Source organism: Populus nigra, chromosome 7, assembly GCF_951802175.1.
Source record: "Populus nigra chromosome 7, ddPopNigr1.1, whole genome shotgun sequence".
Classification (NCBI taxonomy): domain Eukaryota; kingdom Viridiplantae; phylum Streptophyta; class Magnoliopsida; order Malpighiales; family Salicaceae; genus Populus; species Populus nigra.
The window spans coordinates 8054573-8126661 of NC_084858.1; the positions used below are offsets into that span (position 1 = coordinate 8054573).

At 32.2% G+C, this 72089-nt stretch overlaps 4 protein-coding genes and 1 long non-coding RNA gene across 10 annotated transcripts; 2 read left to right on the forward strand and 3 right to left on the reverse strand.

The window, feature by feature from the left end:
• Nucleotides 1-5181: 5181 nt before the first annotated feature.
• On the forward strand, nucleotides 5182-34891 carry LOC133699509 (ferrochelatase-2, chloroplastic-like). 4 transcript variants are annotated; one of them, XM_062122775.1, is made up of 11 exons: nucleotides 5182-5416; nucleotides 5578-5899; nucleotides 6210-6353; nucleotides 6600-6701; nucleotides 7034-7137; nucleotides 7226-7352; nucleotides 7588-7609; nucleotides 30548-30678; nucleotides 33231-33331; nucleotides 33476-33778; nucleotides 34407-34891. In XM_062122775.1, exons 1-11 carry the CDS (start codon nucleotides 5334-5336, stop codon nucleotides 34645-34647), a joined length of 1680 nt encoding a protein of 559 aa, XP_061978759.1. In that variant the 5' UTR covers nucleotides 5182-5333; the 3' UTR covers nucleotides 34648-34891. The 4 variants fall into 4 exon arrangements, with proteins under 4 accessions (XP_061978759.1, XP_061978758.1, XP_061978762.1 ...); XM_062122774.1 differs by having other exon boundaries at nucleotides 5184-5416; nucleotides 33467-33778; XM_062122778.1 differs by having other exon boundaries at nucleotides 5184-5416; nucleotides 33467-33668; nucleotides 34407-34537.
• Nucleotides 10337-20450, reverse strand: LOC133699510 (replication protein A 70 kDa DNA-binding subunit D-like). 3 transcript variants are annotated; one of them, XM_062122780.1, is made up of 12 exons: nucleotides 20364-20450; nucleotides 14823-14958; nucleotides 13488-13761; nucleotides 13287-13386; nucleotides 13082-13206; nucleotides 12881-12962; nucleotides 12644-12776; nucleotides 12364-12521; nucleotides 11734-12244; nucleotides 11476-11610; nucleotides 10940-10992; nucleotides 10337-10662 (listed from the first exon to the last, which is right to left on the reverse strand). In XM_062122780.1, the coding sequence occupies exons 2-11, from the start codon at nucleotides 14952-14954 to the stop codon at nucleotides 10975-10977; spliced, it is 1668 nt and encodes a 555-aa protein (XP_061978764.1). In that variant the 5' UTR covers nucleotides 14955-14958; nucleotides 20364-20450; the 3' UTR covers nucleotides 10337-10662; nucleotides 10940-10974. The 3 variants fall into 3 exon arrangements, with proteins under 3 accessions (XP_061978764.1, XP_061978765.1, XP_061978763.1); XM_062122781.1 differs by lacking the exon at nucleotides 10940-10992 and having other exon boundaries at nucleotides 10340-10662; XM_062122779.1 differs by lacking the exon at nucleotides 10337-10662 and having other exon boundaries at nucleotides 10688-11027.
• On the reverse strand, nucleotides 28708-29754 carry LOC133699511 (uncharacterized). Its single transcript, XR_009843286.1, has 3 exons — nucleotides 29417-29754; nucleotides 29039-29346; nucleotides 28708-28890 (listed from the first exon to the last, which is right to left on the reverse strand). It is a non-coding gene; the product is annotated as an uncharacterized LOC133699511 (long non-coding RNA).
• Nucleotides 34892-35443: 552 nt separating the features above from the next.
• LOC133699941 (serine/threonine-protein kinase SRK2A-like) lies at nucleotides 35444-39086 on the reverse strand. Its single transcript, XM_062123464.1, has 9 exons — nucleotides 38703-39086; nucleotides 38415-38489; nucleotides 38221-38322; nucleotides 38070-38123; nucleotides 37867-37959; nucleotides 37674-37766; nucleotides 36236-36340; nucleotides 36056-36154; nucleotides 35444-35974 (listed from the first exon to the last, which is right to left on the reverse strand). The coding sequence occupies exons 1-9, from the start codon at nucleotides 38820-38822 to the stop codon at nucleotides 35651-35653; spliced, it is 1065 nt and encodes a 354-aa protein (XP_061979448.1). The 5' UTR covers nucleotides 38823-39086; the 3' UTR covers nucleotides 35444-35650.
• A 7589-nt stretch (nucleotides 39087-46675) lies between these two features.
• On the forward strand, nucleotides 46676-49621 carry LOC133699219 (patellin-3-like). Its single transcript, XM_062122382.1, has 4 exons — nucleotides 46676-48181; nucleotides 48270-48394; nucleotides 48507-48642; nucleotides 48981-49621. The coding sequence occupies exons 1-4, from the start codon at nucleotides 46877-46879 to the stop codon at nucleotides 49239-49241; spliced, it is 1827 nt and encodes a 608-aa protein (XP_061978366.1). The 5' UTR covers nucleotides 46676-46876; the 3' UTR covers nucleotides 49242-49621.
• Nucleotides 49622-72089: the final 22468 nt, after the last annotated feature.

Below are 72089 nucleotides of genomic sequence, written 5' to 3' on the forward strand. Positions count from 1 at the left end.
ATCAAGATATTTATTTGAGTCTATAATTTTTTAAAAAGAAAACTAAAATAAATTATAAGAATTATTTTCAAAATCAAGTAAATATTGATAAGTTCGTTAAAAGATTGCAATAGCAATAACATAATTCAATTCTTTTAGCGCTTGTTTGATGTTTTTGTTTGGAAACATAGATGCAATCACAACCGCGTGCACTCCCAAACATAGCTTTAATTTGTTAAGTAATAATAATTGGCTAATCATTTAATATAATTTTCCTTTGTTTTTTTTTTAATTTTTTTTTTTATAAAATAGAACCACCCAAAGATTCATGTGGGTGGTGTGGAATCTACCACAGATTCTGACAAATAACCTGACCTAGAGGAACCACTGCCAAAAGGGTTCTTGGAAAGAACCAGAGAAAGGAGTCTAGTGCTGGAATCTTGGGCACCACAAGCTGCAATTCTGAGCCACAAATCAGTGGGGGGGTTTTGTGACTCATTGTGGGTGGAACTCAGTGCTTGAAGCCTTATGGTGTGCCAATGTTGCCTTGGCCATTGTATGCAGAGCAGAAGTTAAATGGTGTGGTTTAGGCAGAGGAAATAAAGCTGGCATCAATGCCTATTTGAACAGAAGAAGGAAAAGGAAAGAGTGGTGCGCACAAAGGAGATGGAGAGAAAGGTAAGAGAGTTGAAAAGATTGGAAGGGAAAGGATTCAGAGAAAGGAGTTTGGAGATGAAAAGGATGGCTATGGCTGCTTGCACGAAAAGACGATCATAATACATCTTCTCATGCTTTTCTAAGATTGATTAGCCTCTGTCTGTACATTTCCTTGAGACATTCTTAGAAAAATCATGTGTTTTTTTATAGTAATTGAAACTTTTTAGTTTTTTTTTTTTTTGAAATAGATAAAATGGAGAAACTTCTTGCCACAGGAAGGACATCGGTATAAGGTATGGTTTTGTTATTTTTTCGTGATAAAAAAAATAAAGATATTGTAGACATGCATATTATTTAAAAAATAATAATAAAAATTTATTCTAAAATTATATATATATATATATATATATATATATATATATATATATATATATATATATATATTTCCCCCATAATGATCTATGTTTAGGTGAATAATAAAAAAATAAACAGTACAATACTGACTTTTTTTAGTATATTACTAGTTACATCACCGGCGCGATGCCACGAGTTAATTTTTTTTGCATAAAAAAATATCAAAAATAGTTAAGATCTAAAAGTGTTACGTCTTTCTGCAAAACTATACCTAAGAGGCTAAGAATCTTGGGTTTGGCAACAACACCTGACCCAAGAGTAATATTTATAATATTAATAATAACATTAAACTTGCATGACCCAAGTTTAAGTGGGTCTGACTGCAATACCAGACCCAATAGCCTTGGATGTGGGTCTGGCTGCAAGGTCGTGTCATAAAAGTATGACAATCAAATAGATCAATTAAAAACACAAATAAAAAAAACCAATAGAAAGAAAGAAAAAACTAATGAAGAAAAGGAAAAAAAAAAATTGAATTAACCAGGTTAACCCTTCAAACCAGATTAACTCATCAAACCTTGGATTCGTGTCGTGAAAGTTTGATAACTAAATAGAAAAAAAAAATTAATGGGTTAACCCAGAATTAATTGGGCTAACCCGTGAAACCAGGTTAATCCGTCAAACCCAGGATCCGTGTTATGAAAGTTTGATAACTAAGTAGAAAAAAAAATTAACATTAATAAACTAAATTAAACGAAAAAATTAACTAAAAAAGAAAAAAAAAGCATCAACTTTTTTACTATGGACTGCACTATGCAATCCACGGTCAAAGGCATAAAAATAGCAAAAAAAAAAAACTAAAGGCATTAGCCGATAACTAAATAGAAAAAAATTAAATATTAATGAACTAAATAAAATAAAATAAATTTAATTAAAAATAAAAAATAAAGAAAAAAACTAATGAAGAAAGAAAAAAAATCTAAATTAACTCCAAATCAACTGGGTTAACCCGTCAAACCAGGTTAACCTGTCAAATCTGGGATCCATGTTATAAAAGTCTAATAATTAAATAGAAAAAATTTAATATTAAGAAAGTAAATTAAAAAAAATTAATTAGAAAAAAAAAGCTAAAAAAAAAAAACTAAATGCATAAGCTTTTTCACTGTGGACTGCACTGTGCAGTCCACAATAAAAAGCTTAAAAAGAAAAAGAAAAAAATAAAGGCATATGCCATGGGTTAATTTTTTTTTCTTGTATAAAAAATATCAAAAAATGCTAAGATTTAAGAGTGTTAGGTTTTTCTGCAAAGATATACCCAAAAACCTTGGATCTAGTTGCAACGCTTGACCTAAGAGTAATATTAATAATATTATTAATAATAATAAACTTACATGACTCAAATTTAAGTGAGACTGACTGCAACACCAGATCCAATAGCCTTGGATGTGGATCTAGCTGCAAGGTCGTATCATAAAAGTGTGATAATTAAATAGATTAACTAAAAAGAAAAAAAACAAAGAAAAAAAACTAATGAAAAAAAAGAAAAAAAATTATGAATTAACTGGGTTAACCCTTCAAACTAGGTTAAACTCGTCAAACCTGGGATTTACGTCATGAAAGTTTGATAACTACATAGAAAACAAATTGACGGGTTAACTCAGAATTAATCGAGCTAACTTGTGAAATCAGGATAACCCGTCAAATCCGACAAATGTGTCATGAAAGTCTGATAACTAAATAAAAAGAAATTTAAAATTAACAAACTAAACTAAACGATAAAAATTAATTAAAAAGAAAAAAAGCAAAAAAAAATTACAGGTTAACCCGAGATCCGTGTCATGAAAGTCTGATAATTTAATAAAACAATTTTAACTTTAACAAACTACATTAAATAAAAATAAATTTTTAAAAGAAAAGAAACAAAAAACAAATTGACAGGTTAACCCAGAATTAACTAAGTTAACCCGTGAAACTAGGTTAACCCGTGAAACCTGAGATATGTGTCATGAAAGTCTAATAACTAAATAGAAAGAAATTAAAAATTAAAAAACCAAAGTAAACAAAAAAAATTAATTAAAAAGAAAAAAAACAAAAAAAAATTCAGGTTAACTCATCAAACTATGTTAACCTGTTAAGTCCGGGATCCGTGTTATGAAAAAGTGATAACTAAATAAAAAAATTAAACAAAAAAAATTATTAAAAGAAAAAAAAACAAAGAAAGAAGCAAAAAAAAACCTAAAGGCATGAAAAATGAAAAAAAGAAAAAAAAACAGCTAAAAAAAAAGACAACTTAAAAAAAAAAACAGCTTATTTTTTACTGTGGACTACACTATGCAATTCACAATAAAAGACTGAGCTATTTTAATTATAATTTAATATAATAATAAATAAACTTCTTGCCAAAGAAAAGATATACGGTAAGGTAGTTTATATGTATATCTTTTATCCTTCAACTAAATATATTTCTATCTTTTTTTATATACATAGTTTTTATTTTAAAATACTAAATCAACACAATCTATTCTAGCTATAACTCATCTTCAAAAAATCAGGTTTGAATGTAAAATAAAGAGTGCTCATCAATATTATATCCCTCCAGTTGATAATGTATCTAGAGGTGAGTAAAAAAATTAAAAATCCAATTAAACTGAAAAAACCAGAAAAAAATAATTAAAAAAACCAAACTGACAAAAAAAACCAATTAAACCGTTAAAATTTTAAAAAAACCGACTGGTTTGGTTTTGATTTTATAAGCCCGAAACCGAAAAAACCAGGAAAAAACCGAGTCAAACCAAAAAAATCAAGTCAAACCAAAAAAACCGAGCTAACCGGAAAAAACTGAGCAAAACCGGAAAAAACTGAGCCAAACTGGTTTGAACCAGTTTTTGTTCTAAAAAACCGAACCAAACCAAAACCGGTCAGTTTCGACAGGTTTCGGGTTTTTTTTAATAAAAAATTTAATTTGGTTACTTTTTTATAAATCAAACAAAAAATAATCACCTCTAAATATACATAGGGTGCAAATAATTTGTCTAAAATAAGATAAAATCGGGAAAACTGACCTGGAGCTGTTATCCTATAAATTTTAGGATATGGATTAGTTTTTTTTCATGCCAAAATAATTGCATCCATACATGTTAAAATATCAATTTGGATGGAGATAAATGTTACCAAGTGCATGAATTATTCTGTTCTAGCATCAAAAGAGTGCCTATCCAAAATTTGCAATAATAAATTCTTCAAGCCAACTCCACAAGTTTACTTTTCTTCAGATAGTGACCATAAATTTGTATTTGTCCATCTTCAATCGAAGGTCGTCCATGTCATTTATGATAGTAGCTCTCTACCCTCTCCTTGTGAGAGTGAAACAATACTTGTAACATCTCTCTTTTTTTATTTTTGGGTTATAAGTTTGTCGGGTTAACTTATAAGTTGTCAAATTAATTTAAATTTATTATTGTCTAAAAAACAAAGTTTAGCATATTATCTTTTTGGATAAAAATAATTTTGATTTAATTATTTAGATTACGTGATTTTAATCGATTTAATTCCTCATATATTTTGAAAATAAATTGAATATAGGTTTAGATCTCGAGTATCTAAACCATTAAATCGGGCTGCCAAGTTGATCTAATTTTGATAGATATGACTGAAATAATTTTGTCATTTTACAAATTCTTCCATTCATGATAGTATAATCTAACTATAGATATGTTGGCACCAAAACATTGTGCAACTAAGATAAATTCTTAAATAAATATGTAAATAAGAAGAAAAAAAATAAAAGTGAAGAATATAAAAAATAAAGGCAAATCTCAAATTAATCCCTCAACAATTCATAAATTCTCAACCATGCATAGAAGCTAAGAGTTTCTTCAATTGGATCTTCAAAATATTAAACATTTCTTAACTGAGTTACTTCTTGTCTAATGGTCTTTTCTGTCTTATTGTACAATAAATTATGCAACTGTGAGGAAGATTTAACATTTTCTATGAAAAATTGGAAATGGGGACCAGTTAAAGAATGCATGATCCTATGATGATTCACATGAAAATATTTTAGTTTTGGGACTAGAATGAAACTCAGTTCATAGTTCAGGAACTATATTGAATTGTCCCCAATTAACAATTTTGGAAGTTTCCAGTAATTTTAAAAGAATTCAAACTTACAATTATATAAACCTCCAGAATTTTAAAAGTACTCGAACTCGTCATTAGTGAAATAGTGTGTTTTTTCTACTTTCTCTCCACACAAGTTTGGTTTTGGCGTTAGACGTCTTTGAATTGGATAAAACAGAAACAAGTTTGGTTCTTTTTTGTGTTTTAGTATTGAAGATAATGAAATGATGATGAATTGTGGAGCGATGAATGCTACTACCCCTTCTTCTACTTCTTGGTCTGCTTCTCACAGCTCCAAAATTCCCATGTAAGGACAATTCGCTACCTCTCTTTTTCTCCGGCTCTGAGTTTCAGTGAGAATTTTGAATTGTGGGTTGTGTAGAATTCAGGATTTTATCAAGTGGGGTACTAGTATTTGATGTGAAAGTTGATGGTTTGATATGTTTTTATGGTTTGTTGTTCTCATAGGTTGTTGCCTAGGGCAATTTGGAGCACACAAAGAATGTGTTGTGGCTCTGGTGTTCACGTGCATACTTGTGTTAGTACTAATGTCTCAAAAAATGCTAAAGACTCAATGGTTTGGTCTGGAACATCACCATCTTTATATTCTAAGCAGCCAATCAACAAATTCTTGTTGCCTTTGAGAGCATTAGTGACTTCTACATCTGAAGATGTTCCCATTGCATCTCTTATTGGTCGAGAAAAGGTAGGAGTTTTGTTGCTTAATCTTGGTGGTCCTGAGACTCTTGAAGACGTGCAGCCTTTCCTTTTTAATCTTTTTGCTGACCCGGTAAGAGATTCTTGCCTTTGCATTTGATCTTAGAGCACGACTGTACATAAATATTTTGATTAAAGGACTGGAATGGATGTAATTGCTTTTTAGGACAAATGGATATAAGGCACTTGATCTTTGGACTGCTGGTTATGCTATGCATGTTAAGTAAGAGAAGCTGCTAGCTCTCTTCATTATATTGATACAGAGTGCATATTGTACGAGTGCCAAACAAATGAGATTATCATGGAATTTTGTTATGTTGTCATTTTCATCAATGATTATCTACCAGATGTTATTCTAGCCACCTTACCTTATAATATAACAGGACATTATACGATTGCCAAGGTTGTTTCGGTTTCTTCAAAAGCCCTTGGCCCAATTTATATCTGTCGCGAGGGCACCAAAGAGCAAAGAAGGCTATGCTTCAATTGGTGGTGGCTCTCCTTTGCGGCATATAACTGATGCACAGGCATGATGTTGTTTTTCCTTTTCAAATAAGTTTGTGTTTTCTTAGTAGCTTATATTTGTTCCTTCAATATCTGGAGCATTAAAATAATTGAATAGAATCAGAATACAGTAGCTGATGGGAAGCCAATCCTATGCTACGAGGGACATGCACACCCTATGAGCATTTTGCTTGGAATTGGTCTCTTTATTTTGCCAGGCAAGTGTCTTCTGTTTTAATTGTTATTTCTTGTCCATTGTCTTCTTTCAGGCTGAAGAACTGAGGAAATCTCTGTGGGAAAAGCAAGTCCCAGCAAAGGTGTATGTTGGTATGCGCTACTGGCACCCATTCACTGAAGAAGCCATTGAACAGGTACTCTTATCAGTTCAGTTACTAATTTCTTTCTTGGTTATGTTCAATGAAATATTAACACACTATGCTAGTATGTAAGCTTCTAACATTGAACTGTTAAAGGCTCGGAGTCTTTTTATATTTGAAGTAATTTCTCCAGTCAGTCAATCTCTTTGCCTGCTTTTGACCACTGAAAATTATGGCTTTACATGATGATATTATACTAGTTTGTGTTTGTATCTTGACAATAAAAGCTTTAATAATTGCTTCCTCTAAGCTTCATTATCTGATATATGGGTTATGAATGATGAAGATATTGTGGTTCTAATTCTTTCTTTTTATTTGCTTTGTAGATAAAAAGAGATGGAATCACAAAGCTTGTTGTCCTTCCGCTTTATCCACAGTTTTCAATATCAACTAGTGGCTCAAGCCTTCGACTCTTGGAGAGTATATTCCGGTGATTAAAAATTGCATACTCTGTCCCTTTGTGATGCTAAAAAAATAGTAACGTAATCTAATTTTTATACTTTCTGATGGTTAACCAGGGAAGATGAATATCTAGTAAGCATGCAGCATACAGTGATACCTTCTTGGTACCAGCGTGAAGGATACATCAAAGCTATGGCAAATTTAATTGGAAAGGAATTAGAAACATTTGACCATCCTGAGCAGGTAATACCTTGTTGAATGCTTTTGCAGTATTGTGTTCTTCAAATTTAATTTCATGGTTCCTGCATTGATCTCTCTTAGCGTAAAGTAAAGCTTGGAGCTAGCCAAGTACATGTGGTTGTGTGCATGTTTATGTTGGTGTATTTCACAACATTTTAATCCCTCATGTTGCTTTAAATGCTTTTTGCTGTACCTTTGCATTTAAAATGTAAGCTCAATTTGAAAATGTGCATTATAGGTTCTGATATTTTTTAGTGCACACTAGATTGATTGCCCGCGCTTTGCTGCGGGCGATTTTAGGTTATGAATGAAAATGTGGTTTTTTTACCAGAACAAAAATAATATCCATGAAAAATAATAATTGCTAGGCAATGATAAAAAGAACTGTAGCCAGGTATAGTATCAAAGATTTGATAATATAGATAAAATTATAAACAACAACAAAATGCAAGTAAGTTGATAGATTGTTGGGCACTAAAAAGACAATGTTGTTTGCAAATTATATTAAAATTGCAGAGGCAGCAATTACCTTATTGTTTTAGAAATCATAATCCAAGTCATTAGTAAAGAAATTGCTAGTGCTGGTAAGAAAATGAAATAAATTATGTCAAAAAAGAGAGGAAAGGATGTGTGAAAGGGGTGTGCTGCAGGCATGTGTAACATAAAATAACATAGAAGAATAACTTGTAAAATAAAAGAAAAAAGGTTTGCTATAATTTGATTTGATTCTTTAGCTAATGTCTTTTTTTTTTACATGTTAAATAGCTTCGACAAAAATATTTTTGGTTTTTATGAAATTTAAGGTTGAAAATTCGGTCTATATTTATGAATTATATAAAGTTAAATGTGTGGATGAGGCAAGAAAATAAAAATTTAGCATATTTATTTTTTTTCATATTTTATTGTTAGACATCTTATTTTTATCGTTACACTAATATGTGTTGACAAAATCAAATCACATGACCGCTAAAAAAGGTAAGAAGAAAAAAAAACAAAGAACAACATAACAACCATTAAGAAAACATGAAAAAGCTTTAAATCCAAGATCACAAAGATCTGAATTGATAATGAACATAATTTCAACAAAGACAAATTGACATAACCCAAAAGAATGTATTATGCAAGAAAAAAAATCAATAGCACAGTCAAAGCAAAGCAAAGTTGAAAGAAGAAGAAAAAGGTAATAAAGTGAGGCCAGTGCGTAAAAAAATGAAGATGAAAAGGTAATAAATTGCATGCCAAATAAGGTTAACCCGTCAAACCCGGAACCTGTGTCATGAAATTTTGACAACTAAATAGAAAAAAATTTAACGTTAAAAAAAATTAAACAAAAAAATATTCATTAAAAAAAAGCTTAAAAAAACAAAGAAGAAGGCAAAAAAGAAACAAAAACCAGCTTAAAAAAATTAAAAAAAAAGAAGAGAAAATTGCTTGGCGTTGTACTAAAAAAACAAAGAAAGAAAAAGCCTACATGAAGAAAAAAACTAAGAAAAAAAAAGAAAAAAAATTGAATTAACTGTGTTAACTCGTCAAATTTGAGATTTGTGTCATGAATTTGATAACTGAATAGGAAAAAAAAATTACGGGTTAACCCAGCTAATGGTGGGTTAACTTATCAAACCTAGAATTCATGTCATGAAAGTTTGATAACTAAATAAAAAAAATTTAACATTAACAAAATAAATTAAATGAAAAAATTAATTAAAAAGAAAAACCAGAAAAAAAATCTGGGTTAACTCGTTAAACCCGAAACCCATGTCATGAAAGTTTGATAAGTAAATAGAAAAAAATTTAACATTAACAAAAAAATTAAACAAAAAAAAATTCATTAAAAAAACAAAGAAAAAAAAAAGCTTAAAAAAATAAAGAAAAAAATTAAAAAAAAAGAAAAAAAATTGCTTAAAAACAAATAAAGCAAAAAAAAAAGACAGTTCAGCGTTTCACTGTTGACTGCACTCGAAAAAATTGATTACAAAGAAAAACCAGAAAACAAAATTCAGGTTAACCCGTCAAATTCGGAACCTGTGTCATGAAAGTTTCATAACTAAATAAAAAAAATTTTAACATTAACAAAAAAAATTAAACAAAAAAAATATTCATTAAAAAAACTGCTTAAAAAAAAGAAAAAAAGAACTGCTCAGTATTTTACTATTGACTGTACTATGCAATCCATGATAAAACACTGAGTAGTTTTAACTATTGTTATAATAATAATTATAATGTCCTCTGATGTATTTTTACCCTCTCCTCTTATTAACTACGCGACAAAAACCAGCAGTTATTTTCTTCTTTAAAAGAGTGAAATTGTTTATCAAGTTTTGAAAAGTCCGTTAATGTCTTGTCAAATCTATTTTATGTAATATTTTATATTTGTGCTAGAAAAAAAGAAATAAGGCTTACCTAATCCTATCCTAAATCCATAATTAAATTTCATTTTTCATAACTGCATCATCACAACACCACCTTCAACCTCATGACAACCCACGCTAGCCTGCGGCAAATCAAATCAGGAACAATCAAATATGTAATATTTTTTAAAACCCTTCAAATAAAAGGCCAAATAAGTAACGCCAAACAGTTTTAAAATCATAAATTTCACATTACTTAATCAAAGACCCTAAAATCTCAAACATCTAGCAGTGGACACCACAAACATACCTAGTTCCATCATCTTCTAACTGGGCCAAACTGACATACTCTCCATAATCACGTCTCGAACTGGAACTCGAATTCCCATCACTCCCAATCCCACCATCTCCTCCTCCTCCTCTAAACCCAACTCTCCTCCTTCTCCTCCTCCTGTACTCCACACAAACACAAACCATATGCAACACACATTGCAGCCCGTATCCTAAAATGCACAACCTCAAAGGCACACAGGAGAAGAACTAATGATAGAAAAGAAAAAAAAACAAACACATTGTAGTGTCCCTGCATTTTGCTGCTGGTGATCTTTGTTGGAAAGAAGTGATTGCTAGGTAGTGATGAAGAGAATTGAAGCCAACTCTAGTATGAAAGGTTTGATAATATAGATTAAGTTATAAACAACATCAAAAGTGAAAATAAGCTACCAGATTGTTAAGCACTTAAAGGACATTGTTGTTAGCAAATTATATTAAAATTACAAAGGCAGCAGTCATGATAATATAGATTAAGTTACAAACAACATCAAAAGTGGAAATAAGCTGCCAGATTGCTGAGTACTTAAAGGAGATCGTTGTTTGCAAATTATATCAAAATTACAGAGGTAGCAGTCATGTTCTTGGTATAGAAATCCAAATGCAAGTCATTTGTAGAGGAATTGCTAGTTTTCCTGCGATGCAAAGACAATAAAATAAATTATGTAAAGACAATAAATCCAAGTAATTGTTGTTTGTATTTTTTGGACATGTTAAAAAAAGAAAAACTTTTTTTCTCAAAGAACTCCAGCATCTCATTGTTGTGATTATTCCTTCAGGAAATATGAAAGAGGGGAGCATTTGAAATCATATGAGAAGAAACGAAACAAAAGTTTCTTGTGGCATTAAAACATAGTGAAGAAATTGAGTGCAGTGTATGCATGGATGGTGTGCTTTCAAAGCCTACAGCACCTGAAAGAAGGATTGCAGTCCTGCCTGAATGTGGATCATCCATTATGCATATCCTGTGTCAGGAATGGGCGTCATGGTTCCCCAACCTCTGGGATGACTTTAATTTACAGCATTTACCAAGAAAGTAACCATATTTGTTGCAATTGTTTAAGTAACATATGTACATATATAATTGTAATGATTTCTTCTTTATATAAGTATTTATTGTGTGCACATAATAATTATGTTTTTTTTTATATCATATTCTTGTTAATATACATATATCCTTTACTAATCCATTGGTTTTAATGAAAATTATTAATATTGATATATAAATTAGCCAAGGAATGATTTTTTCTCTTTTAAGAATTGTATTCAATGTTATAATTAGCATGTAAAGAAGAGAAGAACTTATCAATTATAGGCTGTGAAGTGAAGAGAAACAGGAAAATGTAAAATAATAAAAGACAAACATAATTAGAAAATAAAGAACAAATAAAAGGCATGTTGGACAAATTGGACAATGATTTATAAGAATGTGAGGTTAAAAACCAAACCTTTGAAGATGATGAGGATGTTGTCCGTTGTTTTTTCGAAGGTGGAAGTGAGTGATCAAATGTGTCGGATGTAGCTATGTTTCCCAAGTTTCCTTGGACTTCAATTGCTTTTTCATGCTCATCTTCAGGACTATTGTAATCAAAGGAGTGAAAGAGATGCATGGCAGAAGCATCATAGGTTAAGAACCATCAAATTTAGCATATGTCAAGGACAAAAAAAATGTAAAGAAAGTGTGGGGAAATGTAAACTTGCCTAAGTTGCTGTGTTGCAGCTTCAAAATCAAGTGCACGTCGTGCTTCACTGTTTATGCTTGTTTCCTTGTTTGGTGATATGTTCTGAGGTGGTGTCTCCAAGGAATTAGGAGCAATGCTGAGTTGTGTGATAGTATTTTGTGGAGTTGATGGAGCTATGAGAACCTGTTTCATAGAGCTTAATGGAGTAGATGTCTTGGATGTAGCAGATGATTTAGGTTCTGGAGTTGGTGTTTCTAAAGGATGGATGCTCTTATTTGTGGTGTCGTCAAAAATATTAGTAATGATAACCTCACATCTGTTGGTGATGGATCTGAAAGCACCAAATCGAAGCTGAAAAATCATGCTTTTGTTCAACTTTGCTGCCATGGCAGGAGGAAGAACTGAGGGATCAATAAATTTTTTATCATAGACATAATGGTGGGCTGATGATCCAAAAAAGTTCTCCGCAGTTTTCCCAAATAGAAGAAAATTAGTGACATCTTCTCCATCGGTAACAATGCATTCTAAGCGAAACCTATAATATAAAATTGATGACATGTTCATTAATAAGAAGTTTATGATAATGTATCCGAGGAATATTTTTTTTTATTTAACAACTTAATATTGCTTTAGTTCTGAAATTAGATGAGTTACCATGGAACTGGAAGAGAGGTGATAGCATCATGATCCATGCACGTGTAATTTTGTTCGCCCCCACTAAGTTTTTTGTTGCATTTTGGACAGCTTGGATACCACCAGCCATTGGGGAAATCAAAGTCAACAATCGAAGCTTGACAGGTGAATCTTAGATGCTGGTAATGGAAAGGAAATATATGTTTCAGGAGTGTGGCTAAATGAAATTTAAAAAAACTAATTATATGAATAAGGTAAAGCTTGTTATCAAAGCTAATAATAAAAGGGTATAAAAAATAACCTTGTGCTCATAAGGATTCATGCAAAGAATCTCATGTATTGTTCTCCTATTTTCTTTGATTTGTTCCTCTATCGATAAAACAGCATTCGATGATGAAGGGAGTTGTTGTATTTCAACGGGTAGTTGTGCAAAGCTACGTGTACAATCGATTAAAAAAGATGGTGAAAAAATAATTAGTTAGAAAAAAATTGATAATGGTAAAGCATAAGAGAGATGGTTGATGTTGGAATAACTTACAAATGTTTATATGCTAAGCATTCTGGTATGTCCGGATTGAAGTACCAAAGAGAGGCAGCTGTACTGTTAAGATTTGGTTTTCCTTGTGAACAAAAGAGTTTTTTGTAATAAAATAAAAAGGGAATTAGTTGGATCAGAATGACAACAAAAATCTTAAAAAATATATTTTTAGACAAAAAATTAAATGGAAGTTAAAATTACCCTTAAATTCTGTGACACGAAATCCAGCAAACGCAATGATAACCGGAGATGGTAGGTTATGAAGAGCGAGTTCATCAAAATCTCTGGCACTATCACCCCAAAGAGTTATGCGAAGCTCCTCACCACTTTGAAAGAAAATACAAAACAAATTGGATCAATAAGCTTGATAAAAGTAAGGTAATTTGCATTTAATTTTTCAACTCACCGAATGTTCTCAAGCATGAATTCTCTCTTATTTTCGAGCGTCTGTCCACGAACCATAACTTGTTCAAGTGGCTGCAATGCTTTAAGTCTTCCAAGGACATCTTAAAAAACAGGAATGAATGCTTTTAAGTGATGTTATCAAGTTGAGTTCAATAATAGAAATGTTTTATAATAGGCTAAATGAATGAAGTAGATGGTAAACCTGTAAGAATTCTGGAGCCTTTTGACTTGGTCAGAATATGTGCATAGTCAATAAAATTGAAGTAGTATCTAGGAACATGAGGTGTAATAGCTTCAATGCCTGTAATTTTTGTGTTAGATTTGAGATCAATTACAGCATCATGGGCAGCAACTGTGTTTACTACTCTGTTTTCATAAGTATAGAATCCTTTGATTTCATAGTGATTTCCTTCAATAATTGTTGCTGCAAATGTTGGGAGATCCCTTGTTTTAGCTAAAGCTTGAATAGCTCCACCCTATATAAAAAAAAAAGATTAATGTTGAAATGAAAAAAATAATTGTTCACCATTCCAACAACCAAATGAATTAGAATTTTTAATGCAATATGCAATAAGGTTTAGAATTTTGAATGCAATATGTAATAAGGTTTTGTAAATTATTTAAAGAAGAGTTTTGATGACATTAGAAGTGAGGTATTGGTACTACTTGAACATTAAGTTAAAGGACTGGTTTTAATAATGAATTTAAGAGATTTTATGTCTTAATATTTCTTAGAATGTTTAAATTGGTTGTTACGTATACAGTCTATCAATTTGAAGGAAGATTTTCTAAGTTAACAAACATGTCTTGAGGTGAAGGTAAAATATTATTTCTAGTAGGATGCACATATATTATAATTAATTATTATAGACCATTGTATAAATGAAAGCTGTATATAAAAGATGTATAGAATAAAAGATAAATATACTTCTTGGTTACTTCTAAATTCTTGTGCATAACTGGGAGTAATATACCTGGTAAACCGTGGCTCTAGTATAGAATTGTAACTGGGATTTCCATGGTGAATTGGTGTAGTTAGCAGTGAATGCATCATAAAATCTCTCAAACTTTTATATTAAATCATGTCAAGTAATAGAATATATAAAACTTGCCTGACCTGTATGAAATTTTCTATGGATTATAGAAAGTAAATGCAATGCTTGGGGTTTGTCTGGTTTTTTAAGCATGTAGAAAACAAAGTTGATTGTAAATTATAAATGGATGCTAAAAATTCATTATGTTATTTTTTTTTTACAATTTCAATATTGAAAAAGTTTTTTCCATAAGTTGAATAAGCAATTGCTGGTTTAGTAGTGAACTTAACTATAGCTTTATAGTAACAAATTAAAAAGGAAAGGAAACTTGGTTTTCCATGGGGAATCTTAAGAGCAAATAAGTACCTCTGGTTAAGTAAAAAAAATGTTAAATTGCCAAAGTAAAGAAAATATTCAGAAATGAGTGGACATGTATTATTCAAACATTTAAATATATAGAAAATAAAATTCATTAGTGGTTATATTTTCATGATAAATTATACCTGATTGTCAACAAAAACACAATTAAAACTGCTTGGCTGACCATTAAATTTAGCAATCCAAACTCGACAGGCCCTAGCTCGTAATGAAGGGTAGAAGTTGTATTTTTTAATCTGTTTTATAGGTAGAGCCATTGTCCTGCAAATGATTAATAAAAAAAAATATTAGGAGCAATGATAAAAACAATAAAGCTAATATTAATAAAAAGAATGAGATGTATTGCAAATATTTAATTTAAAATGAATGGGAAAAAACAACAAATCGAAACATGCCCAACTTAAAAATGATAAATAAAAAAAAAATTTCTTTTGTAAAAAGCATCACCTTAGAAAAGAGAAAAAGACAGGGAGCAAAAGATTGACAATTAAATAAGATGTGGTTCCGAGAGATCAAGACACTGATAGAGAGCGAAGAACATCTTTATACATAATGTTTTTCACATAGATTGAATGATTTCCTTCAGCATCGCATGTGACAATCTTTAGTCCGTGTTTTGATGTAACTCGTGAAAGAGCAACATACAATTGTCCATGAGTGAAAACTTGATCCTTGAGAAAAACCCCAACGACTTTCAACGATTGTCCTTGACTTTTATTTATTGTCATAGCATAACACGGTCTTATAGGAAATTGTCTTCGTTTAATTGTGAATGGACATTTTGGATCATTTATTGGAAAAACAATCCTTGGAATAAATACACGATTGCCAATAAAAGACCCTGTTATTATTTGAGCTTCTATGACCCTGTCAGCAAGTTGCGTAACAATAAGTCTTGTTCCGTTACATAAACCAGCTGATAAATTAAGATTGCGTAAAAGCATTATTGGTGTGCCAATTCTCAAGGAAATTGTGTGGGATGGCACTCCATTGAACTCAAGTTGATTGATAAATTCAACGGGATACAAAATCTCTGCATTATCACCATCGCTCGATGTTTTGCAAACAATATCAGTACTTAGGTAAATCCGCTTCATTCCTGGCAACATGTTCAAGATAAAATCGTTGATTTCAAAAACTGTAGCATTTCTTGGAGTTACAATTGCTCTCTCTCTAAAATAGCATGGATCAATATTGATATCACGAATAGAGGGATACACTGCTGAAACAATTGCTAATATGGGGTTAGATCCAGGTTCAAGCAAAAGATCTTGTGGTATTTTAATCATGGATGCATCAGAATCATCAGGGAATAAAGCATCATGTTGAGTTCCATCACCAATTGTAAGAATCCAGTTGGCAAAAATAGCAAGTTCTTTCTTTTGATCGTTTGAAAGTCCATTGGATGATAGCCTCATATTCTCTGTAAGAGTGAGAACTTTAAATTTAGACCACAAAACAGAGCTGCAAAGAGATGCATGAACAATGTCTTCCTTTGTTCCTCCGGGAATAACAGGTAAAATCTGTCTGAAATCTCCTCCTAACAAAATTGATTTCCCACCGAACGGTTTATCATTGGGCAAGTCGTTACCATTTGCCAGGACATCACGAAGTGAGCGGTCCAATGCTTCAAAGCAACACCGATTATTCATTGGAGCCTCATCCCATACAATTAGAGAGGTCATTTCTAGAAGTCGTGCAAGATCAGTTTTTTTTTTAATCTCGCACGATGAAGTATCAGAAACAGTAAGGGGGATCTTAAATCTTGAATGAGCTGTGCGGCCACCAGGAAGCAAAAGTGATGCGATACCCGATGATGCAACAACAAGGACAATCAAACCATCTGATCTCAACCGATTAATTATTGTATGCCACAAAAATGTTTTCCCAGTTCCTCCATGGCCATGAACAAAAATTAATTCTTGTCTTTTTTCAAGGATAGATTTAACAACACAATCATAAACATTTAGCTGACATTGATTGAGTTGTGGGAAAGCTGATGAATGCTGACATATAAGATCTGCAATATCGTAGTTAAGCTCTTCTCTCAAAAGTTTATTCTTTATTTCTGACAATAAACGCCCATCAGGCATTGGAAGCTTGTGTTTTTCAAGAGATGTGCCAGCAACATTGAAGAGAAGCTCAAGCTCATATAGAACATAGTTTTTAAGCTCATCATCGAATAATTTAAGATTAGGCATGGCAAAGCTGGACTTGAAACGGGTGATAATATCATCATACATTGAGCGCCAGAATTTATTGAACAAAACTTCTGGATCAGCAACATCACAGAAAAGAACAACACTGACAAAGAGATTCCTAATTTGAGGAGATGTTGCAGTAGCCATGGCCTCACAAAAGACGTCTTCCCATTCTTTATCATCCCCTAAAAGTCCCAAGGTCTTGCAAGCAAGTTGAAATGTTGGATGCACAACACCCGAAACATTTTTTAGATAATCAAAGCTCAATGCTCCTCTTACATGGTTCAGGAGTAGTCTTAGAAAATAGAGCTCTCCTGAAGCAGGGTGAACATATGTTAATCGACCAAGACTAAAACCTTTTGATCTTGGAATCCATTCTTTTTGACCAGGATCCCAAATATATTTATGTGGAAATTCTGAGTAGTAAAGCTGACGTGCTTCATGATCAATTCTATTACGTGTGAACCATTCTGTGAGCATTGTTTTTTCAATACCTGGTTTTTGAAGTACTGATGGTAGACTTTCATTTCCTGAGTAAACTACATTTTGATGCAATGGCAAATGGATTTGAAGTCGTTCAACAGGAGGTGATCTTGAATGTATTGGAAATTGTAGAAGACGCCAGACCGCTTCATATGGGCATATAAAACGACAATTCATATACGCATGGATCTCATCAGCACGATCTTTTTCAACAACAACTCTACATCTGTCAGAGCCCTTGCTTACGTACTTAAAAAGATACTTAATTAACATTGACTGACAACATATCTCAATATTTATGTGGGCATTGTATCGTAATAAGAGTTCCCTATTATATGGAACAACATATCTGTTATTGAGCTGAATGCCATTTTTTATAACAAAATTATCTTTAAGATCACGACGTCTGTAATAAACAAAGCCATTATCATCAAAAACAGTTTGTGTCTTGAATTTTTTTGGGAATCTTTTTGAGCAAATTCCCTCGTTCATACACTGAGATTTTGGATTTGCAAGACCACACGGACCATGTATCATGAATCTTGAAACAATTTCATAGCATTTTGGATCTGTAAATTTGTTAGGGATTTCAGCTGAAACAATGGAATCAACATCTTCAGGTGTACGACATTTAAAATTCGAGTGTAGCCAAATCAATATATGAGTGTGTGGCAAACCCCTCTTTTGAAATTCAATTGCACAAACATCTACAAAATAAAAAGAAAACTAAGCCAAACAATCCTAATAAGAATAGAAAGTTGTAATGTTTAGAAGAAATGGGATAAAAGATAAGGCACCTGCAATTATCTGACCAAAAGGCTTGCCTGATTTTATGAAGGCTAACATATCAATAACCTTCGATCTAAAAACACGTGTAATGATATCAGGCTTGTCTTCATGCTTGTAAATTCGACCTTTTGTAAGCTCCCTTCGTATCTCCGGCCAATTAACATTACATGTGAATGTAATAAACAGGTCAGGATTTCCATAGGCTCTATATATAGCCATTGCATCCTGGTAATTATTGATCATATAACGTGGGCTACCAGTTAAAGAAGATGGAACAATGATTTTCCCAGCTGAGAAACCTTCAACATCCCCATTAAGCACAGCTTCATGGATACCTTTATAAACTTCTGTACGTAAATCTTTTTGATTAGCTCTGATATAATCAAGACGATCTTCTTCAACATTAACAAATGCATCGACCAAGAATTGTTGGTACAAACGACCTCCTTTAATGATGGTATTATCGCACCCAGGCCTTTCATTGATAAGGTAAGCATAATAAGCTCGCATCGGAACTCTTGACCTTTTCCTTGTTTTTTCATGTCCATGATCAACAAACATAATATTACAGGAGTAGCCATCTTCACCATAAGGAAACAAAAGAGGATACTGTAATGCCATGAATTTTGGATGTAATTTTGAGATCCTTTTTAAAGAACCTGAAAAGCATTCAATAATTATATCTCGTTCCGAGAAAAAATCTCCAATATCTCCGACAACTAATCCACCAATGTCATTTGATGTAGGATCATCATATTGGCGTGAATCATGGTTTCGCTTTCCAAGTAAGCGAAGTTTATAATCAACAGAGTGAATATTTTGAGTTTTGTCTCTAGCTTTGCGGAATAATTTGGCAAGCTCGTTCGTTTCATCAAGCATTCTTAAAAGATCCACAACAATATTCTCATCTAGAGATGATGATTTGGAGTCTTTTGTAAATGGTAAAAGTCTATTTGCAACTTCGTGAGCAGTGTCAAACACATAGAGCTGTGCAAACTTTGGTGATTCTCCATCAACAGGTAAGAGAGAGCCCATTAAATGATGACAATGACCGCTTATCTTGAACACATATGGAGCTGGTTGATCATTAACAGAAGTATCAATCTTTGCGCCCATTGAAGTGAAAGCAAACATAGAGTTATAAGCTCGTATATTGTCCCGAAATTTTTTTGAGGCAGAGCCATTGCTGGGATCAAGAAGAAAATCAAGAATTGAAGGAGTTGGTTGCATAGCTGGAAGGGAAACTCGACCATTAAGGCAACAAAGTGAGAAAGATGGATTCTTTTTGGATGAACGTGCAAGACGTTCTTGGAGCCAAAAAAGCGCATTACAATGGCGACATGTAAAAGTCTTATCACCAAAGTCAACATACTCGCATGTTTCCCCTAGAAATTACAATGAAAATAAAAGATAATTGAAAAAAAAGAACATGGATGATATAAGGTATAAAAAAATGAATGAGACTTGGGGAAATTTCAAGGTAAACTCACTTTTCCGTTTTTTTTGGTATTCAGATTGGCCAAGCAATAGGCTTTGATAAGCAATTGGTCCATGTGTGGTGTTAGTCTCAAAGCAAGTATTGTTATTGACATTTTCATCGAAGGGAAATCCATATGCAACATGTGCCTGACTTGTTGATGCTATTGATAAAGAGGTATTATTATTCGAGATTGAATAATTTCCTTGTAAGGAAGTAGAACATGATGCACCATCATCAGTAGTATGTAAAAGCAAGTGATCATTGGTTAGATGATCAGAGTTGTACGGTGTTGCTTGTGTGAATGAAAAATTTTTGTCACTCAAATTTCCTTCACTATAAATATGGATTGTTGAGTTGTATGGTGAAGAAACACCAGGTCCAACATCATGGAATGGTTGTAATCTTTGTCGATCGCTAGTCATAAAGTCGTTGCTTCTAAAAGTTAAAAGATAAATTTAAATGGTCAAAAATAATCAATCAAGGCAATTTTAATAACATGGTTAGAATTGAGAATATAAATGGAAAAGAAATAAAAATTCCATGAAAGAATAAGAAATCGAACAGAAAATTTAATCATGAAATAGAGGAAACATGAACACATGAAAAAAATCGCATTGATTTGAAAAAAAAAATAAAGCATAGAATGGAAAAGACAAATACAGCAACAAAGAAAGCATGAAAAATGCAGGCCAAGTCTGAAAATAAAGGTGCACCTGTAGCTGCAGTGAGACAGGAAAAATCTGGTGTTTCAGCTTCCTGTAACGTGGAGATAGTTGAACAACAATTGGAATAACAGACCTGCAACAAAGTCACGAAGCAAATTTGAATTTGTGAGGTGGACAATAACAACAACAACAAAAATACATGTGATTACAAAAATTGCAAGCAAACAATTATGAAAAATATGTTCATTCTGCTGTAAAATTCAGAGTTGTTGCAATGGAAAGAAGCAAATGCAATAATAAAGAAAGTGTGTGGCATTTGTTGCAATAAACAGAGGTGGTATGAAATGAACATTTTTTTTCTCAACAAATTCTCGGTGTAAACCAATTAAGCCACAATTTATATGCAATCGAATTCAAAGCGTAAAACGTGTTCATTATTCCGTAAAATTTGGAGTTGTTCCAATAGAAAGAAGGAAATGCAACAAAATAAAAAAATGAGTGGAAATTGTTGCAATAAATAGAGGTGCTACGAAATGAACAAACTTTTTTCACACCAAATTCTTGTTGTAAACCAATTTAGTCACTAATTATATGCAATGCAATTAAAAGCATTAATTCAGCCACCAATTACATGCTCAAATTAAAATCATGGGAATTAACAACATAATTTTAACAAAGAAAATTTTTTTCATGCAAGCATTGTTGAAAATAAAATTAGTCGGTCACATATGTAATTGAATCGAAAAGCCTTGACATGAGCAATGTATATTGTTGTGGAGAAAATAGAATAAAAAAAAATAATGGTTAAGCACAATATTGTCAATGATTCCAACCATATTATACGCAATCAAATCTAAAGCGATAATTCAACTGCCACTTATATACAATTTAATTTAAAATCCAACTAAAACTAAATCGTAAGGGAATGGTTTATAATTAAAACAGTGAAGTTGGAGATCTGGGTATGCTTCTTTTTTTTTTATCAAACCTTTGTGAGATTTTGCTGGGGTTGTTGATAATAACATGTAGTCAAATAAAAAAGGTTTTTGACCTACTGATTGATTGATTGTCTTCTGTAACTTGGATAATCTTTAAAGTAAGTTTATTTTTGGTTAATGTTTCTGGTAGTATTGTGATTTTCCTTTTCCAGTTATTTGGTGAATTGAATTGTCTGTGTGGATGCACTTTCTTTGAATTGAATTTGAATTTTGATTATGTTAATGTGAATGTGACTTGTCAGGTAAGTTGTTAATTGTTTAATGAGAATTTTTTATTCATTTTTTATTAGTATTTTAGTACCTTTGATCAATTAATTACCATGTTTGAAATGCAATGCGGGGCAGCTTTTCATGGGTTGGAGCTGCTGAGCATTATGTCTATGCGGGGATTTTCTCTCGTTGTTGTTATATTTTCTGATGTTGGCATTATGTGATCGAATAAGGTTTTTTGATTGTTGAAAAGTGTGCTTATTTGGAGCATGGTTAAGTGTTTATTACAACATGACTGTTACACCAGTTTAGAAATTTTTTGGTCAGAATTTTTAACTGGTTTTGATTTCGATAACATGCTGGATTTAACTTAAAGTTCCTTCATAAACTGGATCACTGAATTTGAATTGGCTAAATACCGGTGTGATTAAAGGATATAATTACCCAGAATTCTGCCATGATGTTTCTGGCATATTTGATGTTTGAGGTATTATGAGTCTTCATAACTCGGTTATGGTCAGGTTAGGATTTGGGACTTGGGATACTGAAGACATGATGATTATAGTACTTCAGGGAATTTATCGTGGTTTTCTCTATGATTTCTAATAATATTGAGGCATTGGGTGTTTCATTACTATTTGACAGAAAGATGCAATATACTATTGTGGAAATTACATTATGCAACCTGGATGTGGAGTTTCACTTTCACGTGCCCAATATGCATATAATCATTATTTGATGTGAATATATTGGATTCTTGATGTGCATTTGGAGGCTTATGCAAAAACAAAGTTAGCAAGGGGTTGCTGGAGAGAACTTTTATATACAGTTTCAGGGGAAGGTGAACTGATGTGTTTTAATTAGTACCTAGCAAAGCTTTATGTGCTGAGATTTGTTGCATTGTCATTTGTGCTTTTTGGTGGTGTTTATTAAAAGCAATTAAAAAATAAAAGCAAACTATTTAATGAAAGAATAAGATTAAAAAATTCAATAAAAAAGTTAATTATGTAATAACGGAAACATGAACATATATAAAAATCCAAATTAATTCATAAAAAAGCAAGCATATAATGGAAAAGAAAAATACAATGACAGTTGCAGGCAAAAAACAGGTCAAGTTTGAAAATAAAGGTATACCTATATCTTGAGTGAGACAGGAAAAAGGTGGTGTTTCAACTTCCTACAACCTGGAGATAGTTCAACACCAATTGAAATAACATGCCTGTAACGTATGGTGAAAAATAGAAAGTTAGCAAGGAAATTTGAACTTTAGAGATGGACAATAACAATAATAAAAAAATATGTATGATTATGAAAATCAATAGAAAATAATTATGAAAAATGTGTTTAATCTGCTGCAAAAATAATAGTTGTTGCAATGAAAAGAAGCAAATGCAACAATAAAGAAAGTGAGTAGAATTTGTTGCAATAAACAAAGGTGATACAAAATCAGCAATTTTTTTTCCATCAAAATCTTGTTGTAAACCAATTCAACCACTAATTATATGCGTCCACTTCAAAGTAGTGACAATTCAACCACCAATTACATGCAACTGAAATTAATTAAAGTCATGGCAATTACCAACATAATTTTCGAAAGAGAATTTTCTTATGCAAGTGTTGTTGAAAACAAAAGTAGCTAGCAATCACATGTAATTAAAGTCAATGCAATATATATTTGTTGAGAGAATAAAACCTAATAAAACAATAATGGTTAAGCATAAAGTTGTAAATCATTTTAGCCAAAAATTATATGCACTGAAATTTAAAGTGATAATTTAATTGCTAATTATATATAATTTAATTCAAAGGCCAAGGAAAAATAAAACAACATGTCAAAAATCCTTTATTCAACAGTAGCACATTAAATGACCATGCCAAATCAATAAACAATTTAATTTTATATTTTCAAGCATAGAAGTAATAACCTTGATTCCCTGCATTATTTCATTAGCTAACCTAGCAATTAACATCCAAAAGGGAAAATCTTCAACATAATGTTATTTCTTATTCTTAAGCATATTTCATTTCGGAATGCATCTCTTTAAATAACCTCCAACATGAGTTCAATCAACTCTTTTTTAAAACACATATCACTAAGCATGAGTTCAAGCAACACCTTTTAAAAAAAAACACATATCAGCAAGCATATATTTTTCAGCAAAGCAAAACAACACCCTAATCTCAAGCTATGATGCAAACAAAGAATAAGCATTGATTAATTTAACTTAAGTTCTTTCAACAACAACAAAGATATTTTAAAAAATTTAGTAGAAAATAGCTTGAAAGAAAGAATGAAACAACTAAAAACCAGAACATTGTTTTAAAAAAAAAAAGAGGCATGAAAATACCTTGTCAAACATTTCTTGAAAGTGGATAGCAAAAGCAATAGCCTACACGATTAAAGATTCTGAGAAGTTTCACAAAAAATAAAGCAACCTGTAAAACAAACATTTTCAGATGCATAAATTCACTAATCAGCCAAATCAGCACCTAAAATCTAGGTGGAAAAAAACCACAAACAAATTGTTTTTCTCATATCTGAAGCACCAATCAACCTCAAATGCCTTATCTCAAATAACAATTTTTTTAAAAGGGAACAAAACAACGTGAAGCCTAACAACAATGAAGCAACCTTAGGCTTTGTGTGAGCATAGTGCAGAAAAAAAATGTTATTAGATAATGTATGCACTATGCTGATCATGTTACAAAGGAATGAGATAACACAATACAACTCACACATTACCTAGTAAATTGAAAAAAAAAAAACATGGAAGCCATTCAAAGGCATACAGATAAGATGACAGGAAAAGGAAAAAAAAAACTACAAAAGCAAATGAAAAGAATAAGGGGAACTGTAGTTACTGAAATGAAAAAAAAACAATGCCACATGACAGCCCTTGCCAATTAAAAAGACCACATGGATTAGAGCAAAAAACTCTCAACTATAAAAAAATATGGACCCAAAATCAAAATCAAAATTGCATGGACAAAGTAATAATTAAATAATGATGGGTTTCAGTATAGAGTCGGTGTTTTAATATAATGATGGGTTACATTAATTTTGTATGGACAAAGAAATATTTAAATCACAAACATGTATTTATTTGGCATATGTGGTTTTACAGCTTATGGAGCACAACCTTTTGTTCTTGAAAATGGATGATCATGACATGCAATTTTTTTTTTTACCTTTATTTCAATATATTTCTAATACTTTATCAACAAAGTATTTCAATATATTTCTAATACGTCAATATATTTCTAACATTTCAAAAAAAAACAAAAAGAATTAATCTATAAAAAATGAACATAAAATGGAAAAGAAAAATACAGCAACAAAGTTGCAAGCAAAAAAGAGGTAAAGCCTGAAAATAATGGTGCACCTGTAACTTGAGTGACACAGGAAAAAGGTGGTGTTGCAGCTAGGGATAGTTCAACACTAATTGGAATAGTATGCCTGCAACAAATGGTGAAAAATAGAAAGCCACCAAGCAAATTTGAACTTGAGAGATGGACAATAACAACAATAAAAAAAAAGACATGCAATTATGAAAAACGAAAGGAAATAATTATGAAAAATGTGTTCATTGTTGCAATGAAAAGAAGCAAATACAACAATAAAGAAAGTGAGTGGAATTTGTTACAATAAACAGAGTTGATACCAAATGAACAATTTTTTTTCAACCAAAATCTTGCTGAAAACCAATTCAGCCACTAATCATATGCAATTCAATTCAAAGCGATAATTCAGCCATCAATTACATGCAACTAAAATTAATTAAAGTCATGGCAATTAACAGCATAATTTCAAAAAGAGAATTTTCTCTATGCAAGTGTTGTTAAAAACAAAAGCAGCCAGCAATCACATGTAATTGAAGTGAAAGGTCTTGAAATGAGCAATGTATGTTCGTGGAGAGAAAATAGAACCCAATAAAACAATAATGGTTAAGCATAAAGTTGTAAACCATTTCAGGCAGAAATCATACATAATGAAATTTAAAGTGTTAATTTAATTGCTAACTATATATAATTTAATTCATAGGCCAAGGAAATATAAAACAACATGTCAAAAATTCTTAATTCAACACACAACACCTTAAATTACCATGTCAAATCAATAAACAATCTAATTTTCTGTTTTGAAGCATAGAAGTAATAACCTTGATCGCCTAAATTATTTTATTAGTTAACCAAGCAATTAACACCCAAATGGAAAAATCTTCAACTTATTATTATTTTTTATTCTTAAGCATCTTTCATTTCGGAATGTATCTCTTTAAATAACCATTAACATGAGTTCAATTAGTTTTTTTTTTAAAAAAAAACACATATCACTAAGCATGAGTTCAAGCAATACCTTTTTAAAAAACACATATCATCAATCATATATTTTCCAGCAAAGCAAAACAATACCCCAAACTCAAGTTAATAAAATTTAATTAGCCTTTGAGTGACAAAACTGTTCAAAGTAGAAAAGACAAAAGTGAAGATGGTGTAGTTGTTCGTCTCAACCAAAGCTTTTTGGTAACACAAATTGTCTAAGAAAATGACAGCGAGAACTGAAATTGCAAGCAAAGCTAGTTCTCTTGATTGCACACAAAATTGGAGGGAAGAAATTAAGGAATAAAGCATCAAGACCAATTGAAAATTAAACAACAAATCCATTCATTTTATGGAACAAATAAATTAATTAAAAAAAATTGTCATAGAATCAAATGTATCCAGTCAAGTCAAAAACCTTAATTGCAATTAAAAATCAATGTTAAGAGAAATTACAATACGATCTTGCAAGGTTTTGGCTTTTTCAGCCACGACTTGATCGGCTTGGTGAACAACAAAGTTGTTCCCTACTTCCACTGCCTTGCTCACATAGAGAGAATTGAACACAAACTGATACAACATACTTGTTTTTCAACGAATGAAAACTTAAACACAAAAAAAAAATTAAATTGTCCCTGGTGCTATTAATTTGAATAGCTATGACTGCAAAATATTAAGATTCAAAATATGAGCTGAGCTCTTCCTCTTGAGTCCATGAAAACTAAATTCTTATCCAAGACTGAGTTTATATTATTGGGCTTTTCTTCAAGGTAGAGCTTATGAACAGTTGGAACCGTATATATTGCGTGAGACTTGAGTTTCTAGGTTTTCGAGGGGTTTTTTTATATATAATTAAATTTGAATTTAGTTTTAGATAAATTCAGATTTAGCTATTAATTCAACTTAAGCTCCTTCTACAACAATAAAAATATTTAAATAAATTTAGCAGAAAATAGCTTGAAAGAAAGAACAAAACAACCATAAACCATAACACTGTCTAATAAAAAAAATAAGACATGAAAATACCTTGTTAAACATTCCTTAAAAGTGGATAGCAAAACCAATGGCCTACACGATTAAAGATTGTGAGAAGGTCCACAAAAGGTAAAGCAACCTGTAAAACAAATATTTTCACATGCATAAATCAACTTATCAGCCAAATCAACACCTAAAATCGAGATGAAAAAAGCCACAAACAAACTGTTTTTCCTATATCTCAAGTACCAATCAACCTCAAATGCCTTATCTCAAATAAAAAATTCATTCATTTCAATTCATAATTCTTTTTTAAAAATAATTTTTTAATCCAAAACCAGATGGAACAAAAAATACTTACCCTAAATCTCCTGTGTTGTTGATGGAATTATTTTTTTTTAGGTGCTAGGCTTCTAGTCCAGGTTATGGAGAGGCGTTTTAAAAAAAAATTAGTGAAGATATACTGAGGTTTTTCGCTAAAACTCTATGAAAATTTGGTGGTCTTTCCATTCTGCTGCAATTTTTTTTTTAATTCCCTAAAGCATGCAACACAATTGTCAAACTCTACAGGTTCTCATGGCCAAACAGTGTTAAATGTTTTAGAAGATTAGGCTCTATTTTTTCTGTCCCAAATACACGAACCATTTTGGGAACAAAGTTTGTTTCTTTTTCTTTAACCCCCCTCATTTATATCCCACCAAACACAAATATTAAACGAAACTCTTTGGGGGCTGAGAGAAGGCTAAGGTAATTTTTGTGCTTGGAGGGTTCTTGGGGGCTAATGCTATTAACTTTGATTTGTTGAATGTTTATAGTCAAATGAGATAATAATCAATTTTAAAAAAATTAAAATATATCATTTTAAAAAAGTCAAATAGAATTTCAACCTGATAATTCAACCTATAGTAAATTAACTCATTAGATCTAAGCCAATTTCATATTAATTTTTTTTTAAATAAAAAAATTCAGGCTAGAAGTTGAGGCGATGAATTCTCAAGTCGTCATTACCAAAACTCTAAAATATATGGGATTTCTACCATGTCGGCATTGTGCCCCGCTTTTCATCTCTTTTGATTATTACTCTGCTTTTTCTTTAAGCTTAAAGATGCTCTGCTTTTTCTTTAAGCTTTTTTAAGTCATTGGCTTGCAAAGAGTTTAAGAAACAGGAGAAGAGGCAATTAGCTTGCACAGCCAACTTGCATGATTGGTTTTTAATGCTACAAATAATCGTTCAACAAAAGTAAAAAAAATTAAAGACAACTAAAAGGAGCCGAATCTTAAAAATACAGTAAAGAGACAATGGACAAATCTGACTTTCAGCATTGACATGTCTAAACAAACCTCTCAGTACAAAGTTTATAACTTGCAACCCAAATTGATTTGAAACTAAAGCTGAGGAAAAGCATAGAATAATCTTAAAAAACTAACCTTTGTCTTAGTAGAACACAGGGAAAAAGTTAGGAGCCAGCACATCCAAAAGCAGAGCTTGAAACATTATATATCTTTGCAGGAAAAAGGAAAATACATGCCTACCAATATGATAAAAAGCAACCAACTGGATGTCACAAAACAAAAGTGATTGCTATGACCAGATATGAAACAAAGCTCTTAAAAAATATTCTAACAGGACAACCAATCACCTACCCAAGTCAGAACAAAACTAACAAATCAGCCCCCTCACCTTGTTTCCACATTTCCCGCCTAAGAAAAAATGATCAGATATGAAATAGAGCTCTTAAAAAATATTCTAAAAGGACAACCCATCACCTACCCAAGTCAAAACCAAGCTAACAAATCAAGAAAAACACTGCACATCACAATGGCGGCAACATGCCAACCTCAACGTGCATTAAATGTCTGTCAGTTGAAACAGCTTAAAACCACACTCCTTTTTTCCTTTCATCATCATGTTGAACCAACCCACTCCCAACTATCTCAACTGAGACATCCAAATGCATGCCCACACCTTAATTCTTGGAAAGAAAAACGTACCAGCACAGAGAAATCCAAGCAGACCAGCCATGTGTAAATAAGAATTATAAAAAGCCTTTTAATCCATGCCAAGCCACCTAATAAACAAAGCTTCACTGTCAAGTGATATTTTGTAAAAAAGACAGACTGAAAATGAAATTAATTTTAAAAAAACCAAAACTGGTCAGTCAATCACTACAACAATATATAAAATCTGACCAAATTATTAATCACAAATAAACTCACCTGCTCTCTCAATCAAATCTAACCAAGTGGGCGTTGCATTTAATGTAGCATAATAAGAACACATACAATCCAGAAGAAAGGACTCCTAAAAGCAAGCCAGATTTTCTGGTGGCGGCCACGTCTCTGCAGACTAAAGTCCCTTTCCCTTATAGCCTAAGCCATCATGAAATCCAAGCCATCATTCACCCTTCATTTCCCAGTCTTTCCTTTTAGGAGCTTCTGTCCACATACCCTGATTTTTCCACATGTAATTATAATATTTGTCTGTGAGGGCCCAACCAGCAAGAAAAGGAAGGAGCTAAAATTCCCTGCCAGACAAAGCTCTATAAGGTAAGGAAGAAAATCAGTCTTAACTAAAAGCTTATCGAAGCCACTTACGGATCCGGATCCCATTCTTTTTTAGTGAACGAAGCGCAAGCTCCGCCCAAACCTCCTGGTGAGAACTGAAATCCCGATGCAAACTGAGATCTTGGAGTGAAACCAAGACGATGTTCCTCCTGGATAAAGCCACCAGCCGAATAAACCAACAGGGATAAATCTCCATGAATCCCAACTTAGCGCGAAAAAACACCAAAGCAAACCTTCAAGCGATAAGAATTGCTCGAGTCCACAGTAATTAGTATTTTTTTTAATTTTAATTGAGATGGATGAACGTGCTCTCTGATTTGTTTTTTAGGCGTTCTCTGATGCGTTTGTATCAGAAAAAACAAAGACATGGAAAGATGTAACCTGAAAAAAGAAAAAAAAAAGATACATGGCAGGGATACTGCCACGTATCCAAGAAAACAAATGAAAAAATAGTGAAAGAAAATTGGTCAAAACCTATCGCAAGAATGAATTCTAAACATAAACAGTGCAATCCACAGTAATTCTAGAGACAATCTACAGTGATTCACTGATCTCTTTTAGTTTTTTTTTAATTTTAATTGAGATGGATGAACGTGCTCTCTGATTTGTTTTTTAGGCGTTCTCTGATGCGTTTGTATCAGAAAAAACAAAGACATGGAAAGATGTAACCTGAAAAAAGAAAAAAAAAAGATACATGGCAGGGATACTGCCACGTATCCAAGAAAACAAATGAAAAAATAGTGAAAGAAAATTGGTCAAAACCTATCGCAAGAATGAATTCTAAACATAAACAGTGCAATCCACAGTAATTCTAGAGACAATCTACAGTGATTCACTGATCTCTTTTAGTTTTTTTTTAATAGTTTTTTTTTAATTTTAATTGAGATGGATGAACGTGCTCTCTGATTTGTTTTTTAGGCGTTCTCTGATGCGTTTGTATCAGAAAAAACAAAGACATGGAAAGATGTAACCTGAAAAAAGAAAAAAAAAAGATACATGGCAGGGATACTGCCACGTATCCAAGAAAACAAATGAAAAAATAGTGAAAGAAAATTGGTCAAAACCTATCGCAAGAATGAATTCTAAACATAAACAGTGCAATCCACAGTAATTCTAGAGACAATCTACAGTGATTCACTGATCTCTTTTAGTTTTTTTTTAATGGTGTGCCACTTGCATATGTGGAAGAGGCTGGTGATCCGTATAAAGCAGAAATGGAGGAATGCATAGATTTGATAATGGAGGAATTAGAAAAGAGAAAGATTATGAATGCATACACTCTTGCTTATCAGGTACTTCTGTGTTTCTTCTTGATGCCATCTGGGTCGTAATTAGTGTATTTAGATTCACAAATTATCAGTAACAATGTATTGCCTAGTTAACTTTACTTTGTTTGTGAAAGCTTCCAAAGATTGTTGGCCCAAAAAAGAATCCTAGGTTGAGAAAACTGAATATCTGGCAGTAACACTAAAATTGTTCTGATTTGATGAACAAGCTGACTTTCTAAAAGCAAGTTCATATTTGCTGATATTCATTAAAATCTATAAATAGCGACATAGATGTTCCTTTTTTGAAACTTAGACCCTAGGTGCGGTGCGGGAGAAAGCATATAGCATACTAGCTTTTAAATAAAGATATGGTTGGCACAATTGGAACTAAGAACGAGAAAGGAGGTGTCAAATGAAGTTTTTAAGTGAGTCAAGTTCTGGCCTAGTGTTTGAGTATGGAAGTTGATGAATTTTTCTATTGAATAGCATATAGAATAAAAAAAATATATTTGGCAGAGGCATCATCTTATGGTAGCATCTGATTTGTAATTCTGGGTGGGATGAATAGAAATTAAAAATACAGAGTAGAAATCAAAATAATGCATTAAACACACACAAAAGCAAATAAAACATGGTAATAATCTGGAGGGAGATATCAGTGGTGATATTCACATATATGTGACCTCCCAAGTGGAAATAAGCCGCCATAGTAGATATAAGGGCCCTTTTTGTGTGTCTACACAAACTTCTGTAGCATTTTGCGATGTTTTCTTGCATGTTACAATAGTTTAATACTGAAGACTTCATTGACCTTTCAAACATCTCTCTTTCACCAACATGTAAAGGCAATGCATTCCAGAATGGAAGATTGATGCTGTATTCCTTTTCCCACTGAGAATTCTCAAGGACCTTCAACATCCAAATATCAATAATGAAAGTCGTACCACCCTGTACATGTTAGACTCAATTGACCCTTGAAACCTACCAGAGAAACATAATTACCAGAAGGATATGAACATTCTAATGGTTCATCAATTATCAAGAAATCTTCTTTCATAATATCTATTGAGATTATCTTTTCCTTCTTCCTTTCCTGGCCATAGTGGTCAGGTTTCATCCACCAATAAACTGTTCCATCAACATTTTCTACAACATGCATTAACCACGGATATGAATGAGGAAACTGTTCAGGGACCAACCTCCAGGAATGGGAACCAGATTTGCCATCATTCCTAATATCATATATCCATAATGAAGTACGCAAAACCAAATCATTTTCTTCACAGTGATTATGGATCAAGTGAAGTAACTTGGACTTACTGGTAGAAGGTATATACATTAGAGCAAAGTATTCGATCCTGATACTTTTACCACACGGCTTAGGCAACTCGACTAGTTCATGGGTGTTAAGGTTACACAAAAAAATACCCCCCCTCCCTCTTTTAAGACAAACCAATTCGTGACCAGGAGGAATTACAATGACATCACCATAACCTTCCAAAGACAACTCAAATTTATCACAAACCCTACTGTTAGCATCCATCATAATTAAACAATGAGTTCCTTTCACAATAGACCTTCTCTCAGGAAACCATTCCTCGTCAAGGTTCATGCAAATACTTGGACTTTCTCGAGGAGATAGATCATGGTACATCAAAAGAGGAAGGTTCTCTTTCCAGTACTTGTCATGATACGGTTTCACAATCTTGGTGTCAAGCATTAAATTGCTCCATTGTTTTGATAAGCACCTGAATCTGCAGAGTGACTTTGAGGGAAGTCTTAAAAGTATGTCAACGATCATATCATTAGAAAGATTATCCTTGTCCCCAACCCTTTTAGCCCTTTCATGTTATAGTCTTGTGTGGGTTATCAAAGCAGATGGCTAAGAAATCCACACAAAAAAAAAAGAAGTTTTGATGAGATTAGAAGAAAGAAAGAAAACAAGGTTATCTAATGAGTTCCTGTTACCAGAAGTTTTAATGCACGAAGTTAGGGCTTGTTAAGGATTGCAAATAAAGGAAAAAATAGCAGGGTTCCTTAAGTTTAATTGGGTTCGTTTACTAAAGAAGAGATTTGGATGGCCTTAAGGTATCTGTTGTAGGGTTTTGGTGTCCGTGTTTGAAAAGGACTAAACTCAAAGAAATTTTAATGATTATTATCTGAGTATTTTCCTTCTCTTTAACTAAAAAAAATACTATTAAGTGCATTAACTTGATGTCAGATTAGGTAAAAAAAAATGTGGGAAGAATTATCTAATGAAAAGGAAAAGAAAAAAAAGTGGAAGAAGCATAAGTAATTATTGTGTGGTCATATTTGGTTTGCTTATGATTTCTATGTCCACTAGTGAGATTGATAGTTTTGTTCGAAATAAGATATGCTATAACTGCTAAACAATGTTTTATTTTTATTTTTTTTAGAAAGGTCTCTAATGACATGATGAGTTTTGATGCAAGTATGCAAATACATAGCACTTAGTTTTTTTTTTTTTTCCCTTATATTTTGTCCATGTTTTACGTTACTTCTGTTTGCATGAAACTTTCACAGCAAGTCACTTGATGATCTGGATATTCTAACAGAGCAGAGTTGGACCTGTCGAATGGTTGAAACCTTATACTGATGAGACAATCATTGAGCTTGGGAAGAGAGGGGTGAAATGTCTCTTGGCTGTTCCAATTAGGTAATTTAATTTTGCCATCATCAGGCTAAGACACTGATTTAACTGGATTTTTTACTCCAAGTTGTTGGTTCATTGCTGACTTGTTGTTTTAATTTATGCATTGAAGCTATCAAAATTTTGAACTCTGATTCGCAGTTTTGTCAGTGAGCATATTGAAACTTTGGAAGAAATTGATGTTGAGTACAAAGAGCTGGCTCTTAAGTCTGGTATAGAAAAATGGGGACGTGTTCCTGCACTAGGATGTGAACCAACGTTCATTTCAGATTTGGCAGATGCAGTGATTGAGAGTCTTCCATATGTAGGAGCTATGGCAGTCTCAAATATTGAAGCTCGACAGGTACCCTTATTTTCTCAACAACTTAGAAGCAAAATAAGATGCTTGAAGTTTGCTGTTTGTAGATGCCAGCATGAAACTTCTCAATGCCAGTGGAACTTTTTATCTACAAGGTTGTTTTGCTGTACTTCTGCCTGTTTGTGTGTTAGTGCCATGTTATCTTGTCTGTGTGCATGTGCTCTCCTGTCTGTCGCTCCCTCTCTCTCATCCGTGTATGTGTGTACACATTTGTGTTATTTAGATGAAATGAATTTCAGAGATCCTCCATCATAGTAACATAGTTGCCTATCCCAAGTTAAACATTAACCTGTGGTATTCAGTTTTGTTTTCTAAATATGTTTCACCAAAATTGTTCTTGTTGCCATGTAACATAGACTGCAACAGTTTGGTCTTCCCCTTCCCGGTCCTTACCCCTTTAAATTTTGCCCATTTTTTTCCTGCATTTCCAAATTAGCTGAGTTGTGACAGGGTGGGGCCTTTTCTGAATTCCAAATCTTTTCTCCTTTACTGACCCATTAAATTAAGCAGAATGGCATATAATCACCGTTGAACATTTACATGTCACTCCTTTTCTCATTGAATCTGGAAACCAGCTCTGAGAAGAACATGGGCATCTCAAAATGTAATTTTTCTCCTTCAATATCTAAATGAAAGCATGCTAGGATGGTTGTTATCTTCTACTCAGTCTCTGTGGTGATGAGCTGCATATATATTCTCAACTGACTTTTGTCTGATTATTAGTTTGGGATCTTCGCAGTCTTTAGTTCCACTCGGCAGTGTAGAGGAGCTACTGGCAGTGTATGATTCAAAACAAAGGGAGCTACAATCGCCTGTGATGGTATGGGAATGGGGTTGGACAAGAAGTGCAGAAACCTGGAACGGACGAGCAGCTATGCTGGCAGTTCTTGTTCTATTGGTTCTAGAAGTCACCACCGGGCAGGGTTTTTTGCACCAATGGGGTATATTGCCATTTTTTCATTGAACAACAGCGAACAAAACCTTCCCCACCTCTATCAAACGAACTATGCCAAGTGTAAATTTTGTTACTGAAATCGACATGCTTAATTCCTAATGTATCATATATATATATACATGCTAATTTGAACACTATGGCATTATTGTATATGGCCATACTTGGTTGGATTTGGGTTAATGGCATCGTACAGGCTGTGCAGCCCTTCAATGGGTGAAAGTAATTGTATGCTAGATGTTCTATTATTTGTTTACTTACAGAATGTTCTTCGATTTATAGTTATAAAGTTTTGAACTGTATATCCTCTTTAAGCAAACTCTTAAAACCCCTGGCTCACTATACTTCTGTGAAGTGCGAAGACAGCTTTTAAGCTGGCAGCATATTGAATCCAAGTTCCCCACGGTCAACTTCTGGTTTTGTTGGTGGTTTTCCAGTCTGGTCTAAAACCCGGTTCTGAGTTTTGACTGGATCACCGGGTCACTCGGGTCAATTATTTTTTTAAAAAAATTAAAAAGTCGTTTTAGTAAAAAAAAAAACAAAAGTCAACGGGTTACAACCGGGCTTTTGAACTGGTCAACCGGGTCGCTGGGTCACACTGGTTTTTTCTTTCCCTATTTTTTCTTCAACCCGGCCCGATTGCAGCAGCCCCGGGTCGGCCGGGTCCCGGTTCGACCCGCCGGGCCGGTTTCAAAACTATACTTGAAACAATTGTCTTCTCCATTTGAACTCCCATACAAGAAGATAATTGCATTGTTCATGAAAATTAAACAAGCTTATGATATATTCTATGTTATGAGCTATACAATTAAACAAGCCATCCATCATTTCTTAAGGAGAAGTCAATAATGCATTACATGAACAGTGATACAAGTTAGAACATACCGAGTTTCAAGTTCACAAATTTATAGGTTTATGCAGCAGTTATTACCTGTTATAATACACATGAAGAGCAATCCACTAAGGTTCACATTACTACTGAATTCATGTAATAATTTAACAAAGACCATACTGCTTAACTGATATGAAACTCTCCACTTGCATGAACCTCCTTGACCCTCTTATCATACTCATCTTCTCCGTCGTCCTCTTCTACCTCTGCGTCGATGTCTTCATCATCTTCATCTTCTTCTACTTCCCAACCAAAACTTCTGACAGGCTTGGATGATGGAGGTGGCTGTCTTGCCTCGGCCACAATTTTCATGATCTCCTCCACACTTTGAACAGAAAAGCTTGGATTATCTCTCTGGTAATAAATGGCTTGTGATGATTCACTCAGTTCCTTTGGCAAGTTCTTTAAGAACCATGAGTGGCTTTTGATTTCTGAGAGTGAAATTCTCTGCAACAAAATCATTCGATGTTCATACACAGGTTTATGGTAACTTAGCACTGCAAAATCAAGCCATTTAGAGAATTATACCCTGGAAGGGTTTGCAACGAATATGCGAGATAGCAGGTGTCTGCAAGCTTGAGATACATGAACATAGTCAGGAATTTTGTATTGGACAGCCATAATTTTCTGCAGAAGAAACACAAGGAAAAAATGAGTAATGATAACTCATGGATTCTTCCAAGATCAAGGATGATAGAGATGTTTCACCTGAATTGTTTTCCTAAAATTTTTGGGGTCATCTTGGTCTTCAAATGGGTATGCCCCCACCAGCATCACATAAAGAGTAACTCCACATGACCAAACATCTGCCATCTGAACCAGAAAAAGGGAAAAAACAAAGGAATTTTTAAGGCTTGATTAACAAAATTGAAGATGGCCCCAAGAACCAGAGATTAAAGAAATGTAAAGCAGAAACGAAAAACCAGTGAATAAAATCAATGTTGTCTTGAAAGAATTATGAAAGAAATGAATGTGCAGCATTTTGCGTTTCACCTCCAAAACATGGAGAGTTTTTGTCAATGTTGAAGACTGATAAGATTGTGGATCATTAGCTACCACTAGTTCATAGTCTAATCATTTAATTATTATTAGGTTATCTCTAGAATCAAGTCTTTAACACAATGTCTATGGTATACATAAACTAATTCAGGGAATTGACCTTGTTACATCCAAAACCAAATTCACTTGGAAAGCCCGCTGCACTTCTGCATCCTACACCTTCTTGGTTACACACACACAAAGACAACTACTCATAAATATTAACCAACCAAATCATTTCTGTTATTCAAGATCTTTACAGATAAAATAACTTGCCGAAATCTGAAACTGATATAGCAACTGGTTAATGTAATTCAAGGTCCATCATTTTCTGATATCATTTATTCATATATTTTGTCTCAAATTTGAGCTTTATTAATTTACAGATCATGGTTTTTGGATTTCAGTCTGGTGAAAAAAATTGGTAATGCAAGCTAAAGTGACAAATCACTCGGCTGTGCATCAGCTAGTATCAATCATACTAATTAGTGCCATATTGTCAACACTTGAACAAATCCAAACACTAAGCAACCCTTCGAGATCTGCCAGAACCAAAATTAAAAACCACATGACACAAGGATCTGAAGTGTCTATGAAGCCAATTGGAAGATTGTCTATGCAAAAAGATAACAAAGTCATATAGAACAATCAATAGGATATGATAAAATCTGTTGTCTGCCTTGCATGTGCAATTAAGCTTATCCTTTCATAATGTATTCAGGAAAATAAAAAATGTCCACTAGGAAATAAACCAAAATGCATCACATCTCCTAACCAAAATTAGAAAACCATGTGCTTCATGCTTGAAAATGACAAAAGCCCTTACACAGGGACAAAAGTCCACTCTCTTGCACATAAAAGAAATGGATTCCCACTTGTCCCAGTTAGCACCCACCTCTTTTTTTATGGTTGTATGTTGGAAACAAGATTAGATCATTCAAGATAGTGCTGGCCTCACTAGTGATGTCCAACAAAAGTGCAGCTGTGGACTAGATAGTGGGTTTTGTTAAAGCTAGCATGAGACCAATTCCTCTTGAAACTTATGTTCTAAGGTGACTAGATATTCAGTTTGACAGACTAAAAGATTGGACAAGAAAAAGAAACTTACCTTTCCGTCATACTCTCTCCGAGAGAGAACTTCCGGTGCTATGTATGCCGGAGTTCCTACAGTTGATTTCGGCCTTGAATGCAGCAAAGAGGACTAAACCAGTATGAAACCAAAAAGGTTAAGAACATTAAGTAAAAAGGATGAAACTTGTTACCAAATTAACAAATCAAGTGTGATTTAGGAAGTTACAAACCTTAGAGTAACCAAAATCACAGATTTTCAATCGAGGCGCAGGACTTCCATCTAACAGAGTATTTTCCAGTTTCAAATCTCTATGGCAGATTTGCTACAAAGAAATAGAAACAAACACATTCAGAAATTGTAGCAATTTCTAGTAAATAGACTGAGAAGGTGAGATTTATGATAATTATAGATAACTCTGAGTTTTGATTATACCATGTTGTGACAAAAATTAACCCCAGAGATCAGCTGCTGAAAGAAATATCTAGCCTGAAAATTAAAAAAAAATGACAAAAACCACACTTGATTACTACTAAATAACTGCAATCAATCAATTAAATCAAAATAAATCAGAGAGGAATTTAACCTCATCTTCACTGAATCTACCAGCATTGCAGATTCTTTCAAAGAGTTCTCCACCAGCTGCATACTCCATCACAATTACCAAATGAGTTGGGGTCAAAACCACCTGCAAAAAATTTCAATTCACTTAATAATCAAACATAATTAACAACTGTGTTTATTGAAGTTGTAAAATTAAACCCTATTTCTAATACTTGCCTCCTTGAATCGAATTATATTAGGGTGCCTTAATGATCTGTGATTTATAATCTCCCTTGCAACATTCTCGTCTATCTGTAACATCAAGAACCAAAAACAAAAACCCAAAAAATCCTCAATCTTCCTTCCTGGTATTTCACAAGAGAATCAAAGAACCAACAAACTAGGTATATTATGAACATTAGCAAACATTTTAAGGATGCCCCATGTGACAAAACACAGAACTTTCTCTGGAAAAACTAACTTTCTCAGAAACCTAACAGAAAGAAGGACAAAAAGACAAATTACCTTGTGACCTCTTTCTATGTATTTCATGGCAACAAGTTCTTTGGTTTCTTTGTGCCTCAAAAGCCTTGCCACCCCAAAATTCCCAGCTCCTAAATCTTTCACCAACTCATATTTCTCCATCTCCCTTTCTTTCTCACTCGCTATGCAATATGCCTTCTTGTTTTAGCTAAACAAATGTTATGCTACTCTCTGCAATATGCACGTACAGTTCATATTACATGCAAAATCCCTTCTCTTCCTGTTCTCTTTATAGCCTGCGGATTTCTTGGTATCAGACAAGCATGTGTGATTTTCTATAAACCTGTATCAAAATGTTAAGAAATGTTAGTACAAATATATTTTTTTAATCCCAACCATTTGTGATAGCATCATGTCAGTTGTCTAGCCACCATATATTACTTTTCTAAGACAAGGACATTCATTTTTCCCCAAGAAAAATAATAGGAAGTTTTTGAACTTTTCTGCATGATAAGAGAATCTTTTCCATCGAGTCTTAATAAATTATTTATACTCGAAATTATACATTCACGATTTATTTTTTCATGGTCTTTTCTTTAATTCAAACATGAAATATAGATATATATAAAACAAAAACCGGATTACTAGCCACGCAAAATCTAAAATATAAGACAAGTGTTATATTTAAGATCCAAGAAGTCTTTTAAGGCTATGTTTGTTTTGCAGTTATTTTTGTGTTTACAGTATAATTAATATAGTAAAATATTTAGTAACAAATCAAATTGTATTTTATATTACAGGACTTATTAAAAAATTAAGTTTGAAACACAGTTTTGTGAATCAGTTTTTATAAGCTTTTTTAATTGAGTTTCATAAAACCTTATTTGTTTTTGTGTTTCAAAAACTCTTTTAAAAAAATTTACAAATTTTTTATTTTTTAACTTCAAATTAATATTTTTTTTGTTTTCAAATCATTTTAATGCGCTGATATTAAAAATAATTTTTTAAAAAATAAAAAAAATGATTTTGATGTATTTGTAAGTAAAAAACACTTTGAAAAGCAACCGCAACCACACTTCCAAACACAACAAGACCAAATATTTTATACATGTTTTTGTTGCACATAAACTTCAACCATAATTTTTACGAAACAAGTATCTAAATCCAACTAACCACACCTAAACATATTTTTTTAAAACCATAACCATAAAAACTACCTCAAAAACAAACACACTTATAAACTTGTGTAACATTACATTATTTTGGATTAATCACAGTTAATTTATTTAATTTATAACTTAAGTTAGAGTTTAATAATTTAATTACAAAAATATAAATAAATAAATTGAATTTTAATATTAAAAAACTAATAAAATAACATGGTGTCTACCTTATCTCAGCTATAATTGGACATGGTAGTTAGGAATTATTGAGCAAGAAAGTGAATGGTGATGAATGAAATGTTTGAGATTTTGTTTTATTTAAAAATATATTATAATAATAATTTTGTTATTTTTTAAAATTTATATTTAATATAAACATATTAAAATAATTAAAAAACAATTTTAAACTTTTTAAATTTTAAATCAACAATGTTTTACCGCACTCTCAAACAGCCGACCTACAAAAACGAGGAGAGAGTGAGTGGACGTCTAGAGGATGTTAAATTATTGATATTTTGAAGAAGAAAAAGAAAAGAATTCAGAAGAGTTTGGGAAGAAATCCATCATCACCAGCAAAGCATGGCCTTGAATCTAATCACTGCCCCTTCATTCTTCACCAGTTCTTCCACTTTCTATTTGTTTATTTTTAGTTTTTGTGGTGTTGGATCTCTAAATACGCCGCTGTGCTAGGAAGCACAGCACGGCCGTCTTTGACTTTTTGCACGCAATGGGATCTCCGTCACTTCACTTGGATCAAACACACTTGACTTCCAAGCTACTTTCACACTTGTTCTTCCTATTTTTTTTATTTTCAACAAATCTCTTAATTAATGGTTTTTTTTGCTTCCTGCATAACTAATCTATATAAAGTTCTTCTTGATAATCTTTTTGTTTTTTTAGATTAATTTGAAAGTATATTTCGTGTTAATTCATTTTCTCATGTCCAAATTAAGTTTAATCTTTTTAATTTAATTAAAAACATATAAATTTTTACTTCTTATAACTCATTAAATCTTGATGAACTATCAACCTAACTTCCCTTCTTCCTGATCTAATTTTTAAAAGAAACAATACATGAAAGAAGATAACACTTCTCAATTCAATAAGATAACTTCATTTGAATTCAATCATGAAACCTGAAATAATATGGTTTTTTTATTAATGTAGATGTCCGGATCAGCTTGAACGCACCTCGACTAATTCTACGGGCCATAAAATTAATAACTATGTAAACCTTTAATGATTTTTTAAAAACTCAAACTTATAATTATTAAAGAGCAAATCCAAAACTTAACAATTGATCTCAGAGTTTGAAATAACAAGTTCTTGATTGACATTCTAACGTGTAACATAGCATGTGAGGTACATGTGCAAGTGTCCATAGATGACCATTTACCAAACCATTAGTTTTAGGGTATTTACTTTCAGCTCGAAAGAAAAGATACATTAATCTCTCAAGTTGATCCTGTTTGATTTTGTATTTTAAAAATATTTATAAAAAATAATTTTTTTATTGTTTTTTGCTTTAAATTAATTATTTTTTATTTTCATATTATTCTTACACACTAATATCAAAACTAATTTTTTAAATTTAAAAAATATTATTTTAATATATTTTTAAATATAATACATTCTTAAAAACCAATCCCTACATACTCTCAAATCTCCCCAAATCTTTATAATGGCTGTGAAGACTTCAGCTTCAGTATCACAAATATGGGATATGGACAAACTTAGATATTTACATGCTTTCTTTTCAAAGTTAGGTTGGTCCCGTCTGAATATATATATATATATATATATATTGAATCTCAGTAGTCTTCCTGAGCCATAACCAAACATCGCAGTCACCTCCACTGCCTGTCAGCTTTTAATATTTAATTCTTTATACCCCGGAAAGATATTTTGGAGAGAACTTTCATACCAGTGGAGACTGGATTTTCTTTCCAAACATCTTTACTGAAACGGGACCTGATATAAATCTCTTCTATTGGAATTTCTTGTTTCCCCCTTCTTCTCTGGGGTCGAGCTACGCAGCTGGGAGCATGCAGAGACTTGCTTGAACGATGCATAGAACAAGTAAAATTTGGGTCATAGATTTTGTGCATATTCTTTCTTTTGGTCTTTGAAGCTTGATTAAATTTGGGTCTTCATGTGTAGCCTTGTCTGATTTCTAGTTACATCCAATAAAGAATACATGAATTTTAGGCTCAATTTGGGTGAGGCCTTGGGAGAATAATGGAGATGTACTTTGCCAAGCTCAAATGGGCTTCAAGACCCAACAAGCTTGGACCAACCTGGCCCAATAACATAAATCATATAAAATATATACTTGGCCCAAACTTATAAGCTAAAAGTCCAAGACAATTTTAGACTAACTGAAGGAAACAAGCGAAAAGAAGATCTAAAGAGGAGTTGGGAATGTTTGACTGGATCCACTTAGCTCAATTTAAGAAAGTTGGTATTGGACTGAAACAACATCAGAAGCTAACTTCACCCTATAGCATATGAAAGCCACAAACTACTGTTGGAGGCTTAGCTGGATTAGCACAAACCGGTGCGCTTTGTACATTACAAAGATAAAAATAAAACTCTCATTTTACTCTCCATTGCAATACTGTAATGATAAATTTACCTTTTAGTAATAAAACCTTTTAACTATACATCAAGAGTAATTCGGTTTTTTATACTATGATACAAGTATTATTTTCAAATTATTTAGGAACAAATTAGTCCTTTTCTTTTCTTTTCCATTAAAAAAATTGACTTAAGTACACTTGGAATAAAAAAAAAAAATTAAACTTGCATCCAAAGCCTTTTAATCTTTTAATTTTTTTTAGCATGATAAAATGATTTAATAACCTTTAAAAGTAAAATGCACTAAACTATTTTTCAAAGAATTTTTTATCCTTTTATTTCTCTACTATCATGAAGTTGATTCAGGGAAAATTTTGTATTTTAATAAATATTTTAAAAATTTATTGCTAACAAGTGAGCAACCCCACTCGCCTTCCAAGTGGCGCATGTGGCGCTGTCTAGTAATAATAAGTCACCTTCCACAACGATGTTTGAATCGTTATGGTAGCCTCTCTATTATGCGGCAAATCGTGTGGCCAATATGCCTCTAGTTTGGCGTCCATTATTTTTCTCTTTTCTCCTCAATTTCTACATCTGACCCTTTAGAATTTTAAAGTAACCCTTCAATTTGCTTTTCATTTAAATTCGATCACTATTCCTTTTATTACTATTTATTTTATTTATAAAAAATTATAAAATTAGATCTTTTTTTTTTAATTACATCCCCTTTTGATTTTTTTTTATCTTTCAAATTTGATCCATATTCTTTTGATTGTTATTTATTTCATTTGAGGTAATTTTTTAAATTGATTTTATTAAAAACTCATCCTCTTTGAGTGTTTTTTTCTTATCAATTGGTCCTCATCCTTTTAATTGTTTTTTTTAATAAATTTTTTAAATTGATATTTTTGTTTTTCAATTTCAATCATTAACATTAAATTGATTATGAATTGAGTCTATTGATGAAGTACGAGTCTAAGATTTCACGGGTTTCTAGTTTTATAGATTAAACTAGGTTTAGGAGGTTTGCCTCGGTTTGACTATTTTTTGTTAACTCATGTTTTTCCCATTTTTATCCTTTAGTATTTATTCAATTGAAGATTGAGCTATATTATTTTTTTTTTTGTAGATTTTTTCACTGTTTTAAAACTTGACCTGACTCTATGGGTTGACCCATGACCCAGGTGACTCGAAGCATAGGTTAGGTCAAGTTTTCTACAAAAAAAAAAAAAGTGAAGGATTAACCTAGTTCTAACTAGTCAAAAAGTCGAGTTGCCCTATGACCCGGTTAAAGCCCATCGACTTGTTTTCTTTTTAATTTTCCTTTTCTCAAAATGAAGCCATTTTTATTTTATTTTTATGTAAAATAAAAAATATTTTTGGTTTACCCGGGTTAACTAGGGTCGACTTACTTGACCCGTAACTCAAGACTTGCCCGATCGACCTTTAGGTCAAGTTTAAAAACTATAAGTTTTTTCACTAATTTTGAAAATGATCTGGTTATCTTTAGTCTTTTCATTTGTCATTCTTTATTGAATTTTCTTTGGCTAATTTTTAAATTTATGTTTTTTTATTGCATATTTCAACATTAAATTGGTTATGAATTGAATCTCTTAATCTAGTCTGAGTCTAGGATTATTAGGTTGCAAGTTTAAAGAGATTAGCTTAAGTTTAGGAGGTTCGTTTAGGTTTTTTTTTTCTTGTTCTTAGGCTCATTTTTTTAGTTTCTTCCTTTGACATTTATGCAATTGGAGATTAGGCTCCATATTTTTTATTTGGTTTTTATAGAATTTTTCACAAATTTTAAAAATAATGTAATTTATCTTGAGTTTTTTTCATTTGTTGTTCTTTGTTAAATTTGGTTTTTTAAAAAAACAAATTGAGTTAAATTAAATTTTAATTAATTAAATAGAAGCATGAGGTACTCACTTCATGGTATTTTGTTTGTCTTGTTTTTCGAGTCATGGCTCTGACGACGCGTACAACCTCTTTCCATGTCATCGTGTAATCTTTCGCAGTAATGTTAGAACTATCTTGGTGAGCTATTTCTAGTGGTGGGGTGGTTTTCATGGTGGAGCGATGATGAGTCTTAAAAGAGCTATTCTTTCTTCTGATTCAAAGTATGATATTGACATCTTATTTTTTATATGTAATTATCGCCATGTTTTTTGTTCATTCGATTTACTATCGATATATATTTTTAATTATATTATTAAATTAAACGAGTTTATTGAACCTAATCAAGTTAAAGACCGAGGTCTTCAATTTTTCGTGTTTTTTTTTAAATATTGGCGCAATCAAAACATTTTTTTTTTTTGCATTAAAAAAATTTAACCCAGCTTGCAACGTACCGTGGAACACATGACTAGTTATCATCCAAATCAAATCCTAAAACTATAGATATAAATCTTACACTTAAATGTTATTACAAAGGAATTTAGTTTTGATATAGAAAAGGTAGTTTAAGAACACCCTATTTATCATTGAAATTATAGTTATTGAAAAGTAAAAAATCATAGTAATTGAATTTTAACTCGGATAAAATTTTTAGTTAAATTAAATAAGTTATTAACCCAATAAAAATTAATTTACTCAGCTATGTCAACATCAAATCTTTTTGATAAAAATTACTTGATCCGGTGGTTCTTGAGATGACCAGTAACCCAAGCTACCTATAAGTCTTTGGATTAGGTGTGATAATTATGATTGAAAAAAAAAATCATTTTCAGTTTCGAGTCACCTGTCTATCACTAATCAATTGTTTATCTCCTTATGTTATTTCCCAAAGTGTGAAAAAAATAAAAAAAAAATTAAATGATGTTTTAATAGTAATTATTTGAGATTAATTTTTTTTTTTTTTTATGATTTCAAATTCAAGCCTTATAGTTATTTATTTGATGATCATTGAAAACTTATATAATCATTAACTTTAGAACCTGTAGAATTAATCGAGATATACACAAGCTGATCCGGACAACTACGTTAAACTTAAAAAAAATATGCTAATTTTAATCCGTTATTCTACCAAATAACCTCAACGGTTTCGCATAATTAACATTCATTACATTACATAAATGTATTATTAACATTGATTGCCGCAGTTAATTATTTCTAAAACACCAAAATTCTTCGAGGCTTGGCAGGCACATCGATTGAGAGGAGGCCTGCCTGACCTAAAGCAATGAAGAATGTCAAGCATCTGGGCCCTCTAGATGAGCTGGTCCCACATCTTTTTCCACGGTTGGGATAATCCAACTGGCCACGAGACAGTGACATGAGGATCTTAGGTGTGTCCAACACAGCATCATCCAACGGTCTCTTTTTCATCATCTTTCTCTTCTTTCTTTGCAGACTGTTGTTGGGTCACAGACACTCCTACAGCGCATCAAAAAGAATACAAAATGCCTGCACATCCGGCGATGATTTCTAACTGTTGGAAGGGTAAACTACACTTTCATCCCTGTGGATTTATCAATGTGCCGTCATGGTTTATAGCATGCTTGAACACTTCCTTTTCAAAATGATTTTTATTTAAAAAAATATTAAAAACTATTTTTTTAATTTTTAAAAGTTTATTTTTTACATCAGCATATTAAAACGATCCAAAAACATATAAAAATATTAATTTAAAGGTAATTTTCTTCAGAATTCTATTTATTTTTTAAAAGTTTTCATTTGTATCCCTGAATATGAAGTAGTTAATGAAATTCAACGACTCACTCACTTTCAGATAAGGGAAGAATGTAGTGTTTTTAAGTCATTTACATGTTCTGAAGAAAACAAAGGAGGGTGATGAGCACGATGCCCTTTAGTAAGAGACTGAGCTGACTCAACTTCTTCGTTTCCCCCTGGTTTCATATCTTTTTAGTGGGAAGCCATGGCGACGAAAATGAGAGCTCTCTGTTGAATGAGCTTTTTTTACTAGCTTGATGTGTGTTTTGTTTGACCAGACAATTTTGAATATTTTTAGGCTTTCAAATACTTCTTATGAGATATCATCCATGTGTATAGATCTGATACGAATAATGGAGAGCTTTTCAAATTATTTAAACGGTTAGGAGCAACAGCAAAACTTATATAGAACTAGATTGAAAACCATTAAACTATGGGCATGGAGATGAAACATTTGTAAGCTTATAGGGACTAAAATGTTGTTTACCCTACAAAGAAAGAACGCCCGTTACAAATGGGACAGAGAAGAAGGGGTCTAAGATCCAAGAAAATTAAGAACAAATGGATAGTTATGGGTCCACACACACACACACACAGAATCATAGACTTCAAGCTGGCTTTGTGGTTTGCACAGCTTGGCCCTTTTACCCAGCCCCCTCCTCCACACTCCACTCTTTATAACTCCCCACCTCTCCCCCCAACCCCTCACAACACCCTCAAGGCACGAACATTTCAAGAGTTCAAGTGCCATAGCCCTCTCCCTCTCCTTGTATATCTCTAAAATTTCTTGTTTTGTCATCGAGAATGGCAGAGGTGGTGCAGAAAATGAGTCAAGAACAAGATGTTGTGGTGGTAACTGATGTTCCACAAGCTGAGAAAACAGCTCCAGTGCCACCAACAATGCCAGTGGTGGTGGAGAAAGAGCCACCAGTGCCAGTCCCTGAGACTGAAGAGGAGCCAATGAAGCCAAAGCAGGTTGAGGAGGGTGCTGTAGAGACTCAGGTGTTGAAACCTAGTGGAGGTGACGATGAAAAGATGTCTCAGGTGGTTTCTTTTAAGGAGGAAAGTACTAAAGTTGCTGATCTTCTTGATTCTGAGAAGAAAGCACTTCAAGAATTTAAGCAGCTTGTTCAAGAAGCACTTAACAAGCATGAATTTAGTGCTTTGACTACACCACCAGCATCAGCTAAAAAAGAGGAGAAGAAAGAAGATGTGGTGGTGGTAGCCGAGGAGGAGAAAAAGCCGGCCCAAGAAGAGGAAACATCAGCAGTAATAGAAGACAAGGAAAAAGTAGAGACTGAAGCTGCAGCAGAAAAGGAAGAGAAGAACGAAGTGTTGGAAAGTGAGGTTCTTGATGATCAAGGAAAGGTGGCTACTGCTGTTGCTAGTGATACTACTGCTGGTACTTCTGTGGATGATGATGGTGCTAAGACGGTGGAAGCCATTGAAGAGACCATCGTAGCTGTCTCCTCTTCAGTGGCTTCACAAGAGGAGACTCCAGCTCAGGATACAAAAGAGCCCGAGGGAGAGACAAAGGCTGCCTCATCATTGGATGAGGGAGCTAAAGAAGTTAAATCTGAGACCGTGGAAGTGACACCAGAAGAAGTATCAATCTGGGGAATACCGCTTCTTGCTGATGACAGAAGTGATGTGATTCTCTTGAAATTTCTCAGAGCCAGAGATTTCAAGGTGAAAGATGCATTCACCATGCTCAAGAGTACAATTCGCTGGAGAAAGGAGTTTGGCATTGATGAATTGCTTGAACAAGATTTAGGCTTTGATGATTTGGGGAAGGTGGTATTTATGCATGGTCTTGATAAAGAGGGACACCCAGTGTGCTATAATGTCTATGGAGAATTCCAAAACAAGGAACTTTACAAGAATTCATTTTCTGATGAGGAGAAGAGGCAGAGATTCTTAAGGTGGAGGATTCAATTCCTGGAAAAAAGTATCAGGACATTGGATTTCAGTCCCGGTGGAATTTCCACAATTGTTCAGGTTAATGACTTGAAAAATTCTCCTGGACCAGCTAAGAGAGAGCTTAGACAAGCTACTAGACAGGCACTTCAATTGCTTCAAGACAATTATCCAGAATTTGTGGCCAAACAGGTATCTTTGTTTGTTTCAATTCATGTTTATTCTTTGTTTGATAATAACTACATTCATAATGTTTGATTCCTTGGTGTCTCCTCTGCAGATCTTCATCAATGTTCCCTGGTGGTACCTAACAGTAAATAGAATGATAAGTCCATTTTTAACCCAGAGGACCAGAAGCAAGTTTGTCTTTGTTGGTCCTTCCAAATCTGCCGAAACCCTTGTCAGGTTTGTACTAAAAAGATTTCAAATTTGCTACAGAAAATGTAGTCGCTTTCTGACATGCATTTTTGTACCATTTGGGCTGTGAGTTAAAAAATTTCTTTTTACCACCAAGCAGGTACATAGCCGCTGAGCAAATACCAGTGAAGTACGGAGGACTAAGCAAAGATGGTGAATTTGGCTCAGCTGATGCTGTTACTGAGATTACCGTGAAGCCAGCAGCAAAGCACACTGTAGAATTCCCAGTTACTGAGGTGGGTTTTGCCTTTTCTCTTTTGACTGGAAGTAACATGTACAGAGTCAGTCTCTTTTCCCTTTTGAAGAATCCAAGAAAAAGAACATGTGACTTTGTCTAACATGCAGCACCTAGAATGGTGTTTCCTGGACCAGGGAATCTTTCCTTGGATACTCTGAAGTCTGAACTATACAGTGATATAATCTAGGGTTTTAACATTGATGAACACTAGCAATGTCTTTCCTTGGATACTCTGAAGTCTGAACTATACAGTGATATAATCTATGGTTTTAACATTGATGAATACTAGCATTGCCATTTTAACCCTTGATTAATGTTAATCTAATTGATTTTCAGACATGCCTTTTAACATGGGAAGTGAGAGTTGCGGGATGGGATGTGAGCTATGGTGCAGAATTTGTACCAAGTGCTGAAGATAGCTACACAGTGATCATCCAAAAGGCTAGAAAGGTTGCTGCAACTGAAGAACCAGTGGTTTGCAACAGTTTCAAAATTGGTGAACCTGGTAAAGTTGTTCTCACCATTGACAATTCCACATCCAAGAAGAAGAAGAAGCTCCTCTATCGCTTGAAAACCAAGCCCGCTTCTTCTGATTAATTAAGGGACTATATATAGTGAAACAACAATAGAAGATTTTGCTTACATTCTTGCTGCTGCTGCTGCCAATTTTATCAACATGATCAATATCACAGCTTGAAGGTGTTCTGAGGGTCTTGACCATGGAGAAGATAAAGAAATCTTGAAGATGTTTATTTATATATATATGTTTATTTATAATTGAATTTTGTTTTGGTGTGGAATGGATTAAGGATGTTGTGCAATTGAAGGCTAAGAAGCATGTGTGGGGATAGGGAAGAAGCTCCATTACTAGTGCCAAGAATTTTCTTTGTGAATTCTTTATGGCTTTCTTTCTCTTTCCCTGTAAGTATCTGTTGGACATATTATGATATTAATGAAGACAGTATCTTTCCTATAAACTCTTCAGTTGGGATCTTCTACTAGAATCTCAAGCGATGTAATTTCTTAATAAAATATACAATTTGGATGGGATTCATGTTATGGACTTAGATAGTTAATTATACCGCGCTATGTTGTGTGTTTATTATTTCTTTTCATTGCAAAAAAAATAATGAGATGATATGTATTTTAAAAAAGAAAAAAAATTCAATATTATAAATTATCACATAGATGAAAAATATTTAAAAAAACTAAAAAAAATTAAATCAAAACTTGATTAACTCTTAAATTTATAACTTAAGATATGATATCAAGATAACTCAATTAAAAAAAAATAAATAAATAATATTAATTTCTAAAAACAAAATAGTTATTTTTTTCATTGGAGAAAAGATATCAAAACTATGCTGTGTAAATATGGATTAAACTCTCAAACATGTAATCCATTAAATTTTTTAACCGGATTTAACCAATAAGCTCTAGACCTAAAAAATTAAATGATGAAGGATAAAATCAATTAATTCAATTTAGTTCAAAAATAAAATTCCTTCAGAAAGTCTAAATTTAATAAAGACAAAAAAAACCTAAAATCAATGCGAATTTTGTTATTTTAAAATTGACTAAAAAAACTTATAAAAAGTGAATATAAAATAATAAAATGGTAAAGGATGAAAAAAATAATTTAAAAAGCATAAAAACCACGAAAACCCATGTTTGTATCTACTTCATAAACTGGAGTTAATCTCTTAAACCTGTGAACCGTTAAATTCTAGACCTGGACTCAACTAATAAATTAAGCACCCGTCTAATTAAATGTTGGAGGATGAAATAATAAAAAAATCAATATAAAAAAAATCTTGGAAGATAAAAAAATACAATAATAAAAAAGATTAGATTTGACAAGAAAAAAAAAGAATGATGAAATTGCTGAAAACAAAATTGCAAAAACCATCTAAAAAAATAGCGATAAAAATAATAGGAACCAAATCTGATAGGTGAAAATATCTATTCGTGGTGAAAATAAAAAAAAATCTTAATTTAATAAATTATTCCTAAAAAAATTGCAATAAAGAGAACAACGATGAAATTGAAAAAACCCCTTAATTTTATAAATTACTTTAAAATTTAAAATTATAATGAAGAGAATAAATATAAAATCTTAAGTATAATAGAGGATGGTTTGATTTTTTTAAGACCAACATGACAATTAAGTAATAGAGAGGAAAAAAGAAAAAAAATAAAAGGCTATATGCACCACTTCAGCCACCTTCGAGCTAAACGAACTGCTTATTCATGGAGAGGACATTAAGATGCTTGACCATCTTACACCCGAGATAACTCCGTGTAAAGAAAAGTGGAAAAAATGGCAATACTCAAGGGCTAATAATTTAATAGCAAATGATAAAACCAAATAAAAAACTAATTTTAAAAAAACTAAGTCAACCTATGTTAACTCGATTAACTTGAGAACCGAGATATGAGATGGGGATAACCCTACAAAAAAAACTGAACAAATCACAATGCTTAAGGCCCAATAAATAAATGTCAAATGATAAAAATAAAAAAATATTCTAAAAATGATTAAAAAAATGATAAAACAAAATAAATGAAGAAAAGGATAAAAAAAGAGTAATGAAAAAAATGAGGACCAAAATTTAAAAAAAAATGAATTAAAATTCTAAAGGGCAAAATCAAAAAATTACAATAAATGCAAAGGATAAAAAAATTCAATCAAAAGATTGAGGATTATATTTGATACCAAAAATAAATTAAATAACATGTGGATAGGGATAAAATTGAAAAACAAAAATATAAAGAAACATTAATATCAAAGAAAATAAAAATTAAAAAAAATGAATATCAAACTCAAAACAAATATAAAATAGAGGATATAACTAAATTTTTAAAGACCTGACATAAATTTTAAAATACAAGAAAGAGAAATGAAGGGCAGAAAAAAAACTCATAGCCGTGGAATTTACCTTAATAAAATAACATTTATTTTCCAAATTTCAAGGGAAATATACTTTTATTGTACAATTTCAAAATTAAATGAAAAATTCACCCCTGATCAATTTATAATTGACATTTGAATCCCCTTGAAAAGACAATTTAACCTTTCATTTCAAGGCAATTATTAATAGCAATAAAGAGCAAAAGTGACATTATATTATTTAAATCCACAATAAATCTCTTCACATACTATAGGAAACGGCTGAGCTCTTTTGTTTAATTTTTTTTAATGAAAATGCGTAATCAAGAATCTCTAAAACTCAGAGACAAAATTGTTTGAAGGAAAGATTGAGACTATCTATCAACATAATTGAGGGATCATTTTTGAGATTAGGCCTCCAATATCTTTATGATAAAAGAAAATAAAATAAAATCAGTTGACTGTAGCTTCCTAGTTCATGCATCTGTCTTGGTCTCATCTCTCATGGACAGTTGAGAATCTAATAATTATTAAACAAAAAAAAAATCTTATATTCCAAGAGTTTCTGATTGGTTTATTAGTTCTTCCAGCACTTCTATGACCTTTTTAATTTCCATGTTTACTCTGTATCACGTTTGAATGAAAAAGCAGGATGATCATACGTGTCTTGAATTAAGATAATATGATGCTTGGAGACAACTAAGGCAATGGACCCCTGCAATGATCTTTCTTCGTCGTTGGCACTAATTCTCAATTATGTCAGCCAACCGGAAACCCTTTGATTTTGATTCCAATTCCTGCTTTATGCATCAATTTCCACGTGTTAATCTGCTTTTGCCCCTTTCTAGGCACGAAGAATTAAAATTAGGAAATAATTTATCTTCGGAGGTGGATCATCATTAACATCAACAATCATGCATCCTTTTAGTACATATGGAAATTTCATGCCATCATTGCAACGAGTGGGCAGAAACAATGCAATACCTGTAAAACAAAAAATTATATTGAAGTAATAAGAGTTTGGAATTAAAAATTTTAGTTTTTTAATAGTTTTAGATTCGAGTTTTATGGTTGTTTATATAATGGTTACTGGAGGTTTATATGGTCGTTAACTTCAGGGCTCGTGGGATTAGTCGAAGTGCGCGCAAGCTGACCCGGACACCAACATTAAACTATATATATATTGTCAAAAACAAAACATTCTTTTTACTTCTTTTTTTAAAAAAATTAATTGCTTTTGAAAAAATGTATAAACTTCTGATATTTTTGCACTTGGAAGAAGATTACACTGACCAGAGTTATATATATCCTATAATAAGTGTTATTAAATTTAGCATGACTAAGTGAATTGATCTAGAACATGGATACTCAGCAAGTTGGCATACAAGTTAGAATCTAGTTCGACTTCTTTTTTTTTTTTTAACATTTTAATTTGCATAGGTTAACTTGCACCGACCTGAACTGTAAGACAGCCGGGTTTGATGTCTGGAACCGTTTAGTTTTGGTGCTGTTGCTTGGTAAAAAAAAGAAATTGCAAAAGATCATATCCCTGTCCTGGCAAAGTGAAAGCAAGAGGCTAAAGCAGGTATTGAAAATTAATGTGGTCGGGCTTAGAAAGGGCAAAAAAAAATGAAGGGAGGAAGGCAATGAAGATGCATATTTTCAGTTGTCATTATTTTGCCTGACCAGGAGGGTCCAGCAAGTGCAAATTGTGAACAGCCCATGTGCTCGAGAGGTTCTCCTGCTTCAAATTTTTGTCCGTCCTTATCCATGGATAGCAATGAGTGTAGGGAGCCACACGGCATTGTTTTCAACAGTGTAGAAAGCAGCTAGCCATGCCATGCCATGCCAGCTGCAGGCTAAGCAAATCTTATCTATTTATCACCCTGCTGTTCAATACATGTTTCTCAAGAGAAACAGAAGTTCTTGCTTCATAGATCACACCAAAGACAGCGACTCCAATCTGCTACATATCTAGACTGTAGCTGACCCCTGCAAGATTTTCAAAAGATGTTTATCATGATCAACATATGAAGTCAGCCCCCCCCTCCCCTCCCTTCTCTTTCAGCATTCAAATTTATCAATTTTAAATGAGTCCCACAAGAACATGAGATTGGAATTACATATTTAAAAACTTAAATTGATATATTTAGGATGTTATTAATGGAATGTCTTGTGGAAGACAGGATAAAAGTATGTTAAAAAAATTTAGACACATTGAATATGTAATTAGATAAAAATACTTATATTTTTCAATCTGAATGTTAAATCGAATTTAGATTTGTAATCAACGAGACTTTAAAGGCTTCATATTTAAACCTTTAAAAAAATATCAAAGTTTTCTATATCAATTTTTCTATAGGTTAAGATTATAATTTTGAGTTTAAAACCCCTAGTTTTTATCCATTTTATATATCACATATAAAATATATAAAGTTATGTAGAACTTTTGAGATCATTGTCAAAATGTGATTAGTAAAATGATTTGATATGATGATTTAATATGATAATTGCATTTAAATCTCACTTAAGTGATTTGATATGATAATTGCATTTAATGGTGATTTGATATATTATGTAAATTATGATTTGTTGCAGGTTAAATATTTTTAATTTTTATAAAAAATTATTTATATAGATTTTTTCAATGTATTTTAATAATTTAAAAAATATAACAAATCAAAATATATATTTTCATGACAACAATAGTTATCAAACCCAATATAGAAGTTGACCCGGTTAACGGGTCTTGTCCTGGATTACATGGGTTGACTCAGGTCAAACTCGGAAAATTAAAAATAAATATTTGAGGTTATATTAAAAAATTAAAAAATAATCCATATGGATATAGACTATACATGTAAAAAATTAATTTTGAAAGATTACCTTAAAAGGTTTTTTATTCTATATTGAAAAGATACTATCTTATTCTTCTAAGCTGAAGTATTTAAACCAAAAAGTTTTTTTGTCACACATTGAAAAAATATTTTTTTTTCTTGTGAACATAAAATATATATATTAAAGGGTTTCAAATCTCATATTGAAAAAATAAAACAATCTTCTAGTATTTATATAGTGAACTTTGAAATGAGTTAGTAATCAATTGAAAAATATGAAAAAAAAGGGGTCTCTAGATAGGAGAAAAAAATTCCAAAAAAAAAAGGACTCCATCAGGTTTTTGCCGGGTCGCCCGAATTTCGGATTGACCCGACAGGTCGACTGGTTTCCCTCAGCCCAATTGCTGGCTCGAATTTCAAATGAAACAAACCCGAACATCACTACTGGATTCTTGTGATAGCAGAGCCCATCGCTGCTGGGTTTAAGTGGCATCAGGGCCTAAAATTCAGTTGCAACTCTAGGCCCACCACTAATGAGTCCTACTTACAACAATACCCATCAACAATGAGTCTTGCTTGCAGTTGGGGCTAGGGCAAGGCCCACTACTGCTGGGTCTTGATGGCAGCAGGGCCCAACTTTAATTGGCCCTTCTCGCAACTGTGGGCCCACCGCTAATGGGTTCTACTGTGTCTGGGCCTATCGCTGCTAGGTCTTAGTGGAAGCAAGACCTAAATTTAGTGGGTCGTGCTTCAACTGGATCCACCGCTGTTGGGCACCTAGACCCACCATCATTGGGACTGACAGCAGAGCCACACCCAATAAACTTGGGTCTTGGCAGAAGGATCCCTTAGCTAGGTACCCTTTTGGGCCCTCCACCGCTGGGTTGTAGGGCCTAGCATCATTGAGTCATGCTTGTCAGAAGGACCCATTAACTATGGGTCCTGCTGTAAGTAAGGCCAAATGCTGTCATGAGTTTAGTTATGCAGCCATACCCAATCTCAATATAATTTTTTAAATGATATTTTTTAAAAAATAATACAAAAGGATCAAAATAATATTAATTTGAAGTAAAGAAAAAGACTAAAAATTTTTAAATTTCTCGGGTCTCCCCTCTCAGCCAGACACAATCTCAATAAATTTTTTTAAAAAATATATTTAAAAAATAATACAAAAACATCAAAAAAATATTATTTTAAAGTAAAGAAAAAAATTAAAATTTTAAAATTTCTTGGGTACAATCTCAACATATTATATATATATATATATAAAAACTAATACAAAAACATAAAAAAAATTAATTTGAAGTAAAGAAAAAAACTTAAAAATTGTAAAAAAAATTTCAAATAATTTTTGAAACGCAAAATTAAACATAATTTAATTAGAAATTTCAAACCAACCTGAAACAAAAAAAAAATTATCATTACCTAACTTTTGTACAATATAAAAAAAATCTCATCAATTTATTTTGAAAAATAAATTTAAATTAGAGAATGTAACATGCAAGAAATTTAATTGGATATGGCTGCTAGGTCTGGCTACGCAACCATACATAATATCCTTGAGTATGACTTTGTAGCTAGATCCAACATTTTTTGAAAGCGATTTGGGTCCGGTTGCTAAGCCAGACTCAGCAGCTCTTGGGAGAGAAGACAACACTTCCAACCGTAATTCTTGACCAAAAACATAACAGGGAATGCCTCCTAGGATGCTATAATGTTGTTCACAGTGCAAAGACTCTATTGCTACAGTGTTGTCTACAGTGCAATGTGTTTGTGTCCACAATAAATCTATAGTGCAATTCACATTGAAATCACTCAATATATATAGTAATTCATTGATCCCTCTTCTGATTTCTTTTAGTTTTTGTACTAAACAGTGCAATTTACAATAGAACCACTCACAGTTTATAATAATTTAGTCTACAGTAAAAAATCCTATATATTTTAGAGTTTTGTTAATATTTATCAAGATGATTTATTGAATGGGTCTAGCGAAGAAAAGATATAATATCAAATTACATCAAAGCAGAGATGACGAACGAAAAGACATAAACTAGTAGTTGAAATCTAAACAACTGCTACCTTCCACCCCTCTGACCAAATCCATTTCAGAAAACATTATCTTCAATCTTGTTGTGTATACTGTACAAGGAGCAATGTATAATTTTAACGAGCCACGAACTCATGGACTGCAATACAATCTTAAAACTATTGCTGCATACATTAAGAGAAACGATGAAGATGTTAAGAAGATAGTTCTTGAAGTGAAGCAAGGCAGGCGACGAAAGGCCTAAGTCCACGAGAAAGACTCAGCCCCAAGTCCCCATGATGCATTATATCTCAGCCCACTAGAAAAGGTAACTCCATCTCCTTTCTTGACAACTCTATCCTCTCAATTTTATTCCTCTTATTAAACTTTCATAGGTTTACCCGTAATCCGGTAAATTAACTATAAACTAAAAAAAGAGGATACCCTTCTTCATAGAATATTATTCTTTAGAATAGTATTTTGCTTTGCTTTTGTTTTTCTTTGCGTTTTTCAATTAATGTTTTTTTTTGTCTAATTTCATTCTTTAATATTTTTTTTATTTTATTCTTTAATATTATTATTTTTTTCTATTTAGTTATCACACTCTCATAACATGAATCCCAGTTTTGATGGGTTAACCTGGTTTGACAGGTTAACCTAGTTGACTCAAATTTTTTTATTAATTTTTTTTTCTAATTTTATATTTTAATATTGATTTGATTGGGAATTAAACTTCATGATTTGTTTTGTTTATTTTTCATTAAGTTATCCTGATCTCATGACCCAAGAATTAACTATAAACTAAAAAAGGAGGAGGTTTTACTGTACCATTCCTCACAAAACACTATTAATTGGAATAATGCCTTGCTTTTTTTTTCTTTGATTTTTTTCAATCAATATTTTTTTGTTTAATTTATCTTTTAATATTAGATTTTTTTTCTATTTAGTTATCACACTCTAATAACACATATTTTAGGTTTAACGAGTTAAATTGGTTTGGCGAGTTAACCTGGTTGCCTCAGATTGTTTTTCCAATTTTTTCCTTTAATATTGATTTGAACGAGAATTAAACTTCATGATTTGTTTTGTTTACTTTTTATTAAGTTATCTTGATTTCATGACACGAGTATGTTGCTTAACAAGTTAACCCAAGTTGACTCAAGTTGTTTTTTTATGTCTTTTATTTAATTGATTTTTTTTTAAATTTTATCATTCAACATTGGGTCAGTTGAGAATTGAGCTTCATAATTTATTTTGATTTGCTTTTTATTAGAATATCTTGGTCTCACGATCAAGGTCAAGAGTTTTGATATTTTAACCTTGATTAAATCATGTTGTTTTTTTTCTTTCTTCAGGTAATATCGATCTCATGACACAGGTCATGAGTTCTTCAACATTGAACTTGTTTTTTATTGGGTTGTTCTCGTGGTTGCGAGTTAACTCAATTGACTCATTTTTTCTCTCTTTTTTAATTGATTTTTTTTTCAAATTTTATCAATTAATATTGTGTTTAATTGGGAATTAAGCTTCATGATTTATTTCGGTTTGTCTTTCATTAGGTTATCCTGATCTTATGACCCAAGAATAATGCTTAATGATTAACTCGAGTTGACTTAAATTATTTTTTATGTCATTTTTTTATTAAGATTTTTATAAATTTCATCATTCAGCATTAGGTCTGACAGGGGTGATTGAGAATCGAGCTTTATAATTTGTTTTGACTTACTCTCTATGGAGTTATCTCCGTCTTAAGACCAAAGTGTGGTTTTGACAACTTAAATCGGGTTTAATCAGGTTATTTTTATATTTTTTCTATAAGGTTATCTCGGTTTGATGACCCGAGTAATCGGTTTGGTGGATTGACTTAGGTTATTTTTTTATGTTTTTTAATTGATTTTTTTAATCGCATCCTTCAATATTAGGTTGGTTAGGGATTGTAATTCGTAATTTATTTTAATTTGCTTTCCATGAGGTTATCTCGGTATTATGATCCGAGTTACAATTTTAACATATTTACTCAGGTCATTTTTTAGGTCATTTTTAATTGATTTTTTTTCATTTCCATCATTTAATATTAGGTTGATTAGAAATTAGACTTCGTAATTTATTTTGATTTGTTTTCTGTAAGATTATCATAGCTCATAACTTGAGTCATGAACTTGACATGTTAACCCGGATTGTCCCAAGACAATCCAATATTTTGTTATTTTAATATTAAAAACATCTATTATCTTGAAATTTTATCTAGTCAAATATTGTTTTCACGGGTTGTATGAGTTGTTTTTGGACCAGTAAAGTCAATTGGGTTATATCAGGCAAATCCTCACACGAATTAATTTTTTTTCCCGCTAGGAAAAAAAATAGCAACATTTAATTATTATTTTTACGTTCAAGAAAAAATTAACTTGACCTGCAACGTAGCGTTGGTAAATCATCTATTTTATACCTAACGTAGATGAAATTTTATAAAAAAATATTAATTAAATTAACCCGAGTAATTTTGAATTAACTTGCATTGAAAATTTGTCTTAATTAATATGATTTAAATAAATCATAGTTGAATGGAAAATTAATCTCAAATAACTCTTGGTTTTTTACTTAAAAAACCCTTAGTTTTTCTAGATTTAATTTTTAATTTATGATGGTTAATCAAAGGTTGATAATGATGATAATTAATTTTTAAACCTTTTAACTTTCAAATTCTATTATAAAAATATTAATAGTGGCGAGAATAAATTCTTATTGTGTTAAAAGTATATGTTGCTATAATTTATTATTCTGCATGCTTATAGATTTAAATTTATACGAAATCTAGACTTTTCTTAAAATATTCTTAAGTTTAATATATTTTGTTATTTATACGAAATCTAGACTTTTCTTAAAATATTCTTAAGTTTAATATATTTTGTTATGATATGCTAAACATCATTACTTATTACTAGTTTAATATATTTTACAAACTTTAGACTCCTTGCTTTGCAAGTGATTTAAATATTTTATTTATCCAGCCAATTTTGTCACCTGATAACCTTGGTCGGCATCATATCCAGTCAGCCAATGTTGTCGCCTAGTAACCTTGGTCGGCATCATTCATGTATTCAGACATTAATATAGTTGCTTCTCAATTAAAATCTACTTAAATTAGCTAATTTGGATGAAGAACAAATTGAAATGAATGACACCATGACATTTTACACAAATGTTGAATCTTTAAGGTGCTGACATGAGTGTTGGGCTCATGGGAGCTGGAATTTATGCCACCAAATCTTGCCTCATGCCAAAAACTCACCACATACAATAAGAACATCCATACACTTTGTCGAACACAGAAATCCAATTCCATCTAGTTATGTAGCTACCAGCTGGTATTTACTTTACTTGAATCCCATGATGAACAAGTGCACTGTTATCGTGGCAGCAAAGACAAGTGTCTAGTCGACAAGCTTGCTCTTGTCATTTCACGTGATCAATAGCCTAGATCCTCAACTTCACCAGTCCTTCTCAACAACAATGCACTATCTTCTAGCTAGGCAGCAGCTCAGAGAGTACGTACGGGACTTCAAAATATATTCATTTTGAGGGACACAAGGTATTCAGTTCCAAGGTATATATGTTTTTATATTATTAGTCGGTGGTTTTGGGTTGAGAGATGCAGACATCAGTCATGGAGAAGAGAACCTTTGGGCTATTTTTATTGCTTCTCCTTGTCTTGGCTTCTCACAAGATTCCTTCCGCCCTCTGTACATCGCATTCATTTTCTCAAACTAGTCGAGGAAGATAAGTGAAGATTTCACTTTGTTTTCATGACATGCATGCATCAGATCTCCTAACGATACTACGACTGATCATGGCTATTCCATTTGTGTACGTGAGGAAGAAACGTGAAAGATATACAAATTGATGAACAATAGTTATAGCAATTAAGAAAAATCCATTATAGTTTCATTTCCTAATTAGACACTAACTATGATTTCTGCTTGTGCATGTCACTATATATAGAATGTTACTTTCATCTCTGGGAGAAACATTTCTATCAATCATGTAGTATGCTTATGTGTGCCTGCAGGGTGCCGATACTTTTCTAAGCTCATGTTTTCATCATTTGTTACCATTTCCAGTGTCATGCACACACATAGATTGAGAGAGGGAATCTATAAATCAGAGAATCGATCAATATTTATTACTCTTTTCTCAATATTTTTTTTTCTATCTTCTCTATTTGAAAGATAGACGGACGGAGGGTAAATATCCTATTCTAACCAAACTATATGTTCTTATTTTCGAGACAAAAACTCCCTGCTGTATGCAGGCCATGTGTCAGCTTGTGATACTAACACATGTTTAGGCATACAGAAATAGATCAACAATAAAAATAGTAGTGAAAATTCTCTCCTTTTGTCAATAAAAAACTAAAAAAATTCATAAAAGAGTTTGAACCATGATGAGACCCACCATGATAGTCGGTCCAACTGGTGAATCTCACCAATGTAACAGCTTGCTTCCTTCCTTTTCTTTTTTTTTTTGAATTTCATTGCATCACTCAGGAAATTTCATTGTTTAGCTGTGAAAGCTATGTTTTTATTGGTAAAAATATCATCGATAAGGAACTGTTATGTCAGCTAGTATTGGGCCTATGATTTCTATCCATCAGTATTTTTGTCATTGATTTAAACACCAACCGACATGCCAACATAATATTATTATTATTGATAAAAATATACTAATAAATTTTTATCGGTCAATCAATTGGTAAATATTACCAATAAATCACCAATAGATAAATCTTCGGTAATATATTACATCTAACCACTAGATAAAGTGACAGAATTATTTATAACCATGTTTTGTTGGAGATTCCATCCGTCTATATCAAAACAATTAACAACTTTTAGTAGTTTTGCGAGGAAAATTAACATGTTGTACCAACAGAGTTTCTATGTTGTACCAACAGAGTTTCTATGTTGGTCGGTGATTCCATCGGTGGTATACTAATTTTTTTTTTTTTAATGCTATCAAAACAAGTTGATATTAAACAACATTAACAAAAAATTTAGCTTGAAGAACACATTTAATATTATTAATTTAACTATAAAAATCAATTATAAATGTTTATAAATATTAAAAAGAGGCTACAGATGGAGGTGGAAGGGAGGAGGGAGGAAAATCTCATGGAGGTCTGTAAGGGGAGGATAATAACTAAACATGTATGCAATCATTTCCTCCAATTGCTCTTTTTTTTTTGTTACTTTGCCTCTATTGAGACCTTCCGAGCACCAATTTATTGTTTAACCAACTCTTTAATAGGTGGTGATGGATGAGTCCACGCAGGATTATAGGGTGCTTAAAGTCGAGACACCATAACCTGACCTCAAATCTCGAATCATAGTCATAGAGATACCATAAACTAGATTTCTATTGAGTTCATTGGATGCTCCAGCCTCCAACCACAACTCCGAATCGTATTCTGAATGAATTAAAGGATCCTCCTTGTGTTTGACACCTGAATGCACCACAGACTTGGGAACGTTACTGCTTGGAGATGCAGAATTGATCTGTTTCATCCCTAAAATTTTTCTTGATATCTAAACAATATAACTAAATAATTAAGAATATTCAATTAAATTCTCAATCTATAGTTTATGGTTTTATATTTTAGTGCATCTATCCACTTAAAATAAATTTCAGCAACAATTTTTCTATACATGACCCTACCTAAAATTAAAAAAAAGAAGCAAACAACCAAATGCAACGAGCCAATTCATCACTTACAAGTCAAACACACACTCATTGTGTATTCTTTTCAAGGACAAGGTTTGAAGGTTATGAGCTATTAAAAACTACAATACCTAAGCAAACTACGAAAAAAATGAAAACATTTGAAAGGTTACCATATTTATTATTACAATGCTTATATACGATAGAAGAGAGGATAAAAGGAAACAAACACTTCCTTATATGTAATTGTAAGAACTTTGGTTTTTATTTCTATTTTTTTAGTTAAACTTTATTATATTGTTATTTGGTTCATTATAAGGCTATAATCTATTAAAAATTGCAATTAAAAGCCATGATACTTTAACAAACTTGGGATGAAAACTGTGGTATTTAAAAGAAGAAATTGTTGTATTAAAAATTGATTATGCTAATAGAAGAAAACTATGGTATTTTGGTTGTGTTATTTTTACTTCTTCAAATCTCAAATGCTGAATAATGAGATCACTAATTAATCAAAACAAAAGTTTAAAGACAAGTTAATCCCAATACTATTTTCATTAGTGATCTAAAATCATCAAAATCTTCCCTTGATGATAACTTTCCACCAAGATCACCTTACAAATTACTCACCAAGTTATTTTATTAAACTAACTAAATTACTCAAAAATCAAAATCATATTTAAAAATCAATAAAAAAACATATTTCATATCTGGTTAGTCTGAATTCACTATAAAAACCTAAATAAAAATTTATAATCAAATGATATGTCATCCTTAATTCTATTGTTAGCCAATAAATATACTAAATTTAGTTCAGAAACCTAAATGCAAAATCACCATCAGATGACACATTGTTTTATTTAAATAAAAAAAATTCAAAATCCAAAAATAAATCAATTCGAGGAGGAATAAATGATAGTAGTGATTATTAAAAAGAATTGTTTTAATAGTCTATTCAGATCATAAATTCACATAAAATCCAAAATCAGCATAAACCCTAACTTTTTTTAAATGGGAATTTTTCCAATTTCAAACACAAATAAGTGAGAAAATACAATGATAATTGAAAAACAAAGAATAAAAAATGACATGCAACACGTAAAAGGAAAAAAATATGAGAAAAATAAAGGAGATGCATAACATGTAAACAATAGAGGCCAAAAGGTGAAAAGAAATCAAACCAGAGAGAGAATTTTGTATTAATTAGAATGGAAATAGGGGAAAACTAAGGATTTCCTTGACATATCTGGGTTTAAATTCACCGATAGAATTTTATATCAGTGAGCCTGTCAATCATAAATCACATCAACTCATCATCGATGGACTCACTAATAGAAGATTTCGAAATAATTAGTGCATCCATCGGTAGTTTAAAAAGTTTATCAACTTTTTTTAACACCCCTAAATTCACCGATGAATTTTCATATGTTAGTATGTCTATTGGTGAATCTAACCTCCTGAATTCTAAATTTTGAGTGAAGATTTAATTTGATTTAATAAATATTGACTTGTGAAGTGTAATGGAAAATTAGTGTTTGAGATGTGTATGAATAATTATTTGAATTTTTAAGATGTATGATATGGAAGTGTTTATGATGATTTAGAGTTGTTGGAGAAGCTTCCGAAGCGAGACCTGACTTCTTAGGAGCTTGAATAGTAGAAGCTTAATGTAATGGATTGCTCCTCTCTCTCTCTCTCTCTCTTTTTTAATTACTTCAAATGATTTAATAGTTTCTATTTTTTCAATGGATATTTAATTGTGTTGCATATAATTTAGAAAGTTATTTATGTTTTGTAATTGACCACAAATATTGTAATATTAGAAGTGAATGGTAAAAAGCCGCAACGGCGGTACCTAGTAGATTAAACTTGTACACAAACCAAGATGCACGTTTAATGGTTCCATTGAAAACTAAAAAGACACCCTATTAAAATGCTTTCAAGCTTTATCATTAAGCATCGTGACTCTATCCTATGCTTCATGTGAATGATTATATGTCAAGTGCTCAAATGTCTTTAAAGACATAAATAACCTTTCTAGCCAAGAAGTGATTGAGAAGTATCTTAGTTTTTTGTATGCGCTAAATGTCATTTCTTTACTTGTATTGGATTTATACCGAGTATGCCCATAGGTTTTGCACTCGGTTAAATTTATATTTTCATCATAGTATAACATGCAAGACTTTAGGCACATATCAATTTTTTGGTATCCTAAACCAAAGGGTTTCATCATGGATTTTACAACATAAAAATTCTCTTTCAGCCTATTTCCTTCCGATAAAATGCTTTTTTCCCATTTGATTATGCTATTGTAACTGGCCTTGCTCATACTTTAATTAGACTTGATGGTAAACACTTATGCAATGACCAATAAATAATTGTAATTTGTACACCCATCCCATAATAGCTCATTGAAATCTTTTAGAACTTCAAAAAATCTAGTTGCATCTATATTTGGTTCTTTATCTACATGTGAACTTTCACTTGAATAACCATGATTTATTCCTATTATATCCATCACCATAACCCTATAACGATTACTATTATCATCTATAATTTGATGTATATTGCTAGAACTAGATGTTAAGCCAACAATCCTTTCTAATATTATCTCATAAGGAACATATGGTTCTCCATGTGTAAACCAATACAAGTATTTCTCAATGAATTCTTTTTTTAGAAGATGCATCATCATATCATTTGATTGGTGAGACTTTTTATTTTTGCACTTTGCACATAAATATTTAATTGTACCTCCACTAATATTCCTCAGATCTGAAAGTGCAAAATTAATAAAACCCTTAATCCCTTTACAATAATATTTCTTATACAACTCTTGGGGTGAATTTTGATACATTTTAAAAAAGATCATCCATTACTTAGAAAACTTATATAGAATAATAATGACAACATATCTTAATAATATAACAATCAATTTAAAATTTAACTTTGATAATAAAAAAAAATTCACAATCTAATAACCAATTATTATTGTAGTTATATGTCAAATATTAATTAAATTAATCCAATACTTTACAATTAATTCATACCCAACTAATTTTTTATTATTTTTGTTAGTTCAAACTTATTCAATTTAAATTAATATCATTAAGTAAAAAGTAGAGATCTTAAAATTAACCTCTAAATCATATTTAATAAAAAAAATTAAATACATTTTTTTTACATTTTAATCCTACCTGCAACACCGCAACATAGGTTGTTGCGAAGATGAATTTTCTAATTCACTCCAAGTTCCATAGCAAAAATCGCACTAATTAAATATGTTTTCTACTTTTGTGATACTTTTGATGCAAATTAAATAACAAAGGTCAGTGGCTTCCACCAATGAACAGCATGGAGAAAAAAATAATGGTGATCACGTGACATGCATCTTGATCAGTAGTATAAATACTCAAGAAAAGACCCCATGCAAGAACAATTCAATTTGAAGTTGAGGAAACTAGTAGTAGCAGTGAAAGAGTGTAAGCTTGCTAGCAGGTTCTAATACTTGAACAGAGATATGGAGAAGAAATGCTTCGGTCTTTTCTTTTTGCTGCTCCTTGTCTTGGCTTCTCGTAAGTCAATTATAAGTGTTTAACATCCACCATTGGTTTTTTCTTTCACTTAAATCAGTACCGTTATTTTATTCTGTCTGTGTGTTCTGAAGGAGATTTATTGACTAATTATTTTTTCATAATTTATGCACTGTGGCATTTCAGAGGAAATGGTGGTACCAGCTGAGGCTAGGGTTTGTTTGTCGCAGAGCCATCACTACAAAGGACCATGTCTAAGAGGCCACAACTGCGCTATGGTGTGTAAGACTGAAGGTTTCGCCGGTGGTGAATGCAAAGGGTTCATCAGCCGCTGTTTTTGCGCTAAGCTTTGCTAGTCAATGCAACCCCACAAAATATGGCAGCAACTAATATTTATTATATGTAGATGCTGCTAGGCTCTTCGAAATCTAGCAAGCTTGCTCCGGCAGCTGATGATGTTAGTTGTGGTTTGTTTCAATGTTGGTTTATGATCTGCTTTTGGAAACTATGAATAATGAACTCTATCTTCTTGCACCTTTCTGGGTTTTTTTTTATGTATGAAAAAAATATGATCATTAAAATCAATCGAAGGATGGGTGTGATCCGGCGTGACCTAGTATAACTAGTGTTGGATTTAGTTTCGGTTGTTGCAAAACCTAGGCCGAGTTCTTTTTTAAAAAAATCTAAAATTATGGATACGCAATTTGACTTAGAGTTAAAATAAATGAATGAAATAATTAAAAAGAGAGTTGATTATGATCAATTGTTCTTATTGAAAGGTTTTTTTTAATGAATAATTATGATCAATAATAAAATAATTTGACTTAGAGTTATGTTCTTATTGAAAGGTTTTTTTTTTTATCAATTACCAACCAAATTAACAAGAGCTTAAATACATTGTTCCATAAGAATCACAAACAATACACTAATGAAAAAAAATCAACTATATACAAGAGATACTAGTTGAAACAGACCACCTTAGAGCAAAGATATCGATTCAAACAAAAGTATACGTTGATCAATTGTTTTGCTCCAATTAATTACAAGAGTAGAGATCATTTGTCTAGCGGTCCGACCATGATTTTTATAAAATTTATTTACTTTTTATTTTAAATTAATAGTTTTTAGTATTTTGAATTATTTTAATGTGCTGCTATTAAAAATTAATTTTAAAAAATAAAAAAAATAATTTTTTATATATTTTTAAATAAAAAATATTTTTAAACACAACGTTATCTAATAACAAATATTACATAAGTTAAAAAAAATTCTTAAGCTTTAGGGCGGCTCTTAATTTAACAATTTTCCCGTTTTTATCAATAAAAAGAGAACATATAAAAGCTTTTTTATCCCTATATTATGCTAATTTCTTATTGTTCTTTAATTATATTTAACATAATCATTGGGTGTCTGTGTGTCCCTCACGTGATTTCTAATTAAAGAATGAAAAAAAAATACTTCGCTCTAATTATTGTTTACTCAAGTATTTTTCTTTTATATTGTACTAAAAGAGAACTTTCTTCGAATTTCCTCTTCTAAAACGGATTAAGTGAGGAGTACATAGTATTTAACAAAATAGTCCAATTAAGAAAAAAATTGTTTAGTAATATAATTATTAACTAGAACTAAAAGGTGTCAATATTTTACTGTAGAGGGAATTACTGTATATTATAAGTTCTTTCACTATAAATTGTACTGTTTGGTTAGAATATAGTGAGACTGCAGGCTCCAAGTGTCTGGTTGGATGCAGACCCATGGGGTTGCGGACACCTGGTGCTTGGGCTGTTAGGCTTGGGCGTTGGCCAGACCATGTGTGCCTGCTTGCGCCCCATGCTACATTCACCTGGCGCTGGGGATGGCTGAGGCCCTAGCATAGAGATACCTGGTGTGGGGTCTGCTCAGCCTTGGGTGCTAGGGGTAGACCCGTGCGCCTGGCTGTAGCCCCGCGATTCTAGGATCTGCAGCCTCGGCCGTCGAGGTCTGTTATGACAGCCCTTAAGTTTAAAGGTCCACGCAACTAGATCGGCAGACTCTGCAGAGAAAAAAATAAAAAATATATAATAACAATTATCATTATTATTATTGTTAATAATTTTTTCAAATAAAAATATTACTGTAGAAACTTTGATGACTTTGGCCAGACAAGTTTGATATTATTATTAATATCATAAATAGTATTATTTGTATTCTAAATATTATTGTCTTTATTGTAATTAAAAGTATTAATATTAAGAATAGAAGAAAATTGAAAAAATATAATAACAATTATCATTATTATTATTGTTAAAAAAAATTTGAAAAAAATATTACTATATAAATTTTAGTCAAACAAGTTTAATATTACTATTAATATGATAAATATTATTGTTTATATTCTAAATATTGTAATCTTTTTTGTAATTAAAAGTGTTAATATTAAGAATATTATTATTGTGATATAAATATTATGATTTTTATTATAATTAATATTATTAATATTAAAAATACAATTATTTTTATTATAATTAGAAGTATTAATATTAAAAATAGTGTTATTTGAGTTATATTATTATTATTTTTACTAGAATTAAAAATATTAATATAAAAAATAGTATTATTTGTGTTATAAATATTATTATTTTTCATATAATTAATAGTATTAATATCAAAAGTAGTATTATTTGTGTTATAAATACTATAGAGCCCTGAGAGAGCGTTCCTTTGCTGTGTTTTTTGGCAAGAATTATGGTTGAGGGCATCCTTTGCGAAAAGCTATTGGGGTTGTTTTGGCAGCTGGACCCAACGCTGTTGGGTCTGCCAACGAAACTAAGCCCAAAACACTTTCAAAAGGGGCTGCTAGTTATGGGTCATGCTGCCTAGCAGGACCTAATAATGTTGGGTTTGGCTGAGTCAGACCCGACACACCTTAAAAAGGGGCTGGGTCTCACTGCCTAACCAGACCTTTTTCTTACCGATCTTGGGTCTGGTTAACAACAAGACTCAATATCCTTCGGTCTAGCAGCGTAGCCATACCCATTGATATTAGTATTTGTATTATAAATATTTTAAATTTTATTATTATTAATATTAAAAATATTATTATATGTCTTATAAAGATTATTCTTTTTATTATAATTAAAAGTATTAATATAAAAAATTATTATTTGCATTATAAATATTATTATTTTATTATAATTAAAAGTATTAATATAAAAAATAGTATTATTTGTGTTATAAATATTATTATTTTTACTATAATTAAAAGTATGAATATTAAAAAAATAGTATTATTAATATCATAAATATTATTATTATTAATATTAAAAGTATTAATTTAAAAGTATTATTATTTGTGATATAAATATTACAATTTTTATTTTGATTAACATTGTTGCTACCCAATTTTTGACCCATGTTTTGCTAATTTTTCAGAAAAAAAAAACTAAAAATAGCAAAAAAACAATGAAAACCCAAAAAATGCATTTTTGATATATTTGCATCGTTTTTAGCATTTTCAACGTCATCTCAAAAGAATTTAAATTTTCAAAGGTATTTGGAACGCGTTCAACTTTTAACGCGTAAATTTTATGATCATTGATTTTCCTTGTTGAGTTGACGTTGATATTGCTCGCTTTCAAAAATATAAAAAAATTAAGAAAAATTAAAATTTACAAAAAAAAAAGAGGAAAAGAGAAGGAAAGGAAAGGTTGAGGGACTAGTTTGAAAACCTAGTAAAACTTTTCCTATAAATACCATGCTATACTGATTTTGAGCTAGGGGGTCATTTTGTAATTTGGGAGAGGCAACACAAAAGGGAGGAAAACCTAAAAAACTTTAACTCTTTCTTCTCCCTCATCCGGAGCCGCCGCCCCCCTCCCCGTTGGAAATTTTTCTCTTCTTCTGGCCAGCCAAGAGCTTGGCTCCTTTCACTGCCGACACTGCAGCCCCCCTCCTTTTTTCCACAGACCGGACTCAGCTTCTTCTCTAAGACCACAGCAGCCGCACATCTCCTTCTCCCTTTGAAACCGAAGGCCAGCAGTTGTCTCCAGCTCGTTCCCTCATTTTCCTTTCCCCAGCGTTTTCAACCTTCAACGAACGGAGCACACCACAGGAGCAGCCGATCTCTTTCTCCTGGCCATCAGCAGAACTCACGGCTCCCACTCCAGCTTTCCCACAGACCAGCTCTCTCCCTCCATCAACCGACCACAAGTAGCATCACAGGACAGCCTCATCTCCATCGACCAGAGGACGGGCAGGGCCTTTCCCCATCTCCTCAGACCCACGGCTCCCCCTTCAGCCAGCAGGTCTTTCCTTCCTCAGCCACCGAACAGCCTCTAGCGGCAGCAACAACCCACAGGACAGCAGACCCAGCTCACCGCCTCCAGCAGCGACACCACTCCCTCGGCTGTTCCCCCTTGCCGCGCAGCACATGGAGCAGAGGAGAAGAAGAAGACCGAAGGAGACCGATCTGCAGTGAAGCAGATCCTAAAAACCTAATGAACCAGATCTGAGAAGGAGAAGAGAGAACTAAAATCGACTACTTTGTTGCGTTTTGGTTGTTCTTGCAGGTCACCGCTGGTTTAGGAAGACAGGGGAAGAAGACATTCCAGATCCCCTGTATTTTGGAGTTTCCGGCGGCGGCGCGTGAACCCACGCGCCGCCACTATTCCTGCGGCACTGTTCCGGCTTGCAGAAGTCCTTCCCTGCAATTTCTGGAGTTTTAGGGACCATTTTGTAATTTTTAAATTATGTAATGTAATTTTTGTTTAGTGTTGAATTTTTTAATTTGTAATGTGAATGTAAAAAAAAAGGAGGAAAAGAAAAGAAAAGAGAAAAAGAAAAGTATAGTGAAAGTGAATGTGTGATTTGAATTTTATTAATGAATGTTTTTTTTTTCTATGATAAAATTGCAAGAATAAAGAAGAATTTGATATTTTGATTTCTTCACGGATAAAGAATTATGAACTTACATGTAAGTCGTATTTCTAAAATTCGATGAAAGAACAGAATTTTTAAAACTTCTTTAACACATCAAGTCCACGAAGCAGCTTACCTCAGGTAGGGTGCGTTAGGGGTGCTAATACCTTCCCTAACCACAACCAGTCCCTTACCCGCAAGTCTCTGATAAGACCAGTACATCAGGTTTCCTAGTAGCCCTCAGTAAATTACTTGGTGGCGACTCCAACGAACCAAAACAATCAAACGAACAACGAAAAATCGCCAAGCTGATGCCGCGTTGATTTTTTTTGACGTGCGACAAACATTATGAATATTAAAAATACCATTATTTTTACTATAAATATTTTAATTTTGATTATAATTAATATTATTCATATAATCATTAATAAATTTGTAGGAAATATTATTAATATTGAAAAACAATAATAGATTTGATTTGAAGGGTAACATTAAAAGTTATTATTACTATTGTTATCATCATTTGTAAAAATGTTTTTAAAAATTATTATTATAAATATTTTTATTTTTATTCATATTATTAATATTAAATTTTTTTATATATAATTAATATTGTTAATATAAAAAATATTATTATTTAAATAAAAATATTATGATTTTTGTTACAATTAATATTAAAAATATCATAATTAATATATTTAAAAAAATATAGATTTGATACGAATATTGAAATCAATTATTTTTAATATTATTAACTTGAATCTGGTATACTCTTCTAGACTTAAGAATCTCGACAAAGAAAGGTGCCAGACCATAATTATTTGGGAGTGGCAGGACACTAACCCAAATTGCTTGGGCTAGACCAACGTGTTATGTGTGGACACAAGATGGTGGTGGTGGCAGCCATGTCAAGCATGGCTGCAAGGTTAGGCATGGTAGGTTACCTAACCATTGAAAATGGTGGTAGCCATATTTGACTAAAGGAGAGTGTCTCAGCTATAAATAGAAATGCTGAGAGAGAGACGAAGCGTAGAGAGAGAACAAGAGAGAAACACAGAGAGAGAGCTAGGGAGAGTTGAGTTGAGTAGAGAAGAATTTTCTCCTCCTTGTTTTGTTGTTTGTATTGTTTCTAAGCTTGATGAATACAAACCAGTAGCTCAGTGGAGTAGGCAAGTTGCCGAACCACGTAAATTTGATGTGTTTTGATTGATTAAATGGCAACAATTGGTATCAGAGCTTGTTCTTAAAAAGGAGGGTGTTTGATCCAAACTCAAAAATCAAAGTTCTCAAAACGTGTTTTTGAACATACCATCGTGTAGAGCAAGAGGAGACGCATTCACTGGTGAAAACCCGGCGAAGAACCGATGTCCTGCATGCTCGCACGTGCCGACGAAGCCACTGCCCACGCGTGCCCACGTGCAGTACGCTCTCCACGCGTCGTCTCTGCCCGGATGCCTGCATCTGAACCCGGTTGACCCGCCACGTCATCAGCCAGTTAGCAGCCACGCCAGCAATCCCGTACAGTCACCTGACACGTCATCTGCC

Excerpts from the sequence above, each read along its gene's own strand:
- LOC133699510 (XM_062122779.1), bottom strand. The coding sequence starts at position 14,954 with ATGGCTCTACCTATAAAACAGATTAAAAAATACAACTTCTACCCTTCA. Across the intron at positions 12,522-12,643 it reads TGAATCCTTATGAGCACAAG|CATCTAAGATTCACCTGTCA; the intron begins GTTATTTTTTAT and ends TTCCATTACCAG. Across the intron at positions 11,028-11,475 it reads CATCCTCATCATCTTCAAAG|AGGTTGGGGAACCATGACGC; the intron begins GTTTGGTTTTTA and ends AAGTCATCCCAG.
- LOC133699509 (XM_062122774.1), top strand. The coding sequence starts at position 5,334 with ATGATGATGAATTGTGGAGCGATGAATGCTACTACCCCTTCTTCTACT. Across the intron at positions 6,354-6,599 it reads GGCATATAACTGATGCACAG|GCTGAAGAACTGAGGAAATC; the intron begins GCATGATGTTGT and ends GTCTTCTTTCAG. Across the intron at positions 7,138-7,225 it reads CTCTTGGAGAGTATATTCCG|GGAAGATGAATATCTAGTAA; the intron begins GTGATTAAAAAT and ends ATGGTTAACCAG.
- LOC133699219 (XM_062122382.1), top strand. The coding sequence starts at position 46,877 with ATGGCAGAGGTGGTGCAGAAAATGAGTCAAGAACAAGATGTTGTGGTG. Across the intron at positions 48,395-48,506 it reads TCTGCCGAAACCCTTGTCAG|GTACATAGCCGCTGAGCAAA; the intron begins GTTTGTACTAAA and ends ACCACCAAGCAG. Across the intron at positions 48,643-48,980 it reads TAGAATTCCCAGTTACTGAG|ACATGCCTTTTAACATGGGA; the intron begins GTGGGTTTTGCC and ends ATTGATTTTCAG.
- LOC133699941 (XM_062123464.1), bottom strand. The coding sequence starts at position 38,822 with ATGGAGAAATATGAGTTGGTGAAAGATTTAGGAGCTGGGAATTTTGGG. Across the intron at positions 38,124-38,220 it reads GTAGATTCAGTGAAGATGAG|GCTAGATATTTCTTTCAGCA; the intron begins GTTAAATTCCTC and ends TTTAATTTTCAG. Across the intron at positions 37,960-38,069 it reads TTAATTTTTGTCACAACATG|CAAATCTGCCATAGAGATTT; the intron begins GTATAATCAAAA and ends ATTTCTTTGTAG.